Source organism: Marmota flaviventris, chromosome 10 (assembly GCF_047511675.1).
Source record: "Marmota flaviventris isolate mMarFla1 chromosome 10, mMarFla1.hap1, whole genome shotgun sequence".
In the NCBI taxonomy this organism is placed as follows: domain Eukaryota; kingdom Metazoa; phylum Chordata; class Mammalia; order Rodentia; family Sciuridae; genus Marmota; species Marmota flaviventris.
The window spans coordinates 14,747,599-14,817,913 of NC_092507.1; the positions used below are offsets into that span (position 1 = coordinate 14,747,599).

At 52.7% G+C, this 70,315-nt stretch overlaps 1 protein-coding gene across 7 annotated transcripts; it reads left to right on the forward strand.

Annotated features, from left to right (window-relative positions):
• Positions 1-8,600: 8,600 nt before the first annotated feature.
• Vwa5b1 (von Willebrand factor A domain containing 5B1) lies at positions 8,601-47,933 on the forward strand. 7 transcript variants are annotated; one of them, XM_071617423.1, is made up of 21 exons: positions 8,601-8,648; positions 8,982-9,196; positions 10,586-10,731; positions 11,496-11,627; positions 12,093-12,217; positions 17,303-17,479; positions 21,560-21,670; positions 23,330-23,532; positions 24,013-24,127; positions 25,543-25,728; positions 27,597-27,762; positions 29,000-29,190; positions 32,797-32,989; positions 33,391-33,705; positions 35,693-35,830; positions 37,919-38,041; positions 39,678-39,752; positions 40,354-40,423; positions 41,103-41,220; positions 42,719-42,967; positions 47,584-47,933. In XM_071617423.1, the coding sequence occupies exons 1-21, from the start codon at positions 8,616-8,618 to the stop codon at positions 47,632-47,634; spliced, it is 3,132 nt and encodes a 1,043-aa protein (XP_071473524.1). In that variant the 5' UTR covers positions 8,601-8,615; the 3' UTR covers positions 47,635-47,933. The 7 variants fall into 7 exon arrangements, with proteins under 7 accessions (XP_071473524.1, XP_071473521.1, XP_071473525.1 ...); XM_071617420.1 differs by having other exon boundaries at positions 42,719-47,933; XM_071617424.1 differs by lacking the exon at positions 42,719-42,967.
• Positions 47,934-70,315: the final 22,382 nt, after the last annotated feature.

Here is a 70,315-nt window from a genome sequence, read left to right on the forward strand (position 1 = left end):
CTGGAAGTGGCTATAGTGGACCCTAATCCCAAGCAGAACTCCAGACAATGGGGCCTCGCCCCCACCCCAAGCAAGTTCTTTCCAGTCCCTGAAAAGCAAATGCCCCCTGGACACAACGCCCTTCTCTTTGGCCCCAAGAACCCAGGCATCCCCACCCCGTCACGCTGGCTGCGGACAGGCAGGCCCAGGAGCCCTCCCCCTGCTCCCCCCACGTCTTGCCTCCCTGTGCTCAGTGTGGGCTGTGGAGCAGCCTGGGAAGGGAAAGATCGGACTTTGGAGGTAGGGCAGGTTCCCATCTGGCGTGGCCACCGGATGGCTGTGTAACACTGGGTCTGACTTCCTGTAAAATGGGCAGGTGTGAGCACCGGCAATGGGAAGAACCATCACAAGGGCCTGGCAGGTGCCCCTTTAGAGCTCCTCCTCTGGACAGAAGCCTGCAGGAAGCTGGGACTTAGGCCAAGAGAGGCGTGACCAGCGCTGTCAGAACTCACAGCCCAGCTGGGGGGTACAAGTCACTGTAGACGGAGGTCCCAGCCCTTCGAGATGTGGAACATGTAAACGAGAGCCCACAGCCGTGGAAGCCTCAGGAGGGGGCATCTAGTGCATGGGGGCACTAGGAGGGCTCTGTGGAGGAGGCAGCTGTAGAAGTGGCCCTGGAGCAACGAGCAGGACTTTGAAAGGCAGAGAAGGAGGCAATGCTCACCCAGGAAAGGCCCCACGGTGGGAGAGAACCTGGCCTGTTCAGGGCGGGCCAAGAAGGCCAGGGTGTTTGGAGGGAGCTGAACATGCAGGTCGTGGCAGGAAGAGGCACTGGACAGAGAAGGAGACTCGATGGGAGAAACTGGAAGGCCATGCTGGGAGTTTGGCTCGACCTGTTGGACAAAAGGAATGGAAGCCATTAAGTTCAGGGAGTTGGGGGTGGAGGAGTGTGTGTGTGCGCGTGCGTACATGCCTGTGAGTAGTGTGTGTGCCTAGTGACAGAGGACCAGAAGAGAACAAATAGCCTGGAGGCTGAAGGACCAGTTAGGAGATGACAGGGACGTTCTACAGAAAGCAGTGGAGAAACGAGGAGGGAGTGAGGGGAACTTTCAACAGCAGAAGTTCAAGGGTGAGGAAAAAGTTTCTTGCCAGGGGCAGCGTGGCCCATGGTCAAGCACATGGACCCTGTGGTCCTTCTTGCTTGGGTTCAACCCCCTGCCCCATCACTTACTGGCTTTGTGACCTGGGGCAATTTCCCTTATCTCTGTGAGCCTTGGTGTTTTTATCTATAAAATAGGTAAAACAAGAGGGCCTGCCTCTGACCCATGATTCAAAATTGTATATGCTAGATGCTTGGGGTGGGGGCTCCTCCATTCAGCACACATTTATTGAGCATCTACTAAATGCCTGGCCCTATTCTGTGGGTAGCAGACATAGTAGTGATCAAAGCAAAATAGAAGCCCTGCCCTCAGCAATTATAATCAAGATGGCTGGGGAGACCCATTCAACAAGATGCACACCCAAAATATGCATAATGTGGGTGGCGATCAGTGGCGAAGGGAAAGGAGAGGATAGGAAATGCTGGGAGACTGCAGTTCAAGGGTGAGTGAGCAGTTGTGAGGTAGGGCAGCCACTGATAGGGCGTGAAGTCCAGGGCATTACAGGGGAAATGAAGTCAAGGGAACTGACGTGCGGGGACCAGGGGCAAATGCCCAGGGAGCAGATGTGCTGTTCCTGCAGCTGAAAGGCACTGGGGCTCCCAGAAGGTGTGTCAGGGGGACAGAGGAGTAAGGATCTTAGCAGGAGCAGCAGCTAGGACCAAGAAGGGCACTCGCCCAACCCCAAGGGGTGACAGGAGAAGGGAAGCAGGGACCCGGGCCAGGATGGAGAGCGTCTCAGACAGGCACAGGGTCAGGGGGTCCACTGGCTATGGACAGAGCAGTGGCTACAGGGGACATGGAGATTTGGCAAGACAATCAATGCCAGGGGCCAGCACAGGGGCCCAGAGGGGCAGAGCATCCCCATGGACTTTACCCTCAGCAGTTCCTCTGACGAGTCCCTGGGCCTGATGGCCAGAGGACTTTCTCTCCCTTCACTGGACCAACCAATGGGAACCTCAGAAACCAACACTTCACAGTGTCATTATCACCAACTCTTAGTGCCAGCATGATTCAGGGCCCTTGGGATTTGCCAGGGAGAAAATCAGGCCCCAGGCCCTGCCCTGGTGGAGGGCAGGCAGTTGAGAAGCAGCAAATATTGATATATCATGCACTGGCAATAGGTGTGATGGAAAAAATGAAGGACAGGAAGGGGTAAGGGAGCAGGCCACGTGGACATCTGGGAAGAGTGTTCCCAACAGTGGGAACAGCCCGTGCAAATGACCTAAGGCAGAAGCATTAGAGAGGCGGCATCAAGGGGAGGGCAGCAGGAAAGCCACTCAGTAGGACCCCCAGGGACATGGAGAGCATCAGGGGGACTGAGCCATGGGGTCACATGACTGGATCCTTGCCTCCGGAGGATGGCTCTGCCTGCCCTATTTGAAACAGACTGTAGGGGAACGTTGGGGTGGCAGCTGTGGAGGTGACGTGAAGAGGTCAGATTCTGAACCTGCAGCTTTATTTGCTCTCTGTCTCTCACGCTGGTTTCTGTTCTCACACCTGCCCCCAGCACCAAATGTCCTTTAGTGTCCTTGGGAGCAGTGCGCATTCATTCATTCATTCATTTCACTTTATGAATATGTATAATATTCCCTTTATGAATATTTATAAATATAAATAACGTCTTGGCCAGAAGGACGCCTGTCACTTGGGAGTCACTGTTTCTAGGCCATCAGAAATCGCTGGTATTTAACAGGGACCCCGGGAACTCCTGCAGGCTGCGCAGCCCTCAGACCCAGATCAGCCCGTGATTCACCAGAGAAGCACAGGCCAGCGCCCCAGTCGTCCTGCTCTTTCTATGGGCCTCAGAGAATATGGAACAGAAGCCAACCAGAGAGCCAAGACGCCCTTCTTAATAATCCTCCCTCCTGCTCTCCAGTCCTCCCAATGTCACTCTAAGGCCTGGATCTTAAGCCCCCCTTTCTCAGCTTCCTCAGCCCCCTCACCCAGCCCCTGCCCCCCTTCATCCCCCTTTGGTCTCCCTCACCTCTCCAGCTGTTTGCCATCCTAAAAGTCAGGGATCTGGGCACACAGTTTGCGTGGCAGACCGCAGGAGGAGCTGGGGAAGGTAAATACATGATAGCGCTGCTCCTGACACCAGGCACCTGTCACCAGACACGGCCCTAGGCCCAGGCTGTGTCTCTCAGTGGCCTGCAGATGTGTGGCTGGCTCCAGGGCAGCCCCTGGAGTATCCTGTGGTCTTGGAGACCCTGGTGGGGAAGGAGCCAGAGGGGAGGACACTTCACATTATTGTTCTGGTCTCCCTCTCCCACAGGGGCAGCCCTGGATTCTTCCAGGGGAGAATCCTCCAGAAGCACCTATGAAACCTTTATACACCCCAAACTCACATCCAGAGCCGAACACATCTCTCGAGGCCTCACTGTCCCTGTCTACGGGAGAATAACCCTTGGGAAGGTTTCATGGGGCTGGGATGAGACAGTGTATGTGCCTGGCACATTTTCATTATTTAATTAACTCCAGCTGCCGCGACTATTTCTTCCCCTACTCTCAAATTTCCTGTCGCTAGATTATAAACTCCCTGTGGTTGGGGCTCTGTTTTATCTTTGTATCTCCAGTGGCTACTTCTGGGCCTGCAATACAGTAGGCACTTATCAATGCTGGAAGAACTGATGGCAAATATACATGAATGAGACCCCCCAGGGTTTAAAGCTTACTCGTGCCAAGAGCTTCGGACATTTTTAAAGCATGGGCAAGAAGAGAAGTCTGGCCTTTGTTATCAGACATCTCTCAGCCAAGCCCCACTCCCAGTGTGGGAGGACTGGGTTAGACAAGATGCCCCCGCCAAGAACCCCTGAAGGACTGAAGCTTAAGTCCAAGTTCATTGCCCATCTGGGAGCTGATTCCCTGAGGGTGCATTCCCCAATTGGCATTCTGGTCAGCAGTGAACCAAGGCGAGGAGGAGGAGAGAGGGAGGGCGGGTTTCAAGGGCTGTGGCTCAGACAGGAAATGAACTCCGCCATCTTGTTCTGCAGTCGAGGTGCTCTGGTCTCCAGGACAGGAAACTCCTGAGAAGAGACACCGGGGATCCAGCGGCTCCCTCCTGGCTCTCGATCTTCCTCCAGATATCAGTCAGCCTGTCAGGAGATGAGCAGAGCTGAGAGCTGTCTGGGCTGGAGCCACAGGGAGAACACAATTAAAAAGATACTGCTGGGCTGGTGGGGGTTGGGGGGGCACCTCAGGATTTGTGCAGGACACAAAGAGGACCTAGAGGGAAAGAGCATCCTTCCTTGAGAAAGGGCAATCAGGGCTCCCTGAACAGCCTTGCAAATAGATGATAGCAGGCCACCAGCCCACGGGAACTCGCACACCAGAGAGAGAACCTGACCTCGAACTTGCATTCCAGGAGGCCCTTTGTGCGACTTTGATTCCTACTCTCACCCCTCAAAGGCTTGTGTTTCCTGGGCGGGCCTCTGGAGTCCAAGAGACCATTGGGACACTGGCCTGAGAAGCGCTCTGAAGGCCTTCACATTGGACATATGAAAGCCACCCACTCCTTCACTCATTCAGTCAGCCCTGAGGATCCAGGGAGAAGCAAAATCAGACGGGCTCCATACCCACATGGGTACCACGTGCGCTGTGAAGGCCGTGACAAACGACAACCAAATAACCTCACGGAAAAAAAAAAAGAAACATAAGAAATTGATAGAAATATATGGCAGGAGAGAAAACTGCCCCTGGGAGAGGGACGCCCAAGGATGCTGGGCACAGGGGTCTCACCTCCCTGCAGAGGGGACCCCCGATCACACTGGAGAATGAGGAGGTTACTAGAGAAAAGTCAGGTGTGGGGAGCCCTCCAGGAAGTAGCAAGCACAGAGCTGGAGAGAGCAGGAATGGAAGCAGTCAAGGCCCACCCAGCACTGGGAACGAGGCTGTGCTGGCCAAGGAGGCAGGCAGGGGTGAGCACGCCAGGCCTGGGCCACCATGAGGGTCTCCATCTGTTTGAAGAGTTGTGGGTACCATCGGTGGGCAAAGAGGGTGGTGGTCATGCATCCACTATGTGTATTGGAATGTTCCCTCTGGACACTGGGTGGGGAGTGGACTCCAGAGGCAGGGAGCGGATTCAAGAGGCCAGTAGGAGCTGCGGTCTAGGCAGAAATGGTGGTAGCTTGGGACCAGGGTGCTGGTGACGAGAAGGAAAGGTATTGACCAAGGAAGGGCATCTCCAGAGAGAAATCACAGGCCCTGGTGATGGGTTTGGGGGTGATAAGGAACAGGTGCCCCAGAGGCCTCCCAGGATTTTGGCCTGTGCACCTGGAGGGTCAGAGGCTGCCTTCATCTGGGCGTCTTTGGGAGCGCTCCTCCCGCCCCCGCCCCAGCCTACCTGTCGCCTGTTGTGGGCAGCTCCAGTGCAGTCGAGCAGCGGGGACTTGGTGGCCTTTTGCAGAGGAAAATCTGAGGCTCAGGGTCATGGGATTCACAAAGGGATGAGGTGGGGCTCCCAACCCAGCACAGATTACGGGGTGCTCCAGGTTGGACAGAAGCTACGTAGGCTGACTCTGAAAGAATCCTAGCGGGCCTCTCTTCTCTACCTGTGAAACGCAAGGGAGGAGAATGGCCACTCCTCCCAGGGGCCATGTAATTACCCCGGGGCTCACTCCTGGGAGGCCTTGGGGGAAAGGAGAGGCGCTCTGAGTACCGGGGAGTCTGAGACAGGAACACCGGGTTGGGGAGGGTGGGGCCTCTCCCATCTCCTGCCTCCTCTGTCTCCTGCAGGCCCTGGAGGCTGAGTAGCTGGCGGGATGCCTGGCCTGCTGAACCGCCTAACCGGGGCAGCCCTGCCCCTCACCTCGTCTGATGTCACCTCCTTCGTCAGTGGTTACGCCCTGGGCCTGACCGCCTCCCTCACCTATGGCAACCTGGAAGCTCAGCCCTTCCAGGGTAAGAACTCCCTCTGGGATGTCCCCAGGGCCACACCCACCTCCAGGTTGAGTCCCTGTCCCGATATTTACTAGATGATTGACATTGGGTGCATCAGGCGACCTCCCTGAGTCTCAGTTTCCTTGTCAATAAAATAGCCTTTCCAGTTCTGCTCTGCAGGCCACAAAGATAATCAAAAGAGGGTCCGGATTTGAGCTGAGGAGGTTTAGGCTCAGCCCCCGACAATTGTCCCAGTGCTCCTTGTGTCCCTCACGACACGCTCACTGCACCTGCTCCAGGGAAACTCCCCCAGGAAGAGTCAAGATTCGGCCCAAGCCAGGAGCCTAGTTCTAGGCATGGCTCTGGGTCCTAGGACCTTGGGGAAGCCCACGGTCCCCCCCCCAACTCAGCATGCTCCTCTCTGCCTGTCCAGACGCCAGGGGTTGTGGGGAGGGGAATCATCAGTGTGGCCAGTCAGGGTGTGGACAGACGCATCGTTCCTTGGAAATCACATGCCTCTCCCTCTGCGGAGGAAGGGCGTGGTGAGTTAGCTAACTGTGGCCAGGGAGGCTAACTGTGGCCAGGATTCCCTCCTTAGTCATGGTGACGGAGCCTCCCAACCACAAACTGAACTCCGGCCCCCACTGAGGTTCTGGAATTATTTCACTGCTGCCCTGGGGACCAACAGGAATTATCAGGGAAACTTTCTTCTCAAAAATCCAGGCAAAGCAGATGGCCCTGCTCCTCTATTTGGGGGAATCCAGAGAAGGAGACCTAAAACAAGTCCCCCGCCTCGGGGACCTGGGAGACTAAACAACTGTGAGGCAGCCCCCTAGCTTTCCACGTGCAGGAGGAACAAGTGCCCCCATTTTATAGATGAGGAACCTGAGGCCAGGAGGGACAGCCAGTGAGAGTTTGCACAGGGTTCACCGCAGACACAGCCCTGACTTTCCAGCATTGCAAAGTAGAAGAAGTGAACCCTCCTTAAATGCAACAGGTCTCCTAAACCTGCACCTGCACCTTAACAAGACTCCCAGGTCATTCTCAAAGTTTGAGAAGCACTAAGATGTAAAAAGACAGGACACACAGTTTAGTAAGTGGCGGCTATTTTTTTTGCCACGGCAGTCCTGCAAGTTGGCTTCATCATCTGCATCTTGCAGGCGGGGCCACGAGGCTCAGAGATGCTAAATATCTTTTCTGGGGTCGCTGGACAGGAAATGAGCAAGGTCTGGATTCAAACCTCCAAGGCCCCAGCCCCCAGTGCAGCATGGCAAACTGGTGGCCAAAGACCAAATTCACCACCCAAATGTGTTCCATTAGACCGACGTGACAGGTCACCTACAAATCCAGGTCCACGCTCTTTGAAAATCAGAACTTCTGGCCACACCAGGCTTGCCCGCTTGCACAGTAAGAGCAGGCCAGAGCCAGGCGCAGCTGCCCCTGCCCACACAGGCCGGGCCCCTACTCTCACCCACCAGGCCCCACCCATGGGGCAGGCCAAAGGCTCCCTTTCCAGAGCTGGGGTGTGCAGGGGTGCCGGGCACCCCACAATGCTGGCCCCACTCCGGCAGGCCTCTTCGTGTACCCTCTGGATGAGTACACCACAGTGATCGGCTTCGAGGCAGTCATTGCTGACCGCATCGTAACGGTACAGATCAAGGACAAAGCCAAGCTGGAGAGTGGTCACTTGGACACCTCCCGCATCAGATCCTCAATTGTCACAGGTAAGGAGACCCGAAGGGCTGTGGCAGGGCCTGGGCCTGGCTGGAGGGTTCCTGGGTCAGAGCTTCGGGCATATGGCAAGGGCAGCGTTGGCACAGGGCAGGGAGGGCAGGAATCCCCAGATGGCGTGCTGTGTGACCTTGAGCCAATAATTCAGTTCTCTGAACTTCCCACTTCATTGTCTATAAAACAGGTTACTGTTCCTGTTCTCTCCTCCAAAGCGGGGTGGGAATCAAAGGAGGGCAGGGAAGAAAAGGGGTTTTGAGGCATCTCTGGAGGACAGAAGAGCAAATCATTCCATCTCAGAGGCTTAGAGTGACTCATACCAAGCTCTGACTCTACCCTATTCCTCATGAGGGGTGTGAGCTTAGATAAGAAATTGTAACTTCATGTGTAAGTGGAATAAATAATTAAAGCCACCCAGTGCTTCACCAAATCACTTACACCCCAGAAAGTACTCAAAGCTTGGCCACTGATTCTTGCTATTGAGGAAACTGAGACTCAGAGAAAGATAGTGACTGGCTCAAAGTCACACAGCAGGTTAATGGCAGAGCCAGGGCTTGAACCCAGACCAGTCATCATATGATGGAAGAGATTCTGACCAGGGACTCTATGACTGAGGTCAAGACTGAGGACATCAAGATGTTCAAGAATCTTTTAAGGAGCACTCATTATGGGCCACGCTCAAAGTGCCCTTGAGTTGAGTTCTCGTGACCTGGAAGTTGAGACGTGCCCAGGAGTTACCATGATTTGGAACATCCAAAGTGGCTGTGCCAAGAAAGGTCTTGGGTAACATTAGAGGAGGGAAAGAGAGGTCAAGGGTGACCAGGGTGGTTCTCATGGAGAGGTTGGTGGATGGGTGAGACTGGCTAAGAAGAGATGAGGGACCAGACCTTTCAGATAAAGGAAATGGTGAGCAACAGCATGGATCCCAAAGATGGGGCACTTCTGTTTGGTTCTGGATGGGGGAATAGGATGGGTGGGATGGCAGTGTGACCTTCAGCAAGGTGAAGTGGGAAGTACAGCCCTGGGTCAGTTATTGGCTGAGTAACTTAAACAAATTGCACTTCCACACTGGGCCTCAGTCTTGCCATCAGCAAAACGGGGCTGCTCAAACCTACCATGCAGCCAGCTTAGATTGGATCAGAGCCAATACATGCACAGCCCCTGACGCCAGCCTGGCACTTAGGGAACATTCTTCCAGAGGGGGTTTCCATCACCCCTCATTCCTGCACACCGGGAAAGGTGGCCTTGGATGAGGATTTGGAGCGGATCCTGTTCGTGGTCAACCTGGGGACCATCGCCCCCATGGAGAACATCACCGTCTTCATCAGCACCTCCTCCGAGCTTCCGACCCTGCCCAGCGGGGCTGTGAGGGTTCTTCTGCCTGCCGTCTGCACCCCGACCGTGCCTCAGTTCTGTTCCAAGAGCACCAGCCCCTCCAACCAGCAGGCCCAGGGGTAAGGAGGCCACGCCCAGATCACGCCAGTGGGGCGGGGGCAGCAGAATCCATCAGATGGACGCAGCCGGGCACAGGACAGGGACACGGCAGAAGGTGAGGCTCTGCCTGAGAATAATTTGCTCCTGACTCTCAGGGCACTTAAGAGTCTCCCTGAAATGTCCCTGTGTTGGTCCCAGCAGAATTGGGATCAGAACTTCCAGGGTTTATTTTTAAACTCGCTTAAGAGGCGTTTTCTGAGCAGCTACTGTGTGCTAGACACTGGGCCAGATGTTAGGGATAGAGAGGGACGGACACCAACATGATTTCTGCCATTTAGAAACTTGGAGGAAGAGTTCAGCTCATTATGTAAATAATTATTTACATCCTTGAAGACATAATGAATTATGTAATGAGTGCAATGAGGGAGAAGTTCATTGGGCTAAAGGTAGAAAAGAGGGACCCGACCTGGATGTCCAAAGACCAAACCAGGCTTTGCTGAGAGCTGACCATGAGGAGGACGTAGGCACAGAGAAGGGTATTCCTTGACTGGAGAATCGCAGAGGCAGCAAGGACACGGCCCTAGAGAGGAGCTGAAGCCCAGGTGGCTTTTGATGAAACTGCAAGGCCTGAGATGCCCTTGGCCCCGGCAAAGACTTTGCCCTTCTCCCCAAAGCGAGGAAGCATTAAGAGGGTTTCCAGTAGGCAAGAGGAGAAAGGACAAGCCCAGGACCCAGACAGTCCTCTGTACTCCCCTGGAGGAGTAGGAGGGGAAAGGAGGGGGTCATGGCCTTGGGCGTCTACAGCAGAGGTCATTTTCTAGGAAAGTGTCCCTGTGTTGGTCCCAGCAGAATTGGGATCAGAAAGACTGGGTGGGGTGGGTGCTGGTTTAGTTAGAAGAGAGAAGGATTAAGCAACATCTGAGGCTGAACTTGAATAAAGGGAGCAAGCCATGGAAATGTTCTAAGGGAAGAATATTTGGGACAGAGAGAGCACTGAGTACAAAGGCCCCGGGGCAGCAGCGGGTTCGGTGTGTTTGAGCAGCAGCGGAAAGGCTAAGATGGCTGCTGCAGAGGGGTGGCCAGTATGGCTACAGCAGGGTGGGAGAGGAAGGGAGAGAAGTCAGCGGGCATAATGGCCAGGTTGAGGATGCCCGGCACACAGAGAATCTGTGGCACAAGCCAGTCTCAAGCAAGGGAACGCCAGCCTATGGATCATCTGCAATTGGCCTGTGCATGTAAATGGCAGGGCCTCCCTGGGGTCAGCTGAGAGGGAGAACAGGGTCTGGGGTGGAGGAAGCCCTTCAGCCCCTTCGGCCAGCGGGGCTGCCTGGGACTCACCGTCTTCTCACGCTGGCCCTGCCTTGCCCTGTGCCCACCCCTGCCACCGCCTGCACTTGTTACCACCCTAGCAAAGACCGGCCTTGCTTTGGCACCCGGACCATGGACTCCTGGAACAGGCTGTGCCTGGCCACTCTCCTGGACACCGAGGCGTCCAACCCCATGGAATACGACTTCAACTTCCAGCTAGAGATCCGGGGGCCATGTCTGCTCGCAGGTGAGAGACTTGCCCCGCTGGGGTGGGGCCCCAGAAGGGAGAGGACGAGAGGAACTGGAGGGCAGGAGCCAGCTGGCCCAGGCAGGTGACCAGCTGCAGCACACGGAGCTGCCTGGAGCCCACTGTCCCATTCCCCCAACCAGCAGCTCAAAGTCAAATCCTTCATAGGACAGCTTTCAGGGCCACCACCTGTCACCCCAAGGCATCTCCAGGGCAAATGTCCATCAGGGAACAGCGTCCTTGATCCTCTCCTGGAGGCCACATACAATGGCCTATTCACCAGGCGGAGGTCCCAGGGTCCATCCTGGGTGTGGAATATTCAAAAGCTTCCCAGGTGGGTCTAATGTGCAGTCAGGGCCGGGAACCTCGGCTCCAGTGACTCTCTGCCCCTGTGCACATGGGGTTTTGGAGGATGCTGGGACGAGGTTTCTTGTCATTCCACTGCAAAATGCAAAAAGCACCCACCCAGTGAGCGTTGAGCTCTTCCTATCAGCTCAGCAGCATGCTGGGTGCTTGGTGCACCGGAAGGGGAAGCAGCTTCTCTGGCCCCTACTGGACCCTGTGGCCAGTGTGGGAAGGGCCTTTAGACACCACCTATCTAAGCCCATATTTTACAGATGGGGAAAGCGAGGTGGCCCGTCCATGGCCACATAGCAAACCAGGAGCCATCTCTGGCCTGGGTCTCTGTGTCCCCCACTGAGTTTCCATGTATTCTGGGGCTCCTGAACCTGTTCCCACCCTCTCTGCCTTCCTGTGCCTTTCAGGGGTGGAGAGTCCCACACATGAGATCCGCGCCGATGCCGCCCCCTCTGCCCGCTCAGCCAAGAGCATCATCATCACGCTGGCCAACAAGCACACCTTCGACCGCCCCGTGGAGATCCTCATCCACCCCAGCGGTAGGCTGCCCACCCCCCGACCCCGGGCAGAGCGTTGACCCTGTGGAACCTAGCCAAGGGAAGGGACCAGCCACTTGGCTCCCAGGACTCTTAGCTCTAGATGGCAGAATTAAGCTGTTCCAGAGGCCTGGGGTCTCATCTGTCCACTGGGACCTTTGTCACCAGGTCAGCGGATCAGAGGATTTTTGAAATTCTAAGCTTAGTGGAGACCCTGATCCCAGCCTCAATCCATCTTGCAAATGGGTCAACTGAGGCCTAGACAGGGTGGTGAGTCGTTTGTGGCCACCAGGCTGTCCTGCCTTTCAGCTCAGGCGTTCTCCCCAGCCCCACGCGGCTTCAGGCGGCCAAGGAGCTGGAGTCCTGCTCCAAGAAGGATCCGCCCCGGGAAGATCTGGTCCCCTAAACCAAGCCTCTGGCCTTCCCCGCACCCCATACAAGTTCTGAGAGTTGATCTCATCTCTGCAGAACCCTACATGCCACATGTCCTCATGGAGAAAGGGGACATGACCCTGGGAGAGTTTGACCAGCACTTGAAGGGAAGAACCGATTTCATTAAAGGGACAAAGAAGGACAGCAGTGCCGAGCGGAAGGTGAGCCCACGGCGGCAGGGCTAAGGGGGGGAGGGGTGTTGGCAACAGTCTCCGCTGGACCCATGAGGGACGAACACCGAGTCTAAGTGAGGGAGGTGAAAGCCCCCACATCCCCCGTCACACGGTCAGCTGGTGTGGCAAAGCCTGAACAGGAAGCATTTCCTAATGGGGGCTGGTGGGCCATGGAAGGACGGTGGAAATGGACTTTAGGTGCAGCCCCCACCCCGTCCCTCCTCCTGCTCCTGCCAGGTGGACGTCGAGTACCACCAAGGTGCCTAAGCCAGGCAAAACCCACAGCGAGTGGCAGAAGCAGTCTGGGCCCTCCAGGCCTCCCCAGCCCTCCAGCCGGGCACCTCCCAGCTCCCTCTCTACCTCCTGGGCCTCCCTGTTCCTGTCTGCTGGATGGTCCCTTGCCCTTCCTCCCACTTGCTATTACATGAAGGGTAAAGGCAGAGCTGAGAAACCCAGGGACAGAGCCTTCCTTCCCCTCTGCCGTCCCCCGACTCATGAAGCTAAAGGTGAAGGGGGCGCTGGCAGGGGGAGGGGGAGAGGCTGGGGGCGCAGGCCCAGCTCTGCCTCATGTGCCCTGCACACGAGCCTCATGTGCCCTGCACACGAGCCGCATCCCGAATGCTAAGGTTAAAACCCAGGGCGCTCCCTTCTACTGAACCCTTCGTAGATGAGGAAACTGAGCCTTTGCACCCAAAGATAACCAGGGAGCTGGGGCTGGGGTCAGAATCTCAGGAGGTAGACTTAGTGACAACGAGGCTAAGGAATTAGACTGAATCATGGGGGACCGTGTAGCTGGACTTAACAACTCCTCCGCCACCTCCCTGTTGGCCTAGCCGGCCCAGGGGGACAGTGAGGAGGGAAGTGACAGCAAAGTGTGGATAGCTTACTGCTCCTGTCATCCCCATTATTGGAGACGCCGCTGGAAGCACATGCCAGGTGGAGGACAGGAGGGACAGCACAGGGACAACGTAGGTGGCTCTATGCCCATCATCTCCTCCCTGTATTTAGAGCCACCCCAGGAAGCACCTGCCTCCCTCGATGGAGAAGGCGAAGCACGGCTCTCAGAGTGGGCTGTGGCCATGCCAGGGTTGCCACAGAGCTCTGAGAACTACAGCGTGTGGGCAAGGGGGTGGGCAGTGGGCCCCCCAGGACTGGGGCCTGCTGTCCTGCCTGCCAAATCTTAAATCAATTAGTGCTGGGACTGCCACGGCAGAGGAGAATTAATTTGCCACCTTGGGTTGGTTATGCAAATGCCCTGTATTCTCCTGGGCTCCGGGGATGACAGGGATCGACCTTGCTAAGAAGTGACGAGTTTATTGTAATTGGATAATGGCAGCTTGAAGAGACTTCAGAGAATCCTGGGCCAAAGCACCCACGCGTCCCTCTGAATGGCAGAAATCAGGTTCCTGGAGGTGGCTTTGGCAAAGGGGCTCTATATGAGACAGAGAACAAGATCCCTAGGCAGGAAAGAAGTCAGTTGGGGGTACCCAGAGGGCAGATATTACTAAGGAAGTGTGGGAGAGATAAGCTGTCAAAACCGTAATTTAGAAAGGAGAGAGCAAATAATACCAAGAGATGCTACGGACAGGAGACAGAGACGCAGAGACAGAGACTAGAAGTAAAGATGCACATGAAGGTCAGTGGCAGGGACAGAAAAGACCCACGCAGATGCGTTCTCTCATTTATTCATTCAACAAACATTCAGTGCCCAATAGATGTCAGGCTCTGTCCTGGGCATTCAGGACAACACTGAAAATGACACATGACACTCTCCTTGTCCTCATGGAACTGATTCTAGAAGAGGGAGATAGATCTGAAGTGACCAGGCAGCAAGATGAGTCTGGGGGAGGGCTGGGGCCATGGAGAAATACAGCGGGATGGAATGATGATGAGCGATTGGTCCTGGGTGCTCTTAAGCAAGGTGTTTAACAAGTGCCAGTCTAAGAAGGTGAATGGTGAATGGCCGCCACGAGTGGTGTGGACAGAGAGCACAATACTTGCAAAGAACTAGTAGATGGGGAGCAGTTTGGAAAACAGAAAGATGGCTAATATGGCTGAGATGTACAGAGCAGAGCAGGTAGGGAGGAGGTGGACAGTGGGCAGGGGTCAGGCCAGCTAGGGCTTCAGACACCATGGTGCCAAGTATGAGGGAAGAAGAGATGACCCTGTCCTGACCCTGGTGACGGCGATGGAGACAGACAGCACAGGACGAGTTCAGGATGTGTTTTTTGCTCTACCACCCATGATCCTTTGTGAAGAATGAGATGGGGGCTGAGGAAAAGAGGGACAACTTCTAGGTCTATGATTTGAACAATGGGGTGGGTGGTGATATGGAGAGACCTGTGGGGGGGGAGAGAGAGAGAGAGAGAGAACAACAAGTAAGGGTGGAGGAAATAAGATTCTGTATGGAGTGAGGTGAATGGAGAGTCGGGAAGAGGGTCTACAGCAACATGAGCAAGATGTGGCTTCAGGGACAGCTGTGATGACACATTAAAAAAAATAGAGATGCCAGGCATGGTGGCACATGCCTGTTATCTCAGCAACTCAGGAGGATGAGGCAGGAGGATTGCAAGTTCAAAGACAGCTTGGCAATTCAGTGAGACCCTTCTTTATAATAGAAAATAAACTGGGCACATGGGCGCACACCTGTAATCCCAATGTCTCGGGAGGCTGACACAGAAGGATCACAAGTGCAAGGTCAGCCTCAGCAACTTAGCAAGGCCCTAAGCAACTTAGCAAGACCCTGTCTGAGAAAATAAAGTCTTGGGAATGTAGCTCAGTGGGAAAGTATCCCTGGATTCAAACGCCCAGTACTGCAAATAAGAAGAAGGAGGAGGAGAAAGAGGAGAGGAGGAGGAGGAGGGGGAGGGGGAGGGGGAGGGGGAGGGGAGGGGAGGAGGAGGAGGAGGAGGAGGAGGAAGGGGAGGGGGAGGGGAGGAGGAGGAGGAAGGGGAGGGGAGGGGGAGGGGAGGAGGAGGAGGAAGGGGAGGGGGAGGGGAAGGGGAGGGGGAGGGGAGGGGAGGAGGAGGAAGGGGAGGGGGAGGGGAGGGGAGGAGGAGGAGGAAGGGGAGGGGGAGGGGAGGGGAGGAGGAGGAGGAGGGGGAGGGGGAGGGGAGGGGAGGGGAGGAGGAGGAGGAAGGGGAGGGGGAGGGGAGGGGGAGGGAGGGGAGGGGAGGGAGGAGGAGGAGGAGGAAGGGGAGGGGGAGGGGAGGGGAGGGGAGGGGAGGAGGAGGAGGAGGAGGAAGGGGAGGGGGAGGGGAGGGGAGGAGGAGGAGGAAGGGGAGGGGGAGGGGAGGGGAGGGAGGGAGGGAGGGGGAGGGGAGGGAGGGAGGGAGGGGAGGGGGAGGGAGGGGAGGAGGAAGGGGAGGGGGAGGGAAGGGGAGGGGGGAGGGGAGGAGGAGGAGGAGGAGGAGGAGGAGGAAGGGAGGGGAGGGGAGGGGAGGAGGAGGAGGAAGGGGAGGGGGAGGGGAGGGAGGGAGGGAGGAGGAAGGGGAGGGGGAGGGGAGGGGAGGGGAGGAGGAGGAGGAAGGGGAGGGGGAGGAGAGGGGGAGGGGAGGGGAGGGGAGGGAGGAGGAGGAGGAGGAGGAAGGGGAGGGGGAGGGAGGGGAGGGAAGGGGAGGGGAGGAGGAGGAGGAAGGGGAGGGGAGGGGAGGGGGAGGGGAGGGGGAGGGGAGGGGGAGGAGGAAGGGGAGGGGGAGGGGAGGGGAGGAGGAGGAGGAAGGGAGGGGGAGGGGAGGGGAGGGGAGGAGGAGGAGGAAGGGGAGGAGGAGGGGAGGGAGGAGGAGGAGGAAGGGGAGGGGGAGGGGAGGGGAGGAGGAGGAGGAAGGGGAGGGGAGGGAGGGGAGGGGAGGGGAGGAGGGAGGAGGAGGGAGGGAGGGGGGGAGGGGGGGGGAGGAGGAGGAGGGGAGGGGAGGGGAGGGGAGGGAGGGGAGGGGAGGAGGGGGAGGGGAGGGAGGGGAGGAGGGGAGGGGAGGGGAGGAGGAGGAGGAAGGGGGGGGGAGGGGAGGGGAGGGAGGAGGAGGAGGAGGGGAGGGGGAGGAGAGGGGGAGGGGAGGGGAGGGGAGGAGGAGGAGGAGGAGGAGGAGGAAGGGGAGGGGGAGGGGAGGGGAGGGAGGGGGGGGAGGAGGAGGAGGGGAGGGGGAGGGAGGGGAGGGGAGGGGGAGGGGAGGGGAGGAGGAAGGGGAGGGGGAGGGGAGGGGGGAGGAGGAGGAGGAGGAGGAGGAGGAGATGATGTCCTTCCTTTTATGTTTACGGATCCATCTCCAAAACAGACACTATATTAAGTCTGAAGACCTGAGAGAGACTAAGGTGCGACCTGCCTTCCAGTAGTATAAAAGCTCAAGGCGAGACAGAGATAAGAGCAAAAACCTTCATTCCTTGTACAAACTGCCTAGATCTCCAGGACAAATGACAGCATCATAGCAAGGGTAATGGTGGTGGTTACTCTCTGGCAGGCAGCGGGCTCACAGGTGTGGCATTTAATCCATACCAGCCGTGCAGTATGTCCTCTCGTCCTCATTTCATAGATGAAGAAACTAAGCGAGGAAGTCCACCTGGAGGTGGGGAAAAGCCTTCCAAACGAATGAAATTTGAAGGATAAGTAGGAATTTATCAGCAGGAGAGAATCAGTAAACCAGGAAAACCAAGTTCACAGCCAAGATGAGCCAGAGAGAGGTTCACGAAATGCGTGTAAAACAAAAGAGAAGATCATGCCATGGAGGGGGGCCATCCAGGAGCTACCTCAGTTTATCCTGGCCATCACCCAGAGAAGTGGACGTATTAGCCCCATTTTGCAAATGAGGAGACACCGAAAGGAAGGATTGTCCCAAGATTCCATGTCTAGATTTTGACAGAGCTGGGATTCAAACCCACGACTTGCTGCCGGCAATGTCCAAGCTTATGGTTGTAACCAGTGAATGTCTAACGAACAGAGGAGCCCGGGGCAGTCAGCCTGCGAGTCTTTGGTGCAGAGTAGAAGTGGGATCTAGCAGGTGATGGGGGACCAGCAAGGGTCCCTAGAGGTGTCTTGGGACCCCTTGATTGCCCAAGTCAGAGTCGCCCTTTCTCTTCCAGACAGAAATCATCCGGAAACGCCTCCACAAAGACATCCTCCACCACTCGGTCATCATGCTCAACTTCTGCCCTGACCTCCAGTCTATGCAGACCAACCTGAGAAAGACCAACGGGGAGTTCATCTTCCTCATCGACAGGAGCGGCAGCATGAGCAGGACCAACATCTACCGTGTCAAGGTACCTGCTAGGAGGGCCCCGCCCCGGGCCAGCCTGCGCTCTGCTCTGCTCCCCTGACCTGGCTCCCTCAGCACTTTCTGTTCTCAGAAGGAACTTATTTTGAAAAGTCATTTTAAACAGAGACAACCAAACTCAATTTGCTCCCAAAATAAAACCCTGAAGTGATATAAGCAGAGGCAGAATTGTTGGTGTACAAGGGATGAAGTCATCAATAGCTGCCCTTGATATTCTGCACACTTTTGTTGTATGCCTGCTCTGTCTCGAACACCTCACCAAGTCCTGAGAGAGAAGGGGCACAGGGAACAGAGGCCAGAGGCTGACACTGGCTGAGGGCCTGCCCTATGCCAGCTGCAGTGCTTGCCACTTAAGTAAAGTTTGGTGTTTAATCCAGATCCTAATCCTATGAGGTGGGTCCATTTTCCAAATGGAAAAACCAATCTTCAGTCACCCACCCAAGGTCACATGGCTAGTGTGGCCTACTGCCTGACTGTTCCCACCACCTTACATCAGAGACTCACGGGAAACAGCCCTGGTCATCGAGGAGGAATCAGGAAAAAATAATAATAATTGGTTCCTTTTTTTTTTTTTCTCAAATGCCTAATGTGTGCAAAGCCCTTTGCTTGGTCATCAGGAAAATCACCTGTCAAGTGAGGGACACAGGCCTGCTAAACAGTCAGATTGCTTGAGAGCTAGGTCTACCTGCTGAGGAGAGCTCCCTCCAGGGGAGTATGAGAAAGAGTGGTGGGACCCACCCCTTGCCCATCCAGAAGCTTCCTCCCCCCAAGAGATTATTCATCTTGATTCTGTTATTATCCAAAGCCCCCTTGTATTTTGACTTCTGCAGATGTGTGTAGCCCCTTCTGGAGTCACAAACTCATCAAGGAAAGGGCCAGATCTTTCTTACCTCTCTCCCCTTGTGGGGCATAAAATGCTCCCAGTCTGCTGGTTGAGCTGAGTAAACTATAGTTCAGGAGAATCAAAGATGAGGAACAAAAAGAGAGTGGGGCTCTGCTGTCACCTGAAATTTCACCCCTCCTGCCCTAGTTCGTCCCTGGAGCAAGCTCTTGTTTCCTAGGTGGAATCGGGGAGGCCAGCTAGCTCCTCAGGCTTGCTGTGCCTGGGCTCTGTCCTGAGGTTTGACAGAGGAATCATAGATGAGACCCAGGGTCCTATCTGTGGCATCTTGACCCTAGGATGCCCGCAGGACTGGTTGGTACCTTCTCACCCCACCTACCTCCAAAGGCAACCATGAGAACAGGGAGCTGTCCGAGGTGCTGGAGGACCGAAGCCACACTCCAGGACCTCACGGCTCTCCATGTTCCGTGCCACAGCCATGTGGATGCATAAGACATCCTCAGTTACCTTAGGGCATCACAGGAGAGTAAACGGAAAACACCCCCTAGGGAGTGATTCATCCCTTTTCCCTCTGTTTACCAGGTAAGGAAACTGAGGACCCAAGAAGCTAAGTGGTTTTCCCAGCATCGCAGGGTTCTTGAGGAAGACTGAGCCATCTGTATCTTGCCTCGGTGCTCATCTTTCTCACACTGCTGATCGGGAATTATACATGCACTTCCGTTTTAAAAAAGAAAAAAAAAAGCTTTCTTCTCTGATTATGTCATTTCTGCTGTGTGGCCTTGTAGAAAGAGCAATGCCTGGGGGCCAGGATCGATTCTGCCACTGAGTTGCTATGTGGCTCTGGACAAATTGATTCTCAACTGTAGCTTTCATTTGTCCTTTCTATAACATGAGAAGGAAGGATTAATTCAGGGAGGGCCCCTGTATGTCACATGTCCCTCTGCTCCCCTCTCCCAGGAAGACATCAATAATTGATCATGTCATTTTCTTTTCCTGCTAAGCCTAGACTCAGTCTCTATATCCCCTCCTCATCCCCGTGTTCCAGGAAGTTACTTTCATTAAATGGAATCAGTTTATAAGTGGAAATCCACTTCCTGAACTAAAGCCCTCTCCAGCCTTTGCTCTCTGACAATGAATTTCCCTGGCTCTCCCTTCAGTTCCTTTCCCTCTTGGAGTCTCCCTTGCTCTTTTCCAGCTCAGCTCACTGAGTCCAAGGTCACCCCTTTGCAAATGGCTTTGCATTGGTGCAATCATGTTCTGCTAAACATGACCCTGTCAGAGAAAGGCTCAGAAAGGGCCACACTCCCTTTCCCCCACTGAGGTTGCCTGAGTCATTCAGTGTGGCCCATTGAGCCAATGTTTCAGGGTGAACTAGGCTTAGGGAGGAGGGAGAGAGTAGAAATCCGAACAGCCAATGCCAAAGGAGAAAGTTCAGCCAATTTAATTTCCTGCAGCTGGTCTCATTCTTCAGCTGCCACTTGCTGCCAAAAACATAGATTTAAAAATTCTAATAGGTGTGAGCAGAGACAATCTGTATGAATCAGCAGAGTCTCCTGCTAGCAGGAATAGACATTAGTGGCTAATGAAAAGAGCAGATCTTGAGTTCTTTTGCTGAGACACAAAATGCGTTGGCACAAGCAATGAAGAGGCTGAGAGGACGCTAGTGTTTGCAGAGGGGGATGGGAGAGGGTCCTGGGTCTGCAGAGCCTGGAAGGAGGTGAACATTGACAGAATCCACTGGCAGCTGTCTTTCTCTGGATTCTGGAGTAAGATGGCTTGTTGCTCTGAGATCCATGGGGTGCCATCCATAAAGTATGTGGGGGAGAAAGGGAGACCTTCATTCCTTCACTCTGTGCCATGGCAGAACTCACACAAACAAGGTCTTCAGAGGTATGTTTTGAAAACCATGGTCATATTCTTGGCTTTGGTGATCCAGTGCAATTTCTTAACCATTCTGAGCCTCGGTTTCCTTATCCGTAAAATGTAGGTATGGATCCTAGTATATAGCTCATTGGGTTGCTTGTGATGACCATTAGCTGGATCTTTACTTTGCACCTCACTAAGTCTTATAAGGGTGACATAACTAGCCCAAGGTCAAGTTAATAATGGTAATGGTGATATTCACACCCAGATCGGTTGAACTTTGAAGCGTATCACTTCAGCCACTATGCTATAACATACATTAGAGCAATTAAATTGATTATAACTTGAAGTGCTAATCACAGTGACTGGTACACAGGAATTGCTTGATGTTTATCATTGCACTTATCATCGTCTTCACATCCACGGCCACCTTTGTCACTATTTTTTCAATATAACTTTACAAGGCCTCCTAGTGCTAGATAGCTCCAGAGGTATAGACTCTGCCCTGTGCACAGCCTTTGGAGACAAGGTGACTCATGTTTTGTTTTGTTTGTTTGTTTGTTTATTTATTTATTTATTTTGTAGTTGTAGATGAACAGCATGCCTTTATTTTGTTTGTTTATGTGTGTTGCTAAGGATCGAACCCAATGCTGCATACGTGCTAGGCAAGCGCTCTGCCGCTGAGGTACAGCCCCAAGCCCCAAGGTGACTCATGTTTGAATCCTGGCTGTGCTGTTTACTTACTGGATGTTCACCAACAAGTCACTTGACTTCTCTGGGCCTCAATCTTCTATTGTATAAATTGGGGATAATAATGTGCCCAGCTCCAAGGGCAACTCTGAAGATTAGTGAGGTAATGTGCCTAAGTACCTCCTTTGCATTTAACAACTAGGAGCTAGAAAGACTGTCCCTAGGAATTTGTCCCTGGTTCATGATAAGTTAAGTCTGATGCAGAGGCCTTGGATGAGGGCCAGAAACCATTCCATCCACAGTGTGACCTGGACCAGCCACTTTCTTCCCCTGGATGTCGATTTTGCTTTGGCAGAGGGAGTGGGTACTCCCTGTTCTCTCTGCCTCTCCGGGTCACTGAGAGGTGAAATGGAGCTGGCCAGCTATTATAGAGTGGCTTTGAGAAGTCAGACCTGCTGCATGGATGAGAAGTTTTATGATGGTGGCTCTGGTCCAGCCTCTGGTCAGAATCAGCAAGTTTTGTGACATGAGGGAGAAGGAGGTGATGGGTGCAAAAGGGTGACAGGCTCCGTTGGAGGCAGCTCCTGTGCTGGGAATGGCAGTACTGGTGTGTGATGGCAGAGTGGCCGGAGCCCCTGCCTGAATCCTGAATACCCCTTTCTCTCCTACCAGGAGGCCATGCTGGTGGCCCTGAAGAGCCTCTTGCCAACCTGCCTCTTCAATGTCATTGGGTTTGGATCCACATTTAAGACCCTCTTCCCTTCCAGCCAGACCTACAGTGAGGTAAAGAGGGGGAAGCTGGAGCCAGGAGGGCAGTAGGTGGTAGAGAACAGAGGGAAGGAGGGAAAGGGAAAGAGGAGGTAACCCTGCGGCCAGACTCCACCTGCCCACTCACAGACAGCCCAGGCAGGGGCAGAAAATGAAGGAGAAGCCATCTTTGCTTAGGCAGTTCCTGACATTTCAGCCTTCTGACATCTTTCCTCCTCAAAATAAAATAATGCACTGGGCAAAGTATGTGAATGCACAGAGGTGGAGTCCAGGGAAGGCAGAGAGAGAACAGGTCTGTGGCCTGCCACTCACTGAGGCTTGCCTCAGGAGGACGATGGGTTGGACAGGAGGAGCCAAAGGGCTGGACAGTGAGGGTGGAGAGTGAACGGGGTGTGGCCATGGGGGCTGCAGATGGAGCTCACAGGCCCAAGCTGCCATCTGAAACAGGAGCCTGGCCCCACAGCACATCCAAAATTGCAGCCTCTACCCAGAGCTAAGAAAAGGGAGGAGGTGAAGAAGGAAGGAGGTGAAGAAGAATGGAAGCATGGAAGGAAGGGAGGGGGGAAAGAAGAAAAGACATATTGGCTACTCTTCTACTAAGAGTAACTTTGAGTTTTGAAAATACGAGGCTAATTCGCATTGATTGTCCCATAATTTTTAAATATCATCAAAAATCAGTCATTTTCGATCTCCTACGATTCATCTCTCAGATAAAAGAACAGGAGAAAACACTGTTAAGAGCCTCATCTCGATCCCCCCAGACCTCGTTCTATGCATTCACAATCAAGATGGGATTAGATCTTCCATACAGTTCCATAAGCGACTTTCCTCGTCTATCATGAACGTATTTTTGTGCCAGAAAGTATTAATCTAGCAAAACTTTAAGGCTGCCTGTCATCGCACAGATGCCCTGAGACCTATTTCACGGAACCCTGTTGTCAGCCATTCATGTTGTTTCCATTTTTTCCAGCTCCCTCGTCTCTGTATGGTAGGGTTTGCATGCATGCTTCATGGTTCCCTTGGGAGGAATTTCTAGTGTTGCTTCTTCAAAGCCTCCACACCCATCATAAGGCTTTGGATACAGGCTGTTGCTAAGAAGTCCCCTCCCAAGCACGAAGGTTGGGAGAGCATCTTCCTGAGCCGGGGACAGGAGGACAATGTGTCCTGGGGGAATCCACTCTTACTGTAGATATCCACCTTGTGTCCCTAATCCTGGCCAATTGGGTCCCACAGTGTTGGTCCAGAAGGGAGGAAATCTGAAGCCCAGTTGGGGAAACAGTCTCCTTTTCAAAGTGTCATAGGGAGTTGGTGCCAGGGTCAGGTTCAGTACCCAAGTCTGATGATTCCCAGTCTAGTGTTCCCTCCCCCATAGGGCCTGCTCTCCTCATCAGAAAAGGGAACGTCCTTCATGCTGAGGAATTAGAGGTTCAGCACGCCATGTCTTTCAAGGGAGGGGCTCTTATTTTTAAAGTGGAGCCCAGAAAGGACAACACTGAGAGAATAGACTACAAACGGTGGCACTTGAGACATTGGTGGAGGGCGGCTTACAGAAAATAAGTGGCCACCTCTTCTTCCCGAGGCTGAAACAAAGGCCTCATCCTGGAGGTGGCTCAGTCTCCATGCCACACAGTGACCCTGGGGACTGTCTGTCCCTGCCATGGTCCTTCCCTGCAGGAGAGTCTGGCCTTGGCCTGTGATAACATCCAGAGGATGCGGGCTGACATGGGCGGCACCAACATCCTCTCCCCTCTCAAGTGGATCCTCCGGCAGCCGGTGCACCAAGGCCACCCACGACTCCTCTTCCTGATCACGGACGGAGCCGTCAGCAACACGGGGAAGGTGCTGGAGCTGGTGCGAAACCACGCCTTCTCCACCAGGTCAGCCAGGCTGCCGGGGGTGGGGGCCAGACTCAGGAGAAAATGTGCAAAATGCTAGAGGAAGAAGATAGGCCCATGGGTCCCACAGTGCTTGACTTCGAGGAGGGGGTGGGCGCTGGCTTTCAAATTGGCCTTTTCCTCTCAGAAGTTCAGGAGGGTCAAGTTGCCCACACCTCTGTATGTGAGCCCCAGGGAGCAGCCTCGAAGGAGGTGGCCTTGACTCTGTGCTGACCGTGCAGCACTGATGAGCTGTGTGTGTGTGTGTGTGTGTGTGTGTGTGTGTGTGTGTGTGTGTGAGAGAGAGAGAGAGAGAGAGAGAGAGAGAAAGTGCACTGTGGCACTGTGGATGGTCCTTCCTCCTCCTCCCTTGCCTCTGCCCCAAGACAGGACCAGCTCTGAGTTGGCTCTGTCTCTTTCCCCATCAGAGGCAAAGATCCAGAGGGCCTGGCAAGTAGCAGCCTCTCTGTCCCTGTCCCCCAGGTGCTATAGCTTTGGAATTGGACCCAACGTCTGCCACCGTCTGGTGAAAGGCCTGGCATCTGTGTCCAAGGGCAGCTCTGAGTTCCTGATAGAGGGGGAGCGGCTGCAACCAAAGGTAGGTAGAGGGGCCTCCCAGCCTCCTCCGGGGCTGGAATCTCAGAGACCCAGGCAACTCAGTGGGATTTCACCCCAAATCTGAGCTTTGCCCCAGGCCACACCACTCCCCAGTGGGAGCCTCAGAGGCAACAGCCACAGAGCAGGCAACTCTTGCAGCAGCCCCAGGACACTAGGCCTCCTGGTCTCCAGCCACTGGATCACATGCTTCATCCACTGGCCAGGCAGGATTGAGGCTCCTGAAGGAGCCGCCACCTTTATAGATTTGGAGCTGAGCTTGGAGTCATTTCTGGCCACACTTCTGATGCTGACCACAGTGGTTCAGAAGACTCTAAAGGACTCAGAGATTAGGAAGGCTGCCATCTTCTCTTCCTTCTTGCACATTTGTCACAAATAACCCAACCCTTAGGAAATCCAGGAGAAGGGACAGAATGGATTATTCTGGGGTTGCATCTCTGAAAGATAGGAGAGGGGGAAGCAAGAGTGAATTCATCCATTAGTGAATTAATCCACTGATTAAATTATAGCTCTTATAATCTAATTATTTCACCTCTGAACATGCCTACACTGTCTCACACATGAACTTTCAGGGGACCTCTCAAATCCAAACCCTAACACTGAGGCAGATCCACCATCTGTGAAAGGAAATGCGGGGGAAGCAGATTGGGCAGGAGCTTCCAATTGTGATGTTCTGGAAAAGTCTTAGGCAACTCAATGGAGCTCTGGAGCAAAGACTGCCCAGGCACTAGAATCTCTGCAATCATTGGTCTAGGGCTTCTAAGGAGAGGTGTGTTCTTGGCTCAAAAGCTAAAGCACTGGATCTGGAAGCTGTCACCAAACTACCTACATCCCTTGCAGCAAAAATGACATGGTCTTTCTGGAAAGAAGATTTGAGGATGTATCTACACCACAACCCCTAAATCATGTTCTCTGGGAAAGGGAATCAGTTTAGGGGATACTAACCCACAGTTGTCATCCATTGAACACCTGGCACATGGCAGACACTTCAAATCTGGTGTCTCTTAGAGCCCTCCAGCTACCACCTCCCACTTCAATGCAAGGGAAAACTGAGGCCCTGAGAGGTAAATTAACTTTCCCAAGATCCCTATCCAGTTCATGCTTTGATCGAAACCTTCCATGTTCCCTTGAGCTAGCCATAGCCAGACTTTGAGCCTCAGACTTTCTCCTTTTTATAAAATGTTCACCTTAGAGAAGATGAGAGCAAATATCCATCCCAATCCCGACAGTCCAGGAGTCTAAAAGGCTCAGAGGTGTGTCTATTGCTGAACAAGCCACCCTAGGCCTGCTGTCACTTCCTCCTTGCTGACACCCCCTCAAGCTCATATCCACACAGTCTTTATGTCCCTTGTCTGCACAACCCCTGCCCACACATCCATCCCACCTGTGTTCCAACAGATGGTCAAATCCTTGAAGAAGGCCATGGCCCCAGTCCTGAGCGACGTGACTGTGGAGTGGGTCTTCCCTGAGACCACGGAGGTCCTGATCTCACCTGTCAGCACCAGTTCCCTCTTCCCTGGAGAACGGTTGGTGGGGTATGGCATTGTGTGTGATGCCTCCTTGTACATCTCCAATCCCAGATCTGTAAGTATTCTAGAAATTTCCAGGGAGCCAGTGAGAGTCCAGAACCCATGCCCACAGATAACACTAGTGGCTAAGACTATTCATGTCATCTAGGAACTAACTGGAACAGGGTTCAAGTTGTAGGTATAGCTGCGAGGCCATGGGCATTTGATCATGATGACACTGATTAGTTGGGCGCCACCATGTCCAAGTGAACAACTTGAGGAACTTGTTTAAAATGCAGAGCTCAAGCCCAACCAAAAGACTATTGAATAAGAATAACTGAGGGTCTGGTCAAGGAATCTGCATTTGACATCACCTCCCCTAAATGATACAATGGACGCTTCCACTCAAGAACAACTACACTCAAGTTTCTTTGAACATTTAGCAATTCGTATCTCCTTAGATGAGCTTGTGTTTTATTTATTTATGGATAATTCCCTTGTATTTGGTGGCAGAAGTGGGATAAAAGCAAAGAACTTCTCAAAGGGAAGTGAAAATTTGTGCTAAAATGTGGGAGATTGGCTGATAAGCTCTTTTCTCACTTACCTACCTTCTTTAATGGGCCTCTCCATTACCCTTTAAAGAACTTCTCATCTTGATTGAAGGAGTTACAAACCCAATGCCTAGGGTGATTGGGCAGGTATAAATTGGATTTGTTGTAAAAATAAAAGGGACAAATGATATAATGGACAGCAGTCATCACTGAACTCACAGTTGGAGAGGCAATGAGGAATGGTGAGAGCTATGGTAAACCGGGTAGCCCTGTCTAATCTGGGCAGCTCCTACTCAGCTCTAACAAACTGCTGCCATGCAGGACCTGTATGTGGGCCTGTATTAAATGTGTTTCCAAGAGAAATTGGAACTTTATGTGAAATCTCCAAATTTTTGCATGTTATAGAAATTCTTAAGAGCCATTGTCAGGGTAAATGTTAACGTGTTGCGAGGAGCGAATTGTTCAACTGCAGGGAAAAAATGCTAGACAAGATGCTGTCCAAGTCTCTGTGCAACCCAGGCCCTCCTTGGAGGTCTGAAAGACAGCAGAGCATCATCAGACCCTCCCACCTGATGGAACCCAATAAAGTCATCAAATTCATTCTTCCTTTGTACCCATGACATTGGCAGATGTTGGATAAAGAGTACCCTCACCTGTCGGTGTCAACATGACCTGCCACAAACTTTATGGAAAGCAACCTAGAAATAACTAATGAAATTAAAAATAGATAAACCTCTCAACCCATGAATCCCACTCCTGGAACTCTAACTCAGAGAAATGAAAGAGATTTAATGGATTTGTGACCACCTATTTTTATGGTGGCAAAAATAAACATTCACAAAGTGAATGATTAACAATAAAGATGGTGGAATGTGGTACCATCGAATATTAAAGAGAATGTTTGATATGCAGGATTTCCAAAATGTTTTAAGTGCAAAGGTCAAGATACTGATAAATATAAGTGATATGGTCCAGTTTTCATGAAACACCAAAATGACCCTCAAAGCCAATATGTTTTACAACACACACACACAAACACACACACACACACACACACATTTATACCATGAAGAATGAAATTAAGGAACATTTGTTCATTTCGGTTACCTATTAGGAGATAGGAATGACATTTAGAATTACATTTTTAAAGTTTTTAATGAACAAAGTCAATAATTTAAAACATCAGCAACATAAATGATATGAAAAGATAGTCCCATTCTCCAGCTCTTGAACAGAAGTTTGCCTCAATTCCTTAAGCAAACAAGTTTTCCTTTTCCACTGGCTCCTCAGAGGTGAAACCCCACCCTCACTCCCACCCATACCCCTTGCCACCCAGTGGAAGTTCTTCCTGACATCTAGCCTCGCTTGGCCCTTTTTCCTCTTCTCCCTCCAGGACAAGAAGCGAAGGTACAGCATGCTGCACTCCCAGGAATCCAGCAGCTCTGTCTTCTACCAGTCTCAGGAGGAGGGACTTGGCCCAGACAGCGGAGACAGTGCCAAGAGTGTAGGGAAAACCAGAGAGACCAGGCCCTTCAGTGGTGACTCCACCTCTAGTCGCGGTATGCTCCCTTTTTCATAATGATGGCCACCTCAGTGTTTCGGTCAGCTTTTTAGCCACTGATCCCCAAAGACTTGACAGGAATAATTTTAGAAGGAAAAGTTTATTTGGGGCCTCACAGTTTCAGAGGTCTTAGTCCATAGAGGGCTGACTCTTCTGCTCTGGGTCCAAGGGGAAGCAGGACATCAGGGTGGAAGGGCGTGGCAGAGGACAGGAACTCAGGACCTGACCACTGGGAAGCAGAAAGACTGTTCCTCACCAGGGGCAAAATACATACCCCAAAGGCATGCCCCAGTGACCCACCTCCTCCAGCGCACGCGACCTGCCTACGGTTATCCACTCAGTTAATCTCTCTCAGGAGATGAATGCACTGATTAAGGCTCTCATAACCTAACGATTTCACCTCTAAACTTTACTTTCTTTTTGGGTCCAAGTTTTCTTGGGACACCTCATATAACACTTATAACTTACTAGCTGCAAAGCACTTTATAAAAACCATCTCAATGAATAATTAGCAGCCTGCAGAGGGAGGTACCATTATACCTATTTCACTGATGCAGACACTGAGATTTGGGGAATTAAAGCAATGTGGCTAAGTTCTCAGAGCGTGAAGGAGGTAGACAGAGCACAGATTGAGTCTAGACTTATCTCTTAAGTCCCTTTTCAGCTTTTGTTTCCATTCAAAGGTCATTTACCGATTATTACTCAATAAGGTTAGGCGGTAAGCACAAGATGAAGGCACAGGGGACACAAACATGGTACCGTCCTCCAGGACTACCTCTCCATCTGTGAGAGAGATACCACTGACCTTTGCTCTGATGGAAGCACAGCAACAGGGGCCACAACTCTGGGCATCCAAGGAGAGAAGAGAACATTCCCTCGAGTATAAAAAAGACTGCACGTGGGGACTGGTTCTTAGAAGTGAATAAAGAGAGAAGGTTCCAGAAACTTCCTGGATAAAGATGTGGAGGTGTGATACTTAAAAAGGGATACAGGTTGGCTTCTCATACAGTTTGGAGCACACTGTACCTTCAAAACGAGACAGAAGCGAGCGTCATTGGGAGGACAGATGAAGGCTAGATGAGGCAAGGCTTTGGATGCCAGGGAGGCACCTGCAGGTACAGCAATAGAGAACTTAGGAACTTGGAATGTTTCCTAATAGGAAAGGGGTATCCAAGCCCCTCTCTTTCCCCTCTGTCCTCCACCCTGACAGCTCCCTTCTCGCTGCCCCTGCCCAGGTATGGACCCCTCCCAGAGACGGAGAGCATACAGCACCAACCAGATCTCCAACCACAAGACCTGCCCAAGGACCACCACAGCCAGCGACCCCACAATGTCAGCCAGGAGACATCCACTGCGAAAAGCCAAGCTGCAGGATCTCACCAATCAGACCAGTCCCGATGCCCAGAAGTGGCCGATTGATTTGCAGGTACTCCAGCATGGCAGGTTGGTGAGGAACTAGGGGGGACCATGAGTGGGGAGAGCTGAGCCACAAGGAGAGGCCTGTCTATCACATAGATAGATGATGGATGGATGGATGGATGGATGGATGGATGGATAGAACACAGAGTCCAGATCTATCTGAATTTACATCATTAAGTTTCCATTTAAAAGATAATTTCCAATTACCTACAAGGACTAGGTAGCCACCAGCTTAGGGAGTGAGCCATTTCCTCCTATTTTTCAACTGTCCTACCCCCTAATGACACCGTCTAATAATGATGCTAACTTACCAATGAGATCACCTGCTCTCTGCACACAGCACTTCCCAGTTGGCAAGGCACATTTATCTGCATCTATTCTGTCATTAGATTTTATAGCACATCTGGGAGAGGAGGCAGTTTGGGGTCCAATCACTCCCACTCAGTGCACACACAGAAATTGAGGCTAGAGAGGTAAAGCAACTTACCCAGAGTGATGCAACCTGTCAGGGAACTGTAACCCAGGACCCTCTGTCTTCAAAGCTCCACTTTCCCCCCTGCTTCTCTTCCAATCCCAGCAGCTGGAAATTCACCCAGGACAGAGGGGATTTCAAGTCAGGGCTGGGTAGAAAGGTCACCTGGTGTTTCATGAAATCAGGTTTCTCACCTCAGCACCATGGCCGTGATAATTCTTTGCTGGGGAAGAGGGACAATCCTGGGCATGATAGAAGGTTTAGTAGCACCCTTGGCCTCTGCCCATTGGAAACCAACAACATCCCCAGTCATGACAACCACAAATGTCCTCAGACATTGCCACATGTCCCCTGGAGCTACATCAGTTGAGAACCAGTGTATTAAACCAAAGTGTGGTTTAACCCATTTCCTTGAGAATGGACTTCATGTCAACGTGCATGAGCTTGTGGTACCATAGAACCAGGCATGAACTCTCCCCAGTGTCCCTTCCCCATCCCAGATGCCACCTCAACCCTCCTTGCCTCCATAGATACCTACTGCCACCTTGTCTCCCTGAGAGCTCTCCTCAGTGCTTAGCCAGGGACCACCCCATGCAACCAGAAGGCACTGGCCTAGGAGTCAGGCAGACACTTCCTCACCTGCATCACTTAGCCTCTCTGAGCCCCAACTACCTCATCAGTGAGAGGGAGAGAGTAGCTATGTGGGTGATGGAGTCACCACCAACAACAGATATTTTGGGGGAGCCAACTCCAAGTGGAGGACTCTTCCAGCCATTGGCTGGTGGAGGATACAGTGCTGACCAGCCCCGAGCACGCAGTGGGCATCCGATGGCAGCTTTACTTGGCGAGAGCTGGGGCAGGTTGGCTTCCCTTGACTTCTCTTCACTTGCTCCCAAGCTCTTGTGGCCCACCTTTGCTCATCTCTTCCCCTTCCCACCTCTACCCACCCCTGACTTCTCTCCCAATCTGATTCTCCCCAACTGACTTGCACACATGTGCATTCTCTCTCTCTCTCTCACACACACACACACACACACACACACACACACTCCCTGCAGCCTCTGGCCTGTGAAGAACTGGATCTTAGATTCATCTGTTGCCGTGGAAACTATAGTAACTTGGGTTTCCCTCTAATCCAGTGTGGATGACGGTGAGGGCAGGGGTCTGACCCAGCATGGATCATGGTGAAGGCAAAGGAAGGAGGAGGAATCCCAAATCTCTGAAGGGGATGGGGTTAAGGATCCCTTGAGATCCAACAGTCATGGCCAGGTACCAGCTTCCATGGAGGCCATTCTAAAAGTGACCAATCTCCTCCTCCCACAGTCTAGTGCTATACCTAGAACCTCTGGTCCAGAAGCAGGAATGTCACCCCCATTTAATGGGGAGGCACATTCCCCCTCCCAATAAATATTTAATAGGAAAAAGCCCCATGGTTAATGGTTGACCCAAAAAAATTCTGTTACACATAGTAAGTGCCTTTGTTTTCCTCATCTGTTCCACTACCAGGGGATGTATGAGGTCCCAGAATTTTGAAATTCATTTTAAATTCATTTAATATTCTTCAGTTACGAAAATAAGACACACTCATCACTTGCAATAAAAATTCTCAGATAGTTCATTCAGGAATAAAGTACAAATAAATGTCCCCATTCCCTAGTCTAAACCACTTGATTTTGAGTGTCTCACACATGCACAACACACACATATATTTTTAACAATTACACATACAAACTCCTCTCCAACTTACATTTTAAACATCTTTTCATTCACTTTTTATATACAGTAAAATTACTCTTTCTGTAGAACAGTTCTGTGAGATTTAGCAAAAGACTTTTATGGTCACCACAATTCACCACAATTAAAATACAGAACTGTCACAACTTAATATTTAAAAATTAGTTTTATCTTGGACATCTTTCCACATTGGTATGAAGAAATCTCTTTTTGCTCAGTGTTGTGAGGTTCCCTTGTACAGATGTAACATACCCTATTCACCCTCCCCTGCCGATGGATCGGTAGCTTCCAGATTTTTACTTTTACAAATTATGCTGCAACAAATATTCAGTGCTTGCACATAGATACTTATGCCGTTGTGGATTTCTAGAGGACTGAATTCCTAAAAGTGGAATTGCTGGATCTCAGGGATTTGTTCATTTTAATTGTTGCTAAATAATTGCTTAATTGTTCTCCCACCGTGTGTACCAATTTGCACTCAAACCTACAGCCCAGGAGAGACTCTGGGTCTCTCCTGTATTTGTCAATCTGCTAGACTGTTTTAATTTCCATTGCTCTACTTTTTCAGGAGGCTAAGCTTCTTTATGGGTTTATTGGATCGTTTTGCTATAAACTGCTTATGAACACCCTTAACCCATGATTCTATTAAGCTTGTCTTTTTTCCTCCAGTGATTTATAAGAGCATTTTCTTAAAAATGATCTTTGTCATGCATCTTGTAAATGTTATTTCCCAGTTAACCACTTTCCTTTTGATGTGTGTACCAGCACAAGAATAGATAGATTAAATCATCAAAATGGAACAGAAAGCTCATAAATAAGTCCAAATGGGCATCTGTGTTGGGAGAGAGGTGGGGAACTGATAAACTGTAGGGACTCAATGGATAAACTATTCAGTAAACAGTGTTGAGGTTTGTACCATTTGGAAAATCAAGAAAAATCTGGTTTCTGTCTCTAAAGTAAAACAAATTTCATGTGATTCAAAGTTTTAAACATACAAACAAAAATAAAAATTCTAGAATATTGTTGCGTGGGAAAGACCTTTTAAGCATGACATATGGGAAGACATAAGGAAAAGGGTTGACAAATTTTAACCACACACATAAAAAATGTTAAACTTTATCCCCCCCCAAAAAAAAAATAGGTTTAGAATTATTCATGCTATGTGATTTTTCATGGTTGTTTTGGTTTGGGGTTATGTTTGTTTGTTTTAGTTTTTGGCTTAGAATTTATCCATCATTTGGTTGATATTTCTCATGAGTAATAGTTACTGGGTCCTGGATAAGGCAGTGCCTCAGGGGAGTTGCAGTGCCCAGGGAAAGAACCATCATTGGGGCAGGAGGGTCTTGCCACCACTGGTTCGGGTTCCTCCTCCTCCTCCTCTTCCTCTTCCTCTTCTTGTGCCCATAGTCCTTCCCGAACAATGGCCAGGAACTCAGCCGGGGCCCCAGACTTCATGGCCCAGGGGCCCGCAGGCCCTCTCTGCTGCCCCAAGGCTGCCAGCCCTTCCTGCTCTTGGGCCAGGAGCCCCAGGCCTGGGGACTCACGGATCCTGGGTCTAGCCTGAAGCCTGTTCGGGACAGTCGCAGCCCAGGGGACTTGGGTAAGTGTAGGAAGGTCCAGAACCTGGCTCGGGAGGAGGAGGAATCCTTGGTTGTGATTCCCCAGAGGGCCAATGCCTATCTGTCCCCTGAGGGTTTGTTGTGGCCCACACTGCCCTGAGGACCTCACCAATCCCACCTTCTCCATTCAACCTTACCTTTCTTTGTGCAGCCTGATCCATCCTCTGCCCAAGTGCCCCTACCGGGCCCCCTCAGGTCCTGGCTTCCTGGGAAGTGGATCTGTCCCTTTCTGGGAGACAAGCTCATTCCACCTAGTTGTCCTAGAAAAGAAGTTGTCTGCCCCCTGGGAAGGGAGACTGGGTTCTACTTGCATAGGGATGACTTGCACCATGGGGAAGGATATATCCTCTAGGGGGTGACCATCTTGTCCCTGGGCCCACAGAACCATCCCATCACCCCTCCGCCTTCGAGACAGAGCTATCCTCGGACTGGGAGCCCACGGCCGAGTCTGAGGAGCTGGGCAGCTCCAGCAGGCCCACCACCCCAGGCCTGATGCTGGGCAAGGCTCTGGTCAAAGGCCTGCAAGAGAGCCAACGCTTGCAGTGGGAAGTGATCTTCGAGCTGGGGCCCCCCGGCCCGGAGCGGGGCAGCGCGCGCGACGCCGACCTGTGGAGCGAGACCTTCCACCACCTGGCAGCCCGCGCCATCATCCGCGACTTCGAGCAGCTGGCTGAGCGCGAGCGCGAGATCGAGCAAGGTGAGCCCACGCCCTTGCATCCTAGCCCCACCCAGTGCTCCACCCACTCCAAGACCCCGCCTCCTGTAGCCCCGCCCAGCGCCCGCCCACTTCCCTCCACGATCCACCCTCCCTCAGCGGGCCTCCAGGCCCCACCCCTTCCTTATCTCCCCGCCCTCCCACGGCTCCACCCACTCTCCTCCCGCCTCCGACCCTGCCCCTCCGCATTTCTCTCCAAGCCTGGTTTCAGCCCTGCTCTTAGCTGGTGCCCCCTCAGTCTCCCCACCGCCTCCCTCTGCCTGTGCTCCATCTCTGCCTCCCACCGCTGCCTCCAGGTGCCTCCCCTCACCACCCACCCGGGGCTCCACCCGCTCCTGGATCAGCCAGCGTCCCCCTACCTCCAGGTCTCCCTGCCACCATCCCTGGGCTCCTCCCAGCCCCATGGGTTGATCCATCCTCTTCAGCCTCCTTCCCATTTCCTAGGCCCCCAGTACCCTATCACGGCAGTGCTTCTCCCCTGCAGTGTCCCCTGTAGAGCTCCGGAGACAGAAAAAACGTGATAAACATTGGAATAGCCTGTGCTCTCCTCTGGGACAGTCCTTTCCCACAGGGCCCTAGACCTGTTGGTCCACACACCTACTGAGAATCAGCCAGGGCCGGAGCGGGGTTTTGACCCTGTAGACTCAGCAAAGGGAGCAAAAGAGATTCCACCCTTCCCCACCAAGGAGGGCTTGACACAGGCTAGCAGAGAGGTGGACATTAATCAAACAGTTACACAATAAGTGATTATTTTGTAAACAATAGAGTTTTGTACAAATAAAAAGTTATGCAACTTCCAAGCTATCACTCCAACAAAGACATTTATCCAACTAAACATCTTTAAAAGTATCCTAACAATGTACAAATGCATTCACAACAGAATCTACTGATTAAAACACTCCAACAAAGAACCTACAACAGAATTTCCAGATGCCTACAATAGTTTGTAGATTTGTTTGGTTTACAGTTGCATATATTGCCTTGTTTTAAGAAATGTCATTAATACAAATGTATGATTTATAATATCCCCATTATGGCAAGAAAGAAAAATACATTCATAAAATAAAATGTCTTTCAGGTATTTATGATGCCAAGTATTTAAATGATTATTCTTACTATGACATAAAATAATACTCATTTAGTAATAAAAGATAAGAACAAATACGTACTTGAGTGCATTTTTCCTAAATGCTATTAAGAAGAAACCCACGGATGAAGCCACTGTACAATAGAAATGGACTGAGGGGAGTTCATTTAGTCCAGAAATTGGGGCATTTTTCTTCCAAGTAGTATCTTTAGGATCTTGATGGAGCACATTTGGAGAACAAAAGGAGATTATAGAGTTGTATGATTTCTTTGACTGAAGTTTATGTTTTATTTACATAATGTTGTTTATACTTTATTTATATTTGAATAATGCCTGTTAGTTTTTGCTTCTGTGGGCACTTCTTACAGTTTACCAAGCACATTTCCACCTTTTATCCCCTTGACTCTTCACACAGCCAGAATCTCAGGTTCCATTACTAATCTGCTGGGTGACCCAGCATTCTCACCCTCCCTCTCTGATATTCAATCTTCTTGGCAGTTTAATGGGTCAGGTAGGTGGCTCCCACCCACCCCTATGAAGTCCTGTGGCAAGGTTTCCATTCGACATCTGCAAAATTAAAATATAAAAACAAACAATATCGTTTATTTAAGAATTAACACTGAACTTATTTAAGGGAATTAGCTCTCTTCTCAGCTAATGGGTTTACTTTTTACATGAAAACATCCTTTATTTTGTGAAATGAAATGATGGTCGTTTTCTTAACATCTTTGATGAGCAAGTGGGCGACCCCTTGATTTTCAAGGCCTATTTCATCCCAAAGATGGGGACCACCGTGGAGGAGCCCTCTTTTTAGCTTGCAGAGCTTCTCTGTCCTGCAGGACTTCCCAAGACCAAGCAGTGACTCCGGTTCCTCCCCTGCAGGGTCCCATCGTCGCTACCAAGTGAACGCTGTGCACACCAGCAGGGCCTGCAATGTCATCAGCAAATACACAGCCTTCGTGCCCGTGGACGTGAGCAAGAGCCGGTACCTGCCCCTGGGAGTGGAGTATCCCAATTCCGGTAAGGTGGCTGGCCGCCGGGCACTGCTGAGGCCACCCAGCCCCAGGGACTGGAGGAGGGGTTGAGACACAAAGGAGCACGAACCTGCAGGGAGACGCAGGGCGGGGCCTAGAAGCAGGAAGCACCCAGCACCCATGGTCCACCCTCCACGGGGCAGGGGACACATCAGTCTCCATCCTACTCACTTTTCCCACCAAATGAAAATTACTTTACTGGGTTCCCCCCCCCCAAAAAAAAGGGGGGGGCAGGGGCAATGCTATGTTGTTCTTGTAGAAAATTCCCAAGTATAGAAAGATAAAATAACTTTCTCTTGACGGGTATCTACACGTAGAGAAATCAAAAGACAGATAACGTTACAATGATGGGAACATCTTGATATGTGCTGTCGTTTACCAAAGCTGGGTATGTAAAAATCTATCGACGAAGGGGAATCTAGGTGCTCATTTAATAGTCGTAGCATATTCTACAGCAGAAGAATGTGATTTGATGATCAGCTATTCGTCCAAATAGCCAATTAGGGGGTGGGGCTGTGGCTCAGTGGTAGAGCACTTGCCTAGCACATGTGAGGCACTGGGTTTGATCCTCAGCACCACATTAAATAAATAAAGTTATTACATCCATCTAAAATTTTAAAATATATATTTTAAAATAACAGCGAATCAGAAAGCATCCCAAAGTGCTTTGTATATATTCTAAATCATTTAACTCTCAAAAAAATAATTCCGCAGAGTAATTGTATTACGAGCATTTTATAGATGGGACACAGGGGCAGCGGGTGGTTAAGGAACTTGCCTGAGGTCACACAGAGTGACAAGCAAAGCCAGGCTTTGAATCCAGTGCCCTGGCTCCAGAGTCTCTTCTCACTGCCTTTTAAGATTTGTCACATTTTGAGCCTATTTAGACCTGTGGTTGGCTTCTCATTTGGTGACTGGAAATTCTGCTGCAAAGAACATCTTGGTGCACCTGTCTGAGAAGTAGGCCTTCCGTGGCAAGGGCGCGCCCATCTAAAATCCCGGTGCACGTTCCACACTGCCCCTCGCCCTCCAGGTTCCTTCCCACCCCTCCTCTCCAGCACTGAGTACTGTTTACCTTTCTAAACTCTGCCCACCTAGTAGAGGAGAAAAGACTCTCTCTGGGGCATTCCTTTAATTTTTTTATGAGATACTTTACATATCTCTGAACTCTGTGCTGCTTCTTTACTGGATTTCATTTTCCTGTTCTTTGCAGTTCCTTTTTTTTTTTTTTAACACAGAACTGCAAAAAAAAAAAAAAGTGTTTGAAACAAAATGGGCCCTTTCTCCCCCCTCCTGTCCCTGTCCCCTTTTCTCATCTGTGGTACCTAAATGATCAGTCACCCATCCCTCCATCACTGCTGATTGCTGCCAGCAGCCGTGGATGGCAGGCTGTGGCCACTGCATGTCCCTTCATGTTGCTAGGACGCCTCTCCCTCCCACCCATCTCCCGCTGTCTGCTAACATGCGAGGTGCACCCCGAAGGTCGAGGACCTGGCCCGCATCTTAACCCAAGTCCCAGAGCTCCCTAGGCCTGGACCAGCACCTCCCCACGTGTGTGTGTGTGTTCTGAAAAATTCAAACTCTAGTTTCTCGTCCTGCGAATATCCATTTGACCCAAAAATGGGAAGTCCCAGGTCAGGAAGTATATTTAGTGACCAAGAACATTCTCTGCGGCAGAACCTCTGAGAGCCCTTAGTATGCTCATGGACTGCGGTGGGAGGAGGAGAATGGTGTGGTCTGGAGAAAACCAGCCCTTTAACTTCCTGGAAACCTTGCTGTTTCACCCACATCATCTCAGCAGTGGTATCCACCTGGCCACGCAGAGATGGTTATTCCCATTCTCCAAGGTAGGGAATCTAAGGGTCAGAGTGGACCACATCCCATCTGGCTAGGAAGGGCTGAGGTTCCAACCCAGGTCATTTTATTGCTCCAGAGCTTATGGTTTGGCCTTGTACTCTGCTCTCCTGCTTTGGGATCATTGTGAGTGGAAGCCAGAGTTGTTTCTGCAGCCTTTGGGAAGGAGACAAGACAGGCACATGTGCACCACTGATCCTTCTCCTTGTGCTCCATGAAGGTGCCCCGTTGCGGATGATCAGCCTTTCCCGACAGTGGAGAGGCGCTTCTACTGGCCTCGGACAGTCCCAGATCACACTCAAAGAAGACTCGGCCGCCGGAGACTGCAAATTTCAGACCCTAAGTAAGAGCCACGTGGGGTATGTTCAGAAGCCCAGGACCCTGAAGTTCCTGCACCCCCACGTCTGAGGCCCCAGAGGCTTCTCTGAGTCTGTGCTCTGGACTCCTTAAGCAGGGCCAGCACCAGGCCAGGCCTTCCAGGGCTGTCTGAGGCCTAAGATGGGCAGAGGGCCTTCACATGGGTCAAGCACGGCGCCACTGACATGGCTCTGTCTTTGGGGAGGCAGCTGCAGGGTGCCCAGGAGCAACAGGGCCTCCCTGCACATCTCCCCTTCCCACGTGCACTAACCCCAGGGGCTGGTCCACCCTCCAGGCTCCGAGGCTGCCCCCAGGCTCTAAATGCCAGGAAACCTAATAGACTGATAGGCAGCCTGAGCCAGCTCTAACCCTCTCCGTGGCACCCTCACATGCACAGTGAGGAGGCCCTGCCTTCTGCCATGCATGAGGAGGACATCAGAGGTCCCCTGTGGCCACCAGCTCAGTCGTCCACACTGTGAGAATGTTTTATCCACACTGTATGAGGTGGCAGAAACCCAAAGCTGCTCTTCCAAATTAAAGCATTCTGCCCAGTGCTTGGCCCCTGTGGCTTCCAAACCCCAGGGGCACCTGCTCCACCCTAGAGCCAGGCTGAACCTCCAGGGAATTTCCCATCTACCCCTTCCTTCGCCACAGTTCATCTCTTGGTGGCCAGAGGCTTTGACCAAAATCACAAATCCCTTTCTTTCCATTGTCCCTCTATTTATACCCTTCAAACTCTGAACTCTTATCTACCCCACCTCTCCTCTCTCCCTAAGGAAGGTGATGGCTAACATTGAGAGTTTTCTATGCACTGGACACTGTTACTATCCAGGTCTCCTCATAACCATATTGAGAAGGATCGTTTTCGTTTGTTTGTTTCCCAATTAAGATATGAGGAAACTGAGGTTCAGAGAGGTTAGGTGACTCACTTGAGATCACACAGCTGATATGTGAAGGAACCAAGATTTGAACCCAGTGTTTGGCCCAGAGGCCATGAGGTTGAGCATCATCCTATTTGCCTCCTGGTCCCCTCAGTGAGTCAGCCATTAGTCTCTAGTTCACTCTTGTGCTGGTTTCTCAGGGTCACCCACAAAACTCTACCTGGGTCCTTATAGTGTGAACAGTCTCATTTGGGGAGACAGAAGCTTTGCTGCACATATTTGTCCATGTAGCTTTTCTGTCACCGGGATACTCCCTTAGAGTGGATGGTCCAGTTCATTAACCCTTGCAATGGCAATTATAAGACTAATCACCTTAATTGTGTGTTAGAAAATAGTCTGTGCAGTTGTTACCCCCATTTTACAGGTGAGGAACTGGGACTCAGAGCCCCTCAGGAAGTCCGTGCCATGTTCTGGCGCCTCCTCAGGGAGGCACAGCCCTGGGAGGAGATGCCCACCTCTGCCCCCAGCCACTAAGCCCCCGTCCCTGTTGGGTGGGCAGCTGAGCACTTAGCCAGGCACTAGCATGAGCTGCGTGCCATCTCCTTCAATCCTCACGATGACACTGTGACTTGGGTTAGCTCCAATTGCAACCAAACTTATAAAGAAAGTGACTGGGCCAAGTGACTAGTCCATGGGGGCGTCAGGATTTTCACCCGGGCTCACTGGCTTCCTGCATTGTAGCCAAGGAGGAAAACCCCTCTGCGTCCCTTGGCGAGATCCTGTGTCCCAGTCGGGATAAGCACGCTGCTTCGGAAGGTGAGTGAGCAGCCGGGACTGGCTCTCCTAATTAAGACGGTGACCGTGGTGGGTCCTGGGATCAGAAGGAGACCTCAGCACCAACACAGTGCTGGGGACTTTATTGATTCTTCAAAAACCCTTGTAAGAGCAGAAGAGGATTATCCCCAGTTTAAAGATGGGGAAACTGAGGCTTGAACAGGTGAAGCCCAAGGTTACACAGCAAGTTGGTGACAGAGCTAGGCCTGGAGTCAGGCCTCCCAATTCCAGCTGAGGGGCCACTGTACCACCCCACTCTGCCCAGTACGCTCCAGCAGTGTGCAGGGCAGAGTGTCAACCCACTGTTCCCCATTTGGTATGCTGATGTGAAGCTTTCCCAGCTCCCAGAATAGGCCAGGGTCCACCCCTCAAGGACGTTTGGAGGTCAGTTTCTTATATATTCCAGGCTTCTCTTCACCAGCTGGCTCAGAAGCACCTGCCTGGTGGTTAGCTCAGATCTCTCGAGGCACAGGGATAGAGGCAAGTCCCTTCCCCTCTCTGGGCCTCTATTTCCCCAGCTGAGCAGCGAGCAGTTGGACAGGTCACCTACCGGGCCTCAGTCTGTCATTCTGTGGCTCCCCAGGTCCCCTGCACAACCTGTCCACCACTGCTCTTTCCTCCTTGAAGGCCTCAGAAACTGTCTTTGGGTCCAGGTAAGTGGAATTTCTAACGGGGAAATGGTGGGGGCTCTACTGCACCCTCTTTTCCTGGGGTTGGCCCTGGCTGCAAAGAACAAAGGCAGGTCCAGCCGGACACTGAGATAGTGGGGTCGCTGTCTTCCAGGGCTCATGCTGCCCCAACACCCCCGACTCAGCCACTGTTACCGCGTCTCTCACATTTCCCATGGTCTCTCCGAGTGCCCGTGTCCCTGGGAGGGCTGGCCTGGGATTCTTCTGGTCAGTGGGCTGGTCATGGATACAGCATCAAAAGAGGGTCACACGCCGGGCGTGTGGCACATGCCTGTAATCCCAGTGGCTCAGGAGGCTGAGGCAGGAGGATCATGGGTTCAAAGCCAGCCTCAGCAACAGTGAGGCACTAAGCAACTCAGACCTTGTCTCGAAATAAAATACAAAATAGGGGGATGTGGCTCAGTGGTTGAGTGCCCCTGAGTTCAATCCCTGGTACCCCCCAAAAAACAAAAAGAGGGTCATATAAGAACTTGAACCTGTTCTTGTGCTGCCACTAACTCACTGAGGCCTCCGTTTCCCCAGCTGTCAAGTGAGGGAGGCTGGAGGAGGCCATCTGTCGGATCCTTCTGCCTCTGGCTTTCACAGGCTTCTGGGGGGCCCTGGGGGCTGGGATGGCCGGGGACACTTGCCTTTACCCACACAGGCTGACTCTCAACAATTCCAGGCTGCTGAGCCGAGCAGCCAAGGGCTTCCTGAGAAAGCCACTGGTCAAGACTCCAGAGGCCAGCCCGGGGAGCCAGAGTTTTGACTACTTGCCACTGGTGAGTACCCCCACCCTGCCTCAGAGCCCCTCCAGCCCCGCCTGTGAGTCTCCACCATCCTTCCCCTACCCAGAGGGAAGGAGACCTTGTCTTAGAGTTCAGATCCCCGGTTCTGGAGCCTACTAGAGAGCCCCGCTCAAGTAGCCAGCAGGACAGAGGGAGTTAGCATGAGTCCCCCCATCCAGGTGGTGGGGTGGTCTGGGGTGTCGCTAGAGGCCAGTGCTGGCATCATGAAAACTTCTATGCAATCTGCTATCTTCACCCTAAAAATTCACAGGAATTTTGCATTCTACTTAACATCTATGTGTGTCTGTTTTTCAGTACATAAAAATAAGTCTTGAAATGACTCACAAGTGAGTAAAATTAACACCCCAGGGACACGCACCACGTTTAGCACATGGCTCTGCAGATGCCCCACATGCTGCAGTGGGTGAGGAGCCCAGGTCTGGGGTGGGCTATCTGGGCCTCTAGGACTTGGGGAATCACAGGGTGTTCAAAGGAGGAGCACAGTTTACACCTTGCTGCCCGGCACTTGTCTCTGTACACCCAAGGGCACAGTGTCATTTTGAATCCCTCAAAATGCATTCATGCACTCAGCAGTGAGCCAGGCTACTGTGAGGCCCTGGAGAGACAGCCGTGAACTAGATAAATGCAACTAGGTAAACTAGTTTCCTGGGACTGCATGGCTGAGAGTCCCGTGGGACCCAGACGAGAAGCCAGGCATTTTGGTGGTGGGAAATACAGGGGGTAACAACCCAGACCTGAGAGGGGGGCAGTGCCAAGATCAAGCATGACTTCCCAGAAAAGGTCATGGCTAAGCCAAGCCCAAAGAATGAGGAGCTGCAGCCTACGTACGGCCTGGAGAGGAGAGAGCGAGCTTGGCGGCTAGGGAAGGGAGAGGAGCGGGGGATGAAAGCCCGGGCCAACAGGGGCAGGTCGCACGGGGCTTTGTGAATCATCTCCTGAACTTACTTTAATAGAAAATTGAAAACATGGAACTGAGTATTCAAAAATGCGCTCTCTATGCCTTCTGAAGATTCCCCTGGGTGCAGGGCAGATGGATTGAGGAGGGAAGGGGAAAGAGGAGAGAGGGGCGCATCAGGAAGCAGAGGGTGCACGGCAGAGCCATTCAGAAGGTAGACTCCTCTTGGGATTGGAAACTGATCGGTGTGCAGGGTCGGAGAGGGAGGAGGAGGCCAGAGTCCCCTGGATGTCCTGGACAGTCAAAGTGGCCAAGCTGGGCCGGCCCACCCAACCAGATCAGGAGGCAGGTTTAGCAGGAAGACATTGAATTGGCCTTAGAAAGAGATCAGTCTGCGGCCCCTGTGGGAACTGGTGTGGGGATGCTCAGTGGGCCTGAGTTTCCCAAATATCCCCCGGGGGCCACAGGGTGAGGAGGCAGGACAGGAGCAGGGAGCTAGGAGGAGCGGGACTTTTGTGTGGCCGGGGGCTCCATGGGCTGACAAGTTTGAGGCCCACTGAGGGCTTCCCCACACAGGTGTCTCTGCAGCTGGCCTGCGGAGCCTTCCTGCTCAACCAAGCCTTCTGCGAGGCTATCAACATCCCCATGGAGAAGCTCAAGTGGACCTCGCCCTTCAACTGCCACCGAATGTCCCTCACTGCCCGCCAGCCCGAATCTAAGACTCTGAGTCCCCAGCTGTGCAACAGCCCCTCGCCTCGACACCTGTCCTGCGACGGTGTCTCCCTGGAGCCTCTGGCAGACAGCAGGCTGAGCTTGGAGTCCAAGGTGCTGCTAGAGCACGCGGGGAAGCTGTGGGCCACTGTGGTGGGGCTGGCCTGGCTGGAGCACAGCTCGGCCTCCTACTTCATTGAGTGGGAGTTGGTGGCGGCCAAGGCCAATTCCTGGCTGGAGCAGCAGGAAGTACCTGAGGGCCGCACGCGGGGCACACTCAAGGCCGCAGCCCGCCAGCTGTTCGTACTCCTGCGGCACTGGGATGAGAACCTGGAGTTCAATATGCTTTGCTATAACCCAAATTATGTGTAGTGGGGGGAGGGGGCGGGGTGCAGGGGGGCGTGGGCCGTTTCCGCCCAGTGGGGAACTTTTTGAAACTGTAGCCAATATACTACTTGCTAGAAAGAGCCCTGGACTGGCAGTCAGGAGGCCTGAGTTCAATCCCCAACTTTACCACCACCTACCTTTGTAAGTACAGGCCAGTCCCTGCCCGCTGCCTGGGCCTCAGTTTCCTCATCTATAAAATAAGAGGGTGAGATGAGGCATCTGGATTAGATCTTTAAAAATGGTTCAATGCTACTTGCTGCTCAGACATTCAGGCAGTGCTGGGGGGGATAGCAAGAGGCAATGCAATTAAACCTGAGTTTTTTTCTGGAGGAAGACCGTGTGGGCACAGAGCAGAAACAGCAGTGCCCCCCTCGAATAAAAGGAGAGATGAGAGAAGCCAGCAACATATAACCAGACCTACCATCTGCATCTAGGCACGGAGAGGCCTCCTCTGTCTATGCTGTGGGATAGGCTCTTGTCTCCATTGTGACAGTCTAGGACCCCACTTCCAAGCCAACTGGAGAAACAGCTCTCCCAAGACTGCAAAAGAGTTGCTTGAGGGCCTTTTCTTTGGGTGAAGCTCCCTCTGTACATTTCAATACTGGTTTGCTGATCATTTGTGACTTCCTGTCTAAGAAGAGGTGTTGGGCGGCACCAAGGGAGGTTATCTGTGAGCCAAAATATTAGACTGAAGCTTCAATCTGTGCAGAAATAGTTCAAGAAGGACAGATGTGCTGACAGCGATCAGTGAAGAAGCTAAGGCAGCACCTGAAATAATTTACACACTTGCAGGAGTTGGAGAAAGTGAAGTCCATCCCCTGTGCTGAGCAGCTAGAGAGGCATCTCCAAGTGCACTACAACCCGGGATAGTGGGTCCCTCTCTAACCACTGTGGAGGAGGGGGGCCTACTTTGCAAACCCATTCTTAGTTGTAGTGCATTTGGGCATGGCAGCTTGGGCTAGGAGGCATGATTTATTTGGTGAAATAATAGGACCTTGAAGGCTCCCCCACCCCAGGCCCACCATGGGATAGCCATGGATTGGTGTTCCCCAGCCTCAAAGTCCCTCATGACTGGTGTCAATCACAGCCACTCCCACAGACTCCCCAGAAGGTGGGTCTCAACCTCACCAAGGAGCCCCCATTAGCATGACCCCAGGCTGAATTCATCCATCCTATAACCCACATATTTCCAAGCTTTAGTCTCTCATCAAATTCCTCACCCAGGGTGGCTCCCAGGGGCCTGGCGTGAAGCCCTATAGACATCCCTCTGAGGAGAGACCTTAAAGTTACCCATGGGGAGCCTTGTGGCTCTGGCATAAGTCCCAGCCTCATGACGAGTCAAGGGGTGGCCAGTGTGTAACCGAGGTTGGTGGGGGGAATCTCAGCAGAGTGCCCCTGGTGTGAAGGGGGAACAGGCAGGCCCACAGGACATGGTGCCCCACTACAGCCAGCCCTTCTCTGTGTGCCCCGCCCTGCCATGCTGCAGCATCCCCCAAGAGGGACCCTCTCCGCCCTTGCAGCCACAGAGGAGGATAAAGGCTCTAGGTTGTGTTGCTCGAGGCCCTGAGGAGTGAGGCAAGCTGGGTCACCTCTCTGCAGTCCCCCTCCCCTGCTTCCTTAGCTGCCCTAGCTTCTGGGCAAGGCGAGAGGGGGTGGCATCCACATCGAGGCTTAGCATGAATGTGAAAATTGTCTGTCTGCAAGTGGGAACACCCAGACTCAGGTCTCAGCTTTGATTCTAGTTTGGGCAGTGGTTTCCCTGGAGCTGGGGGATCTTCCTCCTCCTCTGACATTCCAGATTTTCTGACTCCAAGATGCTTCCACCTAGTGAACATGGATTGGCTATACTCTCTACGTGGCCTTGAACTAGTGGTATGTGCATCCTGAGCCTCTTTCCTCCTCTAACATGACCAGGTTGGAAACCCCTGCCGTGAGACTGAGTTGGGTCTGCAGGCCTTGGTGTGGACAATGACCAGGGCTGGGAGCAGGCCAGCCACTGCCCAGTATGGAACTAATACCATGAGATGCTTGGAAGGAATAACTCAGAAACCCAGCAAGGCAGTGGGCACACCACCCTCCTCCCCAGGGAGCCCCTTAGACCCTGCCCCTGCAGCGACCACCAGAGCGCTTCTGCAACACAGCAAAGTGCTGATCTCTGCAACCCTTGCCCCCACCACCCCCGCCGCTGCCCAGCACCACATGCGCAGAGGAGCAAATCCCTTGGTTTAAAGCAACCCAAGGGCTGCAGGGGACATCTGGACAGGAGTTTCTGAAAGGTCTACAGTGTTGTTGAGATTTCTCACAGCCTCAGGAAACCGCTCCAGCGTTGTCAAGCAGAGGATCAAGAGACCAGCTTTAAGGAAAAGATGAGAACGTAGGGGATGTGTGCCTGCAGGGAGGCTCAGGAGGCTGCAAAGGTCCCCTAGCTGAAAACACTGCCCCTGTGATCTGGGTTATTGGATTAATCTGGTTTGGTTCATTAAATTAGCCCCTGCTTCTTAGGTCACACCAAGGGAGGAAATGCCCAATGTCTGCGTCCAGCTCAGCCCCCACCCACGCTGCCTTCAGTGGGACTGAGCCAAGAACTGGGGCACTTAAGGGTTAGTCCCACTCCCACGATCAGGGTGCTGTGTGACTTTTGGCAAATTGCTTGCTTCCTCTGTGGCCATATGTCACCTGTAACGACCCCACGGCAAAGGGATGAGTGAGATGTGAATAAGAGAGGCCATTCTGTGGGCAAGTGGAAACACTTCTTTAGGTTGGATGTGAAGTTCATGTGCACCATTTCCAATGAGGTGACCCAGCATGCAGGTCTCCCAGAGTACTCAGCTGGTCTAGAACCCCCCAGGGTCCTTTGGCATTGACATTCAAAAGCCTTTGTGGAGTGCTTGCTGTTTGCCAGGCATAGAGGGTACTGTGGGCATTCCAGATGCTGTCACCATCCCTTTAGAGCTGCACAAGAAGCATTTGAAGAGACTCCTCCATGGAGCACGGTCCCCCCACCCTGGTGTTCCAGGCGGGTTGTCTAGACGGACCATGCTCCCAGCCCCGAGGTCCCCCCATGTGTGGGTACAGCCTTAGACTAGCACTGCCCAAGCACCTGGCACTGACAGCCAGCCCACCGAGTCTCAGACACTCCCTGATGGCCATGGCATTGGGTGACCAAGTAGAACTCCCGCTGCAGGCCCTCGTGTCCAGGTCGGGCAGGTCCCCGAAGCAGAGCCCTGAACCTGAGGCCCCTCAGCTGAGGAGACCAATTCCAGATCCCGGGAACTCTGGCCCCATGCCTAGGAAGGCTGGTGCCACTGTACAGAAGCCGCTCGGTTTCCAGCCTTCGCCTGTTTCCCAGCCAGTGCCCCCGTGAGAGCAAAATGGACGGTGTCCACTGTCCCGCTTGACCCGCTTTGGAACTTACTCTGGCTGATGAATGGAGAAGCTGGAGTCATCACAGGCTCCTGGGGGTTTCCACCTGCTCTTCAGTTATATGAAAAAGGGTTCCTCCCCTCGCTCTCCTAGGGCAGTAAAGGTTTCTGGAAGTTTCCTCTAACTCCTGCTTGCACCCTGCTGATCCCTACCCTTATCTGGGAGCCAAGCTTCCTCCTGTTTTCCTGTCTCTCCTTCGTCAGGGTCTCCCAAGGAAAAGGAGTAAAGAAAGGGGCCTCCCCCATCTGGGTGCCTCCCCCTCCTGGTGATTGGCGGCCCCGTCACCCACCTGGGTGGAACTGCATGACACCCCAGCATTCGCCATTTAGGGCTCCCACTGCTGCCTCTCACGACTGGCACATTGTGACATCTCCAGGTGACCCCAGACCCAAAGACATTCCATATCCTTAGTACCCTGGGGAGGGAAAGGGAAGGGATTGGCACCCCGGGAACAGGGCATGTGTTCGTGGCTGTGACTCTTGGAAGAGGGCTTTTTCCCCCCAGCAGGGACTAGAGAAGTCGACCAAAAAAAGAGGATGCATCGCTCAGCTGTGAACAGCACCCTCCGCCACGCCAGAGTAAAAATAACCAGGGCAGGGTTATGGCATTCTGCAGCTGGGGTAGTCTGAGCTGCAAAGATCAGTCCCCCCCACCCCATCTGGGGCTCAGCAGCAGCACCCGGCCAGGCTTCCAGCCTCCTGCTACAGAGCACCCTGACTCGTGTGTCCGGCCCTGCCCCAACCCATTGCCTGTCGCTCAACAGCACCTCCTTCCTGGGGTACCTGACGGTGGGACTTCCCTCTCAGGTCTCCTTGGCTCGGGGCCAGCTGTCTTGAGCTTACAGCTGCTTCCAAGCCAAAGCGCCTCGCCTCAATGCGCTGACCGTGGCGACACGTCTTATGGTTTCACTCTTTGCCCAGGTCCGTGGCATGGCTGGTGCTTGTCCCTGGCAGAGCCTCAAGTGCCTCTAATATGCTGCCCACCCCTTCGCCTGCTCACCTGTAATGACCCCACAGTGCCTGTAACACGTCGTCCTTCTTGGGATCTGCATCACCTTCTCGCCCAGTAGCCAATTACATTATAGATGTTGCAAAGGTCCTGGGATCGGCCCTGGGCATCAGTCCTGGGCCCTGGGCATCCACCACACTTAGAGAATCCTGCCCTGAGGTTATGCGTGCGTCTGTTCTCAAAGGAATGCCTTCTTGTACCTGGTGGCTACTGTTCTCCTGTAGGCCTTGAGCACATAAAAACCATCCATATGGCAAAATTATACTTGTGTCTTCTCTTTTGTTCTCAAAGCCCATAATCCTTGGCTTCCAAACAGTTCAGGGGTCTGCTTGCCTCGCTTAGTGAATCATCTCTCTCTTGTTTGGGTTCCTCCTAAGGTGACCAATGGTCCCAGTTTGCCCAGGACTGAGGGAGGGTGTCAGGAAAGTTTTAAGCCTGGAACAGTCCTGGACAAACCAGGACAAGTTGGTCATGGTGGTTTTCCCAGAAGCAGAGGCTGAGACAAGGATTCAGTGCAAACAGTCTACTTGGAGATCTCAGGAAATGCCCTTAGGGAAGGAAACACTGACCCAAGGAAAGTTAGTAAGCTGGTTAGTGCTGTGGGCGGGGACCCTCCTCCAATAGGAGCTCTAAGAGTCCAGGTAGAAGCACATCTCAAGGCTCACAGAGGAGTGGGGCATGTGCGCACCAACCCCACTCAGTCACTGGCCGTGAGCCACTCAGGGGCATCGATTCCTTGGTGCTTCTGGCCTGCCACCGGTGCACAAGGTGAGCAGGTCCCTGCAGCCTGAGTGAGCTGCCAGGTGAATGAATCCAATAGATCAGAAACATTTCTGTGATATGCTAAGAGCCCCTAACAGGGCTGATGAAAAATGCCAACGGGCTGAGATTTAAAGGGTCAGTAGAACCCTGCTCCCCGCCATGGCCTGGTGGAGATCAGCAGGGCAGCGGGCTCATCCTAAGATAGACAGCCTTTTCACCATTCCCACTGGTGCTCCAGGCTACAGGGAGACTTGAAGGGCCCCTGGCACCTACCTGACTTGTGAGCCAGACACCGCCTCTGACTCTGGGAGAAAATGTGCTTCTTTGTTCTCATCCCCCATTGTGCCTCCTGTAAAAGCCAGGTGTGTGTGTGTGTGTGTGTGTGTGTGTGTGTGTGTGTGTGTCTGGAATAGCAGTAAGGGGCTCCTCACCCCTCACTCTGGGAAATACATGCCAAGGAAAACAGGGGTTCAGGCCTCCTGGGTTCACTCCAGGAAGTCTGAGGGGGAGAATGAAGAGAGCCCGGTGGCTGGGTTTCTGGGTCTCCCTAGGTCCTCTCTCCTGTGGCAGCCGTTTGCCCCCAAGGCACTGTTGACCCTCCTAGGAAACCTGAGCTCCCCTGGGCTCAGTTCATCTTTATTCTGGTCTGATCAGGGGAGAAAATACCGAGTTGATCCCCAGCCCCGCTCTGCCAGCCCTCTTGTTCTGCATTGAGACACAGTTGCTCTCATTCCCTCGGAATACCACCTGGAATTTCCCAGTCATGAATCCCTCCCGGAAGCATCCAGAGCACCCACACCCAAAGTTCATCTGCCCCAGATCCAGGGCCTTAGAGGAAGAAGGGGCACACCTCCTCCATGATACACCGAAACACGGGGGGGCATCTAGGGTGACACCTGCTGGGAAGGGTCCTTCCATAGCCTGGGGGAGGTGATACCTAGGACCGTGACCTAATCCCCAATCAGATGGCTGCAGGACTAGTTCAGCCATCCTAAACTGAACAATTCGCAGGGTCCCAGATCCTCCAGATGGCAGATAGGACCCTCCCAGGCACTGACCCAATCTCTGCCTACCCTGCATTGGGGGCTTCAGATTCTGGGGCTTCCCCAGGGCAGGAAAGCAGGAGCTATTTGCTTGGATTAGGCTGGCACTCAAGGGCACAGTGCCTCTCCAGCAGAGGGCGCTGTGGGTGTGCTCTGCCTTCCGCACCCAGGGTCCCTCACAGCAGAAGTGGGGAAGCAGGAGCACAAGAAGGAGAGGCTTTGGAAGCTATTCCTGTCCCCTGCCAACAGCCTTTTTTCTTTGCTAAAAACGGGTGCTTCATGATGGCCAAGAAGCCCACTGAAAGGCTGTCACATATTCGGCGTGTGTCCAGACAACCAGGCTGGCTCACCTGTCTAGAAAAGTGAAGGTGACCATTTGGTCATTCCCTGCTTGGCTCCTCCCTGCTCCTCCTCCTCTCTGCCATTTGGCACACACCCCAAAACCTCTTGCAAAACCCACTTCTTTCAGGAAGTCTTCCCAGACCTCCACGACGTGGCAACTTCTTGTGGCATATTTTACTAATGCGTGCATCTGTGGTCTGTCTCCCCATCACACCGGGCGGGTGCTCTTAATTGCACTTGCAGGTCCCACCCCCACCAGATTGGAGGTTCTTCAAAATCAGAGATCTTACCTCCTCCCTCAGACAGGGGTTTTCCCAAATAGGGCTCTGCCTCCTCCATCTGCACCCTTGGGGGCAGCCCTTCTGGAGCACTGTGCATGATTGGTTTGGGGACAGCCCCTTTTCCCACCCTCCCACAAGGGTATCTGATATAACCCCAGGTACTGTGAGCTTTGCATACCAGGTGAGAGAGAGGTGAGGTTTGGTCAGGCAGAGGTCACCAGCCACCCCGGACAGGAAGAGAAAGGGTGCAGGGGAGACCTGTAAGGGAATGAAGCCCTCCAACTCCCCTCCCCACACCACCCTTTGCTTGGCAGGTCTCCTTCCATTTGCACTGTCGTCTCGTCACCCTGTCCTCGACACTGCTCTCTTGTACTGTTTAACCCCTGCCCTGTCCTCCCTGCCTCCAAGTGGGCCTCTGCACCTCCAGGGGAACCCTCTAAAATACCTCCAGGGGCTCCTCACTGCCTGCGTGCCTCCCAAACTTGGCTTGACATGTAAGATTTTTTTCACTATTTTGCCCAAACTAGATTTTCAGGTTCCTTCTTTCTCTTCCTCCATGTCACGCCAATATCCATTCCTTCGAGAGCTCTAAGCAGAGTTACTTCTAAACCCCAGGCCTTGTTCTAGACTCTGGGATGCAACAAAGAACAAATCAAAGTCTCTGCCTGTATTCATCTGCTAGGGTTCCTATAACAAAGGACCAGAGGCTTATAAACGGTAGGCATTTATTGTCTCACAGTTCCAGAGGCCCGAAGTTCAAGATCAAGGTGTTGCCAGGTTCCTTCTGAAGGCTGTGAGAGAGGCATCTGTGCCAGGCCTCTCTCCCAGCCTCTGGTAGCTCCTTGGCCTGTGGCAGCAGGTCTCTGGTCTTCATGTGGCCTCCTCCCCATGTTCATGCCTGACTCCAAATCTCCCCTTTTTTATAAGGACATCAGTCCTATTTAGTTAGGGCTACCCCGATGGCCTTATTTTAGCTTCACTACCTCTTTAAACAATCCATCTCCAAATAAGGTCACATTCAGAGGACCTGAAGGCTAGAATTGCAACGTATTTGCTCGGGGGAACAAGATTGGCCCCACTACACTGCCCTCGTGGGGCTGATGTTCTAGTAAAGAGAGAAACACCAACTTAGGGCCAACATCAGGCCAAGATGACAGGCAGAAAAACTGAAGCAGTGATAGGGAGAGGGAGTGAGGGTGGACAGGGTGCTGTTAATCCAGGGCTAGGAGAGAGCACCTCCTGACAAGGTGACACAGGAGCACAGACTACATTTCAGTGTCCCCTAGACAAGCAGTTCAAGTCTCTGCGTCATTCTTTCCCTAGGGGGGGCATTCCCCAAGGGCAAACTCCTGTGTCCTTCCAAGTACAGTTATAGCCCACCTCTTTCAAGAAGCCTCCCCTGACCTGCCCCTCCAGAGCAGATTGGTCCTGTCCAGACTCTGCTCCCATGGCCCCTTTGTACTCTCGATAATGGCTACCGGGAGGCCATTCAGTGCTATTTCAAGGCTGTGTGGCTGTGCATCTCCTCCATCAGATTATGAGAGGCCAGAGAGCAGAGACGGAGCCTCCCTCACCTCTAGGCCATCTGCAGTGCCTGGAACACCTTCAATGCTCAGGAAATGTATGCCCAAGTGCCCGGTTAGAGGCTGACCCAGCCATTCTATCTTTAGTAAAAATAACCAAAAGTTACCATTGGAGGAGTCCTAAATGTCAGACCGGATTCTAAGGCCTTTGCATTGATTCCTCTCATTTCCTCCTCACAACTCTTGAAGTATCATTTGGGTGGGACAGATAGGGAACCTGAAGTTCAAAGACATCAAGCAATCTGCCCAAGGTCACCAGCTAGAAACTGGTGGGGGAGGACTCAAACCCAGGTCGCGTTACTTCAAGGCATTCTGCATTCATTCACTCTGTCTGTGACTCACTCCACACCTACTGTGTGCTGGGTACTCCCAGGAGAGGCTAATGGGGCCAAGGAGGGAAGGGAAGGGGAGCTTCAAGGACTGAGCTTTTCATTTTTTGCCTGAGTTAAAGAAAGAACTTCTCTTCCCTGCTCAGCTGCTGGGCCTGCAGGCTTGCTCTCCCCTTGCCCAAGTCCCCCCTCCCCACCCCATCCCAAGAAGACAAATATAGCCCTACTCTTCCTGTCCCTCCCCAGGAAGGCAGCTGGAGACTAGGATGCTTAGGACACATGAGGAGAATCAGTGACAAATCTTCCTGTCTTTCGGCTGCTCACTGGGGCCCAGTACTGCTCCCACTGCTGCCCCAAGCAGAGGGAGCAGCAGATGGGCCCTGGCCTAGAGGACCCACGAACCAGCTGTGGGCAGTCCCTAGATGTCAGAGCTGGAAAGGATGCTTAGAAACCTCCAAATGCCCCACCCCACCTCCACCTTACAGCTGCGGCTGCTGAGGCCCAGGGAGGAATGGGGCCTGGACCAAGGTCACTCAGGTCCCCCCCAAAAAATGCCTTCATGGGGTCTAAAGGTGGGTCTTCAGAAGAGCCACCATGAAATGTGAGTGCATGCAGGTAAAGGTGAGGGCCACACAGGACATTTCAGAAGGGTCATCACACAAGCTAGCCACTTGGGCTGGGGGAGTGGGAAGGAGTGAGCTGGAGAGAGGCTGGCACAGACGGGAGAAAAGCACACACATGCCCACCCCCAGATCCCCCAAACTGCAATAAGATGAAGAGACGCCATTCATGCCTCCCTGCCATCATTCAGTGAAGGCCCAGATTATTTCAGGTGCTCCAATTGTTTGCCGGTAGGCAAGACCCTTCCCCTCCGTGGGTCTCATTTGTTACAAGATGGCGGAGAACTGGACGACTCCCAAGGGTTCCCTCCAACTCTCAGACTGTGAGCTCAGCATTGTGGTCCTAAATCCAGAACATTCAGAGATGAAGGGGTGGCAAGGATTTCCCCCAACTCCCTCTGAGGCTGTGTCACCTCCCCCAGAGTCAGGAATCTTCTCTTGGGCCAAAGGCGCCAGTTTCCAGGAGCTAGGATCTAGCATGGGGGCATCTGGTCCTAGGACGGAGCAATGAGCTCTGCGAACCCAGGAACATACAGAGCCGACAGCCATCCCCAGGCCACAACCCCAACCAGGCAGATCCCTGGATTCAGTTCTAGTAAGCTCTGTGACTTCCAGGAAAATGTCCCTCCAGGCAAAGGGACCCAACAAAATTACAACCACCATCAGAGGTTGAGCCCCAGACAGTGGAAAATGCAGGAACTGCCAGACCAGCCACCAGCCAGCATCTGCCCCCGCCCCCATGCTGGGCACCTCCCTTCACCTCTCAGTATCCTGGTTTCCCACCCGGAAAACCACCACACCTACCTCACCAGGGTTGTCGTGTGCTTGGCCCAGCTGACGCATGGTGGTCCCAGGAGACCCTTGCCCAGAGGCCTTCAGATCAGTCATTACTAAGTGAGGGGCAGGGCAGAGTTCTCTGGGTTTCATTATGCTGTAACTCTCAGCCTAGAGAGGGGTAACACTGACAAGGCCTTAGAGTTGGCAGACACTTGTACCCACAATACAGTAATAAAATTAAATGAATAAGTGTCCCAGATTCGCCCTGCCTTCTAACCAAGACTGCTGCCTGAAAGCAGACTGTGAAGATGCAGGGAGGCTGGGTGGTCCCCAGCATGGAGGGGGGATGAGGGCCTCTGCTAGGCAGTGGCACAAGCCAGCCTGGCAAGGCCCCTCTCCCTTCCTCCTGCGTCTCTGCGGCCTCCATATCCTGTTGTTGCCTGGCTGTATTTGCTGGTTCTTTCAGTATTTTTCCAACCCCTTCCCCCTCCATCGACTAGTCCCCACCCCAGCAAAGCGGTATTTCTCTTTAACCCAAAAGCCTGCCAATTAAACTCCCCCTCCAGCTTCAGCTGCGGCTGCTGAGGCTGGGAGAACCAGGTGAGCTGCCGCCTATGAGGGTGGGGCGGGGAGAGGCTCAACAGCATTCAGTAGCCTGCGCCAGACCCGAGCGCAGGGGACCCAAACCTCCTTGCAAGATCCCACTTAAGTTGGGGCTGTAGCTCAGTAGTAGAGCGCTTGCCTTGCACGCGTGAGGCCAAGGGTTCCATTCCAGCTCTGCAGAGAGAGACAGACAGACAGACAAGAAAGACTGAAAAACATCAGACATACACCCAGGTTCCCTGAACAGCCCCTTGGGGGCTGGCAAACTGCCCCCCCCCCACCACCACCAAACACACACACCTGCTCTAGCTGCTCTGGCTCTGCCACCCCGCCCTGCACTCCTCGGGTCCCCAGTGCGCTCCCTGCACCCTCCGCGCCCCGACGGCGCACTCCCAGGCCCTCTGCGCCGCCGCGGTCCCCGCAACCCGCGCACTCGGTCCTCAGTTTCCCTGCTCTGAGCAGCTCTGGCTCCGCCACCACGGAGGCATCACCGTGGGAACCGGGAGGTGGCACATTAAGAACAATTAGCCCACGCACAGCTGGCAGCGATACCTGGATAAAAAATAGTCTGAACGGCATGTAAATAAACATTAGAGCGCATTAGGCCGCACAAGGCGCGGCGGGCCAGGGCCGGTGGAGACGCCCCCGCCGCAGGAGACTGGCGCTCCCAGGCGGTGGCTGCCGGGGATCCCCGTGCCCTGGGGCCTGCGACCAGCTGCCAGGAGGAGTGGAGGGGAAGCCCAGAGAAAGAGCCCAAGAGAGACAGAGGAAGGCACAGAGAAGGGAAGGGGGGCGGGGTGGGGATAAAAGGAGAGAAAGAAGCAAGGACTCACGAAGCGCCCACGTCCTCCGGCCTCCCTGAATGCCCTTTCCCAGTCTCCCTCGCTGGCTCCTCCTGTCCCCCACCCCCACCCCCACCCCCGGGGGACGGGAATAGGACTCCTTGGGCCTCTTGGCTTCTACCCTCTCTCACCAGATGAGCACATCGGATCTGGACGCTTTAAAGGCCATGGTGCGTAGAGGCCCCCGTGCATCCCTCCATCCAGACCCACAACAACACCCCCCTGGGCTGGCGGAGGCCTTACCCGCCCACCTTGAGCCACGTCCTCCCGCCCTGAAATCAGCCCCGCCCGCGGTCTGTCCAGCTCCACCAAAGGCAGCTTTTATCTTTCCAGCCCTTGAGGCCAAAAACTGGGAGTCATTCTGGATGCCTCCCTCACACCTCTGTCTCACCCATCAGAGAATGCTGCCATCTCTACCTTAAACACGTTTCCAGAATCCCTCCATTCCTCTCTGCTCCCTGGTTCCCAGTCAGCCAAGCCCCCTCATCTCTCCCTGGGTTATTGCCACCCTCCTCCTCCTTGGACTCCCACCTGGACCCCTGAAGTTTCTCTGTGGACAGAATGGAACTATAAAAATAGAAATGGGATCAGGCCACGCCCCTGCTCAGATGTTTCATCCAGAAGAAGTCACAGTTCTTAGAAAGGTCCTCCAGGCAACCTACCCTCCATCTTCCCAACAGCCCCGTCCTCATTCAAGAGGCTGACCTGATCCTCCCAGCTGCACCTCCACCAGGGGCTTGCTTCCCTCCAGTGATGAGGCACTCACTGTCCCAAGGCAGCTCCCTCCACCTCCAGAAGACAGCATGTACAATTCTGCAAATGATGTCACTGCACAAGGCCACCCTGAGACCTCCTCACTTCCTCACTCCACATCTTCCCTGATCCTCTTCCCTGGGCCAAACCTGCACCCACCTTTGGGCTCTGGCACTAGATGTTCCCTCTTTCTGGAACATTCCCCAGAGTAGCTTATCACCTCCTTCAATTCTTTGTCCAAACATTCCATTCTCCAAGAGGCTTACCATGGCCAGCCTGTGAAAATTGCTAATTTCTCTTCCATCTCAAAAAAAAAAAAAAAAAAACACTTTTTTGTCACCACCCTGGTTCTATTCCTCCATAGAACGCAGCCCCTTCTAAAGCACTACGGGACTTGCTGGGTTTGTCCACCCTCCCTCCCAACAGAGCGGAAGCTCCCTGAGGGCATGGGCTTTCCCCCCACCCCCACCCCTCTGGGCCTAGAATAGTTCCAGGAACATAAAAGATACCCAATAAATATGTGAAGGAAGGAGAGAGGGAGGACAGGAAGTTGGGGGGAAGGAGAGAGGTAAAGGAGAAGAGGAAGAGAGTCCTAGGGGAAGGGGACAGCAGGGGCAAAGGCAGGGTGGCGTGGGCAAGCAAACAGTGTGGGAGGGCTTGGGAGGATGGGGACTGGTCAGAGATTGGGATGGGCCTGGGGCTGGCACATATGATCCGCTCCTTTGCCAGCCTGGTGTCCAGGCTGAAGGGAGTTAGACTGGGGATGTGGGATGCAGGAGACCCACCCAGCAACACCCCCAACCCCAGGGCCGGAGCCCCAGCTGGGAGTTGGACCCCGGTGCTGCCGGCGGTGCTGCACGGGTAGGCCCTGGTAACAGCCACAGTAATTACTGGTTGTGTGCGATTAGGGGATAATTATGCTTAATAAGTCCAAAAGTAATTACCATGCAGACTGCTTGCTGCTTTGGAAAACAGAGGCCCCCAGTGAGAAGGAGCCAGGGAACTGAGAAGGGGGAGAGTGGGCCTCATGGACACTGGGGTTCTCACCTGCTTCTCTAGCAGGTGCTGCACCCGCCCAGCTGCACCTCCACCAGGGGCTTGCTCCCCTCCAGTGATGAGGCACTCACTGTCCCAAGGCAGCTCCCTCCACCTCCAGAAGACAGCATGTACAATTCTGCAAATGATGACACTGCACAAGGCCACCCTGAGACCTCGTCACTTCCTCACTCCACATCTTAGCATGACATAGAACTGAGGCATCGTCACAAAAGAAGCAGCATGTGTCATCATGGGATCATCCTGGATTATCTTACTGACCCACGACAAGGAAGCAGGGTTCCATTTGTCCCACTGCATGACGGGGAAACAGAGGCTCTGGGGCCAAGCTCACAGTAGTATTGGGGACCAGAGTCAAAACTTCCATGACAGTCAATCTGTAGCTGAAGTACATGTCCCCAACCCCCAGGGCCTGCAGGGCCACTCCAATCCTGCTCCCAGAGACACTGACCCATATATCCTTGGTTTTTTTCTTCTTTACAAAGAAGTCAATGGCTGGAGTCACTGCAAGTGTCCAGGATCCCTTGTGTTATGACAAAAAGAACACCCTGTTTCTGCTGTCAACTCCCCCTGAGGTCTTAAGCAAAGTTGCTGGACTTCTTTGGGCCTCTGTTTTGCTACCTGCCCAAAGGCTCCCTCAGACCAACCACAAGCTATAGTAGCATCAAGCCCACACTGATCCGGGGCTTCCACACCAGGGCCAGGAAAGACTGTGACCTTCTGCAACCTTGAGCCTGTTTACTTTCTTCCTCATTCATCTACCCTTAAAAGGCAGCAGAAGATGCTTTACAAAGGGTATTGACCAACACTCTGATCTGGTTACACAGCCCTGCCCTTCCCCAAGCTCAAACATCTGCCTTCCACCTCATTCTTAGAACTCACAAAGAGCAGTGGAAGTTTTCAGTTGTATGATTATAGTAAGTGACAATGATTTACAGGATGACAATTTGTGCCAGCTTTTTTATTTGATCTCTACCCATAAAGACATGGACAGTGCTGTCCATATTGTTTTGGGTGTTATATACATTAGGCAGTCAAGACCCAGGAAGCTGAAACAACTGTCCAAGGCCACATAGCTAGCAAAAGACAGAGCCCAGGATTTGAACCCAGATTTGGTTGCAAAACCCATACTTGTAGCCACTGCTGTGTTCCTCAGAGCCTGTGTTCCTACCTGCTCTGAAATCCAGGACATTAGAGGACAAGACAGAATGCAAAGGTACAATCTACCCTTTTCTTCAACATTAGAAGCCAGAGAGTCCTTGCAGGCTAATGAAGTCTTCTGTTCCCAACCTGCTAGTAGAATGCCCCCAGTGCTACTCTTTATACACAGAAGAAGATTCTCTCCAGGGTCCCAGAGAGAAAGTCAGTGTCTGGAAGAGCAAATACCACAACACAGTCTTCTCACCCATCTCCAGAGCTGTGCAGTATGGGGACAGTGGCCCATGAATATACTTAAGACCATTCCAGGTACCCAAACCCCAGGCCTGCATGCCAAGGGGAAGGGTGGACTTTATTTAGCTCCTGAGGACTTCAGAGGATCACAGATACCAAGCAGGAGGCCCAGAGTGGAAACAATGCTCCTGCCTTCAAAATAAGAGAATTCCCAACAGACTGTGAAATCTGTGCCATTAATATGAAACATAATCATGATTTTTCCCTGAGAAAGTATCAAAATTACAATGTTTTCCAGAATGTCAGAAAATAACATGACTGATAAGCAATGATCCATGAGAAAGAAATGCTAGAGTTGGGATACTCAAATACCCAAGAGAATGAGGTTCCAAACCACCCCCTAAGAGATGTTCAAACACACAGAAGGCAGGTGCCAAACCCTGGGGATTGTGATTCATCAGGTGACATGCCAGACCCCGGAGACACAGTATTATGTGGTTCCTTCTCCTTCCCAGGAGATTCTGCAACAGCTATTCTTGCTAGAGCTGGGGTTTGGGGACTCAGGTGAACCAGTGATGTTTCAGCACCAGGGACAGGGGCACAAGCCACTGGTCCTTCCAGACTTCCTTTCCTGGAACACCTATGGGGACTGCTAACACTTACATAGCACTTATTAAGCGCGGGGTCCTCTTCTAAGATCCTTCCATTTAGAGGCATTTAATCTCCATGGCAACCTATGAAGCAGGTACTATTATTATTCCCATTTTGCAGAGAGAGAACATGAGGCAGAGAGATCAAGGACTTGTCTAAAGTGTCATGGCTGATGTGCTGCAGGGCAGGGATGGGAGGCAGGCAGACAGGCTCCAGCCTCTGTTTCCACCACATCCCAACTTGAGGGCCTGGGGTCCATAAGCCACAGAGTGGGGAGTACTGCCCTAAACGTACGCTTGTTTGGCTTTGGACATTTTGAGCAACACATTATATATATATATATATCTTCTTTAGGTCTAATCTCTAGATCCCCTGGGCAAACAGGCAGACCTAGATGATGACTGGGAGGTGGGGGAGCCCAGTGTGGATCTCTTAATTATTATTTATTCGTCTATTTTTAATTAAGATTGGCTCTGCTGTGCAGGAAGCACGGAACGGCTGAGTTTTTTAGTCAGCTGGTGGGGACTTGAGAATGGAGAGAGGGGAGGGTGCTGCAGGAAGGAGGGAAGGAGAAGAGAGGGACAGGAGAAAGGGAAGGGAGAGGACTGAGAGAGAAGAGCGAGGAGAGGAGAGAGGCTGAGCAAAGAGGGGAGCGAAGACGGACTCACCCTGAGCTTCTGGGCTCGGGGACCCTCTGCCCTCTAGGCCTCCCACCTCCCCGAGGAGCAGCTGTGGAAGGTCCCCCTTCTTCTACAGGACCACGAGAGGCCCTGGTCCCTGTGGGGACCGTGCCCTGCAGGCAGTGGCCAGCAGATTTGAGGGTAGGTCTGCCTGCGAGCTGGAGACTGTCTGGGGAGCCCCCTGCCCCCTGGACCCCTCCCGGGCCAGACTCCTCGTCAGGCACTTTTTCACACAGTTTTCCCAGTAGAAATCTGCACCTGTCACCCTCTGCCAGGAGCTTCTGCTCGCCTGCTTCCTCCCTGGAACTTCAAAAAGGCCCGGCGAGGTTGCTCAGCAGCGAGTCCTCCCTCTTCAGTGGCGCTGTCCGCATCAGGACTCAGCTGCGCTTCTCATCTTCTGCTTAAAAAATAAATAAATAAAAGTGAAACCTGGATTCTGCTTCTCTCTGCACAGGAGCCTCAGCACGAAATTGAGCATCATGGTGACAGTCCGCACTCAGGGCTCAGCCCTGGGGCTTCCTCGAGGGCATCAGGCTGATGTCATCCCACTGGCCTGAGCCCAGTTGACTTGGCCTCATCCAGGCCAGCACCCACCCCTGCCTCAGGGCTCTCCCACCCCAAGTCCCACTCCCAGCACCTCTAGGAGGAAATTTGGGGCCTGTGTTGTCATGGAAACCAGGGTACCAGTGATTGCTAGTCATTATGTTCAGGGGATGGAATTATATGACCTGGAATTCAGCGATGCGAAGCAGCCAATGTGATGGAAACCATGGCGAGTCAGGGAGCCTGCACCTGGCTCAGCAAAGTTGCTCTCAAGCAGAGTGACTCTGACCAGGTTACCTGCCCTTGCTGGGACTCAGTGTCCCCACCTGACAAACTGCGTACCTGTGTGAGTGTTGGGAAGATGAATGACATGACCCCTGTTATGGTTTGGATTCAAAGTATCCCCCAAAGGCCTGTGCTAAAGGCATGGTCACCAGCCTGTGGCACTAATGAGAGGTGGGGCCTGGCTGGAGGAGGTGGGTCACTGGGGGTGTGTCCTTGAAGCCACCACTATGTTCTGCCTCACCTCCAAGTCCAAAACAATGGAGCCAACCAAGCTCGGACTTTGACCTATGAAACCAGGAGCCAAAGTAACTCTTTCCTCCCCTAAGTTGATTTTCTCCCCTAAGTTGTCACAGTCACAGGAAGCTAACACAGCCACCCAGCTCTCTAAACAGCAGATGCCTCCAGAAGCACAGTCCCAAGGTGAATACATGATGAGATCCTCATGCACCCCATCCACTCTTGGGAGAGGGTGAAGAAGCAGGCAAAGGGTGTCATCAGAGCATCTGTGCTAGGTTCACTCCCACTGCCGGGAGTGGGGAGCATGCGTGTTAGTCCACAGGAAGGTGGCTTCCCTCAGAAGGGAACTTCCCCCCCTCAGGGTGGACTACCTGCACCCCTCAGCCTCTTCCCACCCACCCACCCCAAAGGCAGCCCTGCATTGACCCGGATTTCCTTCCCAGAAATAGATGCCCCTAAAGTATAGGGAAAGCTTGAGGGCCCAGAAGAGTGTCCCAGCGCCATTCACAACAGAGAAGCCTTAGAGACCACAAAGGAATGGCTAAGGAAATTAGGCCAGACCTCATATTATGCCTGACCAGACCATTATGACAGCCATTAAAAATATACTTACTGAGAGTTTTTACTCACATGGGGAAATGCTTGGACTTTAATGTTAAGTAGGAAAAACAAGACGCCAAAGGGTACATGCCGTGTGGTTTTATTAAAAAAGAAAAAAAAAAAGTAGGGGGGGGATTTGGTTTAAAGCAAACTCCATTTCTTTTTTGAATACTCCTTTGCTTGCCAACACTGCTACGGTAGCCTGTATTGGCACATTTTAGAAAAATTAATAAGCCATTCCTAAACCCTAGGCCTTGACAGGGAGGTCACAGGATTTGAGTGTCCTTGTTCAACTCTTGGCTCTGAGATTCTCCAGCCAAGGGCTAGAGGATTTCCTTGCCCTCTCTAAGCTGTGGCTTCTTTACATGGGATGGCAATGATGCCTATGGCAGAGGCTCGTGTGACAAGGTCCCTAGAGCACTCAACAATGGCAGGAACATAGTCAATGGTAGCTATTGGCCAGTTCTGTATGGCTCAGTGGACAGGCAGGGAAAGGCATCCAGGCAGAGTGGAAATTTGGGGCCTGTGTTGTCATGGGAAAAAAAAGTGCCTGAAGAGGAGTCTGGCCCAGGAGAGGTTCAGGGGGCAGGGGGCTCTCCAGAACTGGCCAGGAGCTGGTGGTACTGAATGTGGCCAGATGGTGAGGAAATGACCTGCTATTTGCATGACTTTCTTTGAGCCAGGCACCTCCCTTTCACAAATGGTGATACTGAGGCTCGGGAGTTATGTGACTTGCCAAACATCACCCAGCAGGTAAACAAAAGAGCTGGCACTCTAAATGGCCATGATCTTGCCCCTTGACCACGAGTTGTGAACCTCAGCTCAGAGTTCACAGAGATGCAGGCCACGGACGGTAGGCAGCCAATGAAGCAGATGCCTGAGCACAGGGTCCTTCTCTGCTGCCCTCAAAGGCAAGGGGCCTCTGTCCTGTGGGTAGGAGGCCAGGTACTGCTCGGGGCTGCAGAGAAGGCTCCCCAGGCAGGAAGGGCAGAGTCGGCCTGGGAAATGAGCTGATGATGTGTGAAGGGCCGCTCTCCCTCTCTCTTGTGCCCCAGTGCCTCAATCTGACTGGGCACCCTGTCTGGCACTACCAGGACCCAGCTGCTGGAGACGGCAGGTAGACCACACAGCGGCCTCTTGTTCCCAGCCCTGCCCTGGACCTGCAGGAATCCGTTGAGTGCACAGGACCAGGCTTGGGTGCACTACCATGAAAGACCTGTGGGTGGCAGTGCTGAGTGCCACAGCCCAGAGCCTGTGACTTCAGGCAGCACCAGCACCTCCCAGTCTCTTTTCAAAAAAAAAAAGGGATGTGGTTTGTCCTCCAAGAGTTCATGTGTTAGAAGTTTGGTCCCCAGTGTGGTGATGTAAGGGGTGGTGAAATCTTTAAGAGGTGGGGCCTAGCACAAGGCCATGGGATCATTGCAGGCGCTGCCCTCAGAAGGGATTAGCGCTGACCCCTGGAATCCAGGGGTTGTCATAAAAGAGCAAGGCTGACTCATGAGTCACTCAGGACTCCCATCCCACCATGTATTCTCCCACAAGCATTCCCGCCACAATGCCATATGCCACCAGTCCCTTACCAGAGCCCAGCAGACAGAAGCCAGCACCATGCTCTTTAACCTCCAGAACTGTTATCTAAAGAAACCTCTTTTCTTTAGGTATTACCCAGCCTCAGTTATTTTGTGAAAGCAACAGAAAATGGACTAAAATAAGAAGGCTGGTGAGGTTGAAAGAAAGGGAGTGGTGGGGAAGTGGCAGGGCTGAAGCTGACTGGGCCGCACGCTCAGGGGGGGTCCTGGGCGGCCCATAAAAGGAGGGTGACTCAGGAGCAAGACCTCCTATTAGTAGCAGCAGGTACAATCTCTGGTCCCTTGCCCTTATTTTCTAGCAGCTTTTTCAGATTCCCCCGGGTTCACCTATTTTACCTCCTCCAAAGCTGGAAAATCATGGGTTCCAGGGAGGGGTGGCCTTTGTGCCCAAGAGGGGCCTTGAAAGTGGCCAGCCCATCCCTGTTGGGGGAGAATGAAGCCAGGACTGACTGGGTCTGGGAATCTGAGAGGAAGTGGCTCTTCCAGGCAGTCAAAGCCCTGAGCCCTGGCGAGGAAGGGGGGTGGGGGGGTGGGGCTTGCTTCCCTCTCCTGGCACCTGCCAGCTAAGCTGTGCACGTTCCTTGGAGATCCCTCTGACTCTCCAAGACAGCTGGGGGCATCAGTGTTTCTACCAGGTGCTCAGAACTGCTGCTGCTCAGGACAGACCCCATCCCCCCGCCACCCCACCGCCAGGACCACCACTGTCCCACTGTGGCTTTCTCTCCCCTCAGTCTTGACCTGCGTCTGTTTTCTTCTCCCTTCTCCAACTTCATTTCTTCTCCTGTCCTCCTCCCTGTCTCCAACCCCCTCCCCTTGTCCCTCTCTCCCTGGGATTGACTAGATTGGATAGATGATTGACTGGTTGGTTGATTCTCATATTCTCTCTCTCTCTCTCTCTCTCTCTCTCTCTCTCTCTCTCTCTCCTTCTTCTGGTTCCCAACAAATTTCTATGTAGTTTACAGAATACATAAGACTCAAGGTCAACTATGACCCAGTCGGTTCTGTGCAGCCACACTCAGCCCAGGAAATGATGTCCACAATCCCCACAGAGGACGGGGCTGCCTGGAATCCATCACGGACTCGATCCGGCCATGAGCATGTCTCACCACAGAGCTGTGGGTAAACACTGGAACAGAAGGCCGTGAGTACAAGGCGTGTCCCCTGGCAGGTGTCTGCAGGACAGCACCCCTCACCCCCTGCTGCCCAAGACAGCTGAACTGGGGGCTTCCCAGAGTGCCCCGGGGCAGCCAGGAGAAGTCCGAATCACCTGGGATCTTCAGTGGAAAGAGTGAACCCCAGGCCCAACCAACCATTACCAAACTGGACTTTCTAGGGCAGGAGCTTTTAACAATGTCCCCAGGAACTTCGACAGACAGCGGGGACTGAGGAAGCCAAGTAGGGTCGGGGCTGAAGTCCCCTGTGTCCCCATCCCTGGGCACCTCTATGCCCAGACACTGCTCCCAGCCAGGTTTACTCAGTGAGAAATACAGACACAGGCCACCTGGGTGGAGCTCGAAGGATCCTGATCCAAAACAAACCCTAACGTGACCCTAGCACGCCTTCTAGTCCCCAGGTGACATGAACCTGCGCATATCTCCCTCTGCCCTCCTGTGCCTGCAGCCCTGGCTGGAACTGGAACTGACCAGATCCTCAGGCCCACCACACTGCAGCCTCGTTAAACCCACTCGTCCACCAGAGACTGAATGGATGTGATAAGAGGTGGAGCCCCAGAGGGCTGGGGTTCAAGTCCTCACCCCCCCCACACTTCCTAGTTATATATTTTTGAACAAATTATTCCATCTTTCTGTGCCTCAGTTTCCCCATCTAGTTCTTATAGAAATAAAAGTGAAATGAGCTAACAGGAACGAGGTAGAGCACTAAGAATATGATACAAGACAGAGGAACAGACACACGTGGGTACTAACCAAGGTGGCCATGGTGCTCGGCCGGAAGCCCAGCCTGCCCAGCTTCAAGAAGAGCTGCCACCCCCTCACATGAGCACTTCCGGGTCCTTAAGCAGCCCTGCCTCTTTGGAGTAGAGCTGGGAAGTGTTTATAATTACATTCCCCTCACATAACTATGGGTGTCACGTCTGTCTGCCCTTCTTCCCCATAAGGAAAGAACCCATGTCTACTTTGTCCTCTGCCCTGGGCCCCCCTTCCCAGCCTGGCCCTTCGTGGGAGGTCAAAACTGTTTGTCGAATGAGCAAGCGAAGGAATCGAGCGGGACCCCCTAGAGCAGGCTCCTTGCCTCCTCCCTGAAGCCAACCTCAGCATGAGTCACATTCAAAGAAACTGGAGTCTCAGACTCAGAACTCATCAAAAGGCAAGTGGAAGCCTTACTGCAGTCTCTTGAGAGGATGCCAGAAGGTGGGAGTTCCATTCCTCACTCAGACCAAACAACTCTGAGTCCCTCTTGCCTGCCAGTCCAGGTGGGAAGCCCAGGCTGAAATGCTGCTGGCCCATTTCACGGATGAGGGATCTGGAGACCACTCCTCATGCTTGGGGCCTTCCCCATCTAAGGGAAGGGTTCCCTGGCCAGAAACGGAGAATATAAACCCTGAAGAACTGGTGGACAAAGAGGTCTTGGTCCCCTGCCCCAGACCCGCCCATCTGCCCTGAGAAGGGGCCAAAGAATGAGTGACAGCAGGGGCCAGCGCATCCCCTGCACTCCCCCTCCTTACTGCATAAACCAGCAGGTGAGGAAGGAGTGCTCATAGGGGAGCCGCTGCTTCCATTCTTGAGAAACTTAGAGTCCCGGGGTCCTCACAGAATGGCTGAGCGGTCGGGAAATGGAAAAGGAGGTTGAGTCTGCCATTGACGAGTTCTTCCCTTCTCCGTCTCAGTTTTCTCCGTCTATGAAAGGGCAGTGAAACTCTGTCCATCCGAAACCAAGATGGTGGGCCGGGGAAACCCTGAGCAGCAGAAACCATTGACCCAGGTACAGGCCTGTGGAGTTAGAAAGAGAGCTAGGCTTCCCTGGAGTTGGCCGGACCCCTGGGGCAGTCGGAAAGGCAGGAGGGTTCTTAGGTGACCAAAACTCCTAGGACATATTTTACCAAAATGTTTGTATTCATAGGGGTTCCGCTAAGTTTGGGTCTTAGCCATGATTGATCTTCCTTCCCCCATGGCCTCAGGGTAGTTTGCTTGCATCTTGTAAGACATACCTTTAAGCTGTTTTGTATTAATTGTATGTCTGATCTCCCTGGGGGGGGGGGGGGATGTTGTCAAGGTGTGGATGTGAGGCGTCCCCCAGAAACTCCCGTTGATGCAGGATGATAGCTGCAACCTAATCCATCCATCCCACTTGGAACGGACTGGCTGGGTGGTCACTGTAGGCAGCGGGAGCCTGGCTACAGGAGGGGGTCATGGTGGGTGGGCAGGCCCTGGATAATGGTGGTGCCTCTTCCCTGGGGTGTCCCCCCAACCCTCTCTCTGTCACTCCATACTTACTGACCCCACATGAGCTGAGCAGCTCTCCTCTGCTGGCCCCTCCCTCATGACGTGATGCCTCATCTTGGGCCCAGAGCCATGGAATCAGCCATCTATGAACGGAAACCTCTGAAACCATAAGCCCCAAATCAATGCTCCCTCCTCTAAATTGTCCTTGTTAGACATTTTGGTCATAGCCACACAAAACCTGACTAAAACAGATATAAAGACCCCCAAGGTCAGAAAGCACTAATTTTGGCATCCCTAGTCATAAGAGGTACCACGTCTCCTGCCTGCTAATAAATACTCATTAAATGTCTGACTTGAGTTTTAAAAAAATAATAATTTTAGCACTTTCTGTCTATGTGATGCTGCGCAAGTTTTTCAACCTCTCTGAGCTTGAGTCTTCTCATCTATAAAATAAGAATATAAAATGTACCTGCCCTTAAGGGCATTTGGAAAATTAAAGAGAATTATGCACATAAGGTACTTAGTTCTAAATCTATCACAGGTGATAATCTCTATAAATGTTAATAATTAATAGTATTATTAACTGTGGTAGTTATGGTGGCAATGGTGGTGATGGTGTTAGTGATGGTGGTGATGATGATGGTGACAGTGGTGGTGATGATGGTGATGGTGATGGTGGTGATGGTGGTAATGGTGATGGTTTTAGTGATGGTGTGAAGGTATTACTGATGGTGGTGATAGTAATGGTGATAGTGGTGGTGATGGTGGTGATGGTGATGGTGTTATTGATGGTGATGGTGTTAGTGGTGGTGGTGAAGGTGTTACTGATGGAGGTGATGGTGGTGGTGATAGTGGTGGTGACGGTGGTGATGTAATGGTGGTGATGGTGGTGATCATGATGGTATTAGTGATGGTGGTGATGGTGACGGTGATAGTGGTGGTGATGGTGTTAGTGATGATGATAGATAGTGGTGATGATGTTAGTAATGATGTTGTTATGGTTTAGATGTGAGGTGTCCCCCCAAAGCTCATACATGAGACAATGCAAGAGGGTCTGGAGGTGAAAGTACTGGGTTATGAGAACCTTAACCCAATCTGTGAATTAACCCCTGCTAGGCGTTTCCTGAGTGGTAAGTGTAGGCAGTAGGGTGTGGCTGGAGGAGGAGGTCTGTGAGGGCTGCCTTTGGGAGTTATATTTTCTCCTTGGTATAGCTCTCTCTGCTTCCTGGTGCCATGCCCCAGCTGCTTTCCTCCACCACATACTTCCACCATGATGTTCCTCCTCACCTCGGGCCCTGAGGAATGGAGTTGGCCATCCGTGGACTGAGACCTCTGAAACCGTGAGACCCCAAATAAACTTTTCCTCCTGTAAATGTTCTTGTCAGGTCTTTTGGTCACAGCAGCAAAAAAGCTGATGATGGTGATGGTGGTAGTGGCGGTGGTGGTGGTGGTGGTGGTGGTGATGGCGGTAACCGTGGCTGGCAATGGTGGCAATAGCTACGGCAGAGGTGATGCTGGTATTGGTGTCAGTGATGAAGACGCCCATGTAATGGTGATGACGTCGGCCCTGCCTGGGTCAGCCTGGGTTAACCCAGAATCAGCTCCCCCACTGGCCCTCGGCTCCAGCCACAACTTGGCCAAGCAGACACTTGGAACTGTCGGCCTCAGTTCTGCTGGTGAAGCAGAAGCAGGAAACAGACTCCCACACTCAATAAGAGGCTGGATGTTTTGTGTGGCATGTTCTGCCAACAAAGGGTGAATGTAATAATTTTGAAAGGAATATTTGCGCACTTGAGCTACTGAACAGCCATCTAATACTGTGCTCTGCGGGGAAGGCGGGACACGTGGGCAATGAGACAGGCATATCTGTTACACCCAGGGGACGGAGGAGGCCACCCACGTGGATCAGAGGCTGGCTTCTACTTGTTTGGGAAGGGGCTGCCTATGGAAGTAAACCCCAAGCCTCTACTGAGCACCAACTGTGTGCATGCCTGGCTCTGCACAGGGCACAGCTGGGCATGAAGCCCAGTTGTTACCTTTGAGAAGCCAAGTGCACGCCAGGCACCATGATGCACACATACAACGCCTGCGACTTGGGAGGCTGAGGCTGGAGGATCACAATTTCAAGGCCAGCCTGAACAACTTAGTGAGACTCGGTCTCAAAACAAACAAAAAAAGGACTGGGCTGTAGCTCCGTGGTAGAGCACCCCTGGGTTCAATCACCAACACCCAAAAGAGGAAAATAAAAGCCTTCCCCTCCCTAGGGGAAAGCAGAATCTATAAAATAAAACCCTGGCATCTGGCCACTCCTTCAATAAATGCACACCACAACTGGCCTCCATCAGGCCCGCGGTAGACACTGGGGATGCTGAGAAAAGAAGAAGCTGTCCTCTAGGTGCTCTGAGCCTGGTGGGGGAAGACAAATGAGGACATAAACAGCAGAAGAGCAGTGGCCACATGGGCCTCCACTTAGGGTGGCAATAAGCCAAAAATGCAAATCTGAAGATGGATGAGGCTGGGTGATTCCAGAAGGTGCAGGATGCAGAGGGATTCCTGCAATGAGGCGCAGCGGTGGGAGGACACAACCCCACCCCACCTCTTCCCTGACTCCAGACCTTCTACCCAGCAGCCACAAGGATACCTCAAAGGCAATGCAAACCCAGCACAACCCTAATTCAATTCCGGCTCCTCTTCCCCCACCCAGGGCCCCCCAGGGCCCCCAGCCCCATATCCATCACTTCCCTCAGTGGCTCACCTTCCTGACTCGGAAGGTGCTCAGAAATCTAGACCTAATTGTCAATTACCCTTGGCCTCCTACCAAGCCTCATCTGTGTCTGACGCCACCTGGTGATCTCACGACTCCTTGCCCTTCCTTCCATCTCCACCCACAGTCCCCCAACACAAGCCCTTGCCTCCTGTCACTTGCGTGATCCCCACAGCTCCGACTTGTGCTCCTATTTTAGCTCTATCCATGCTTCACACTCTCCTAATGTCACTTCCTTGCTTAATGGTGATGACTAAATAAAGGCATATCTTCATTAAAGATAGCCTTCTAGAATGTGCCAGAAAGGTGAAGAGTTAGCCTGGCTTCCTATCTACTCACTTCCCAGCCCTCTTCACTCAGTCACACTGCCTTCCTGTCCCTTCTGCCCAGTCTCCTGCTCCTTCCCACCTCAGGGCCTTTGCACATGCTTTTTATCCAGTCTGGAAGGCTCTTCTAATCCCTCTTTACCTAGCATCTCATACTTAACATCTCAGTGGAGATACTTCCTCCAGAAATTCTTCCATGACCTTCAAGACTAATTCTGATTTCACACACAGCACCACAAATGTCTCTGTTGCATATCAAACTTGCAATCGTGCTTTGATCTGGGCGGACATCAGATCAAAGCCCTTCTCCTCAACTCCCTGTGGGACCATGGCTGGTTTGACTCATTCCAGAACAGAGGGCCTACCTGGTACAGTGTAAGCACATGGTGAGCAGACTCAGATGAGTAGGTAAGTGAGAGAGAACTTTCTGGTTCACCCCCTCCCTCCCTCCTGTCCAGTAAACCCTAGACTCATACGAAGGCCGGTGGAGACGGAGAAGTGCGCTGGGCAGGACCAGAAGAATCCAGGCTTCCTGTGCGCAGTGGCTTCCAGGCCCTGCTGGCCTGGGTCTGTGCTTCATGGCTGGGGAAGGAAGGCTGAGGCCCTGGAGGCAGGAGGAGCGGCCAAAGCCTGGTCTTTGCACACCTGGGCTCTGATCCAGGCTGCCAGCACCCTGGCGAGAAAAACGTGTTTTCTGCATGTTGTGCTGGGTCCTGCGACACCACATGCAAATGTATGCAAATTATGTGCAAACACAGTCTCTGGCTTGGATGAAAGAAATCAAAAGCCTGGTACCAGGGGAAGCCATCTAAAACTAGACCGAGCTTCAGGCCTTCTGTCCGGTGAAGCTGTGCTGTAGCCCTGTTGGCTACAAAACTACAAGGGCCACCAGGTGACCCCCATAGCCCCCATACTCTGCCCTTCCCAAACACAGGCCACGCACCCCAGGAGACCTAGGGGTTATGAATTTTGGGCTACTTCTCTAGGAGTGGAATCCCCCCACAGCTATGAGAGAGGTCTGCTCTTGCAAAAAGCCCTTGCAAAAATGTCTGTCGCTGTCATTGCTCATGCTTCCTGCTGTGCTGTGTCTGAGCTGCCCAGGATGGACACGCAAAATCAGTTCCCAAGCCCCACTTCAAAGACAGAACTGCAGGCCCTCACCATCAGCCTGGCTGACAAACTCCT

What these genes read in the sequence shown, in the direction of transcription:
- Vwa5b1 (XM_071617420.1), top strand. Translation starts at nt 8,616, where the DNA reads ATGAGGGACCAGACCTTTCAGATAAAGGAAATG. An exon ending in AGTGGAGTATCCCAATTCCG is followed by an intron (nt 35,831 to 37,918) that starts GTAAGGTGGCTG and finishes TGCTCCATGAAG; the next exon opens with GTGCCCCGTTGCGGATGATC. An exon ending in GAAACTGTCTTTGGGTCCAG is followed by an intron (nt 40,424 to 41,102) that starts GTAAGTGGAATT and finishes TTACCCACACAG; the next exon opens with GCTGACTCTCAACAATTCCA.